Source organism: Arachis hypogaea, chromosome 3 (assembly GCF_003086295.3).
Source record: "Arachis hypogaea cultivar Tifrunner chromosome 3, arahy.Tifrunner.gnm2.J5K5, whole genome shotgun sequence".
Lineage (NCBI taxonomy): Eukaryota > Viridiplantae > Streptophyta > Magnoliopsida > Fabales > Fabaceae > Arachis > Arachis hypogaea.
Window position 1 is genome coordinate 137208712 of NC_092038.1, and position 53393 is coordinate 137262104.

The 53393-nt window shown below is 32.4% G+C and overlaps 5 protein-coding genes and 1 long non-coding RNA gene across 10 annotated transcripts; 3 read left to right on the forward strand and 3 right to left on the reverse strand.

The window, feature by feature from the left end:
- Nucleotides 1-3002: 3002 nt before the first annotated feature.
- Nucleotides 3003-9087, forward strand: LOC112734308 (phosphatidylinositol 4-phosphate 5-kinase 7). Of its 5 annotated transcripts, none has more exons than XM_072228459.1 (12): nt 3003-3162; nt 3440-3505; nt 3615-3782; nt 3880-4031; nt 4146-5216; nt 5495-5662; nt 5813-5978; nt 6464-6574; nt 6662-6849; nt 7282-7436; nt 7879-8047; nt 8673-9087. In XM_072228459.1, exons 4-12 carry the CDS (start codon nt 4015-4017, stop codon nt 8953-8955), a joined length of 2328 nt encoding a protein of 775 aa, XP_072084560.1. In that variant the 5' UTR covers nt 3003-3162; nt 3440-3505; nt 3615-3782; nt 3880-4014; the 3' UTR covers nt 8956-9087. The 5 variants fall into 5 exon arrangements, with proteins under 5 accessions (XP_072084560.1, XP_025639350.1, XP_025639349.1 ...); XM_025783565.2 differs by having other exon boundaries at nt 3032-3177; XM_025783564.3 differs by having other exon boundaries at nt 3146-3318.
- A 3700-nt stretch (nt 9088-12787) lies between these two features.
- LOC112734310 (transmembrane emp24 domain-containing protein p24delta4) lies at nt 12788-15091 on the forward strand. Its single transcript, XM_025783566.2, has 4 exons — nt 12788-13193; nt 13952-14164; nt 14510-14586; nt 14732-15091. The coding sequence occupies exons 1-4, from the start codon at nt 12993-12995 to the stop codon at nt 14874-14876; spliced, it is 636 nt and encodes a 211-aa protein (XP_025639351.1). The 5' UTR covers nt 12788-12992; the 3' UTR covers nt 14877-15091.
- Nucleotides 15092-16872: 1781 nt separating this feature from the next.
- On the forward strand, nt 16873-21281 carry LOC112734311 (uncharacterized). The gene is made up of 2 exons (XR_003168347.3): nt 16873-17528; nt 19991-21281. It is a non-coding gene; the product is annotated as an uncharacterized lncRNA (long non-coding RNA).
- A 9304-nt stretch (nt 21282-30585) lies between these two features.
- Nucleotides 30586-32285, reverse strand: LOC140183650 (uncharacterized). Its single transcript, XM_072232114.1, has 7 exons — nt 32275-32285; nt 31714-31767; nt 31587-31640; nt 31344-31430; nt 31195-31263; nt 31048-31113; nt 30586-30965 (listed from the first exon to the last, which is right to left on the reverse strand). Exons 1-7 carry the CDS (start codon nt 32283-32285, stop codon nt 30866-30868), a joined length of 441 nt encoding a protein of 146 aa, XP_072088215.1. The 3' UTR covers nt 30586-30865.
- LOC112736086 (uncharacterized) lies at nt 31725-33499 on the reverse strand. Its single transcript, XM_072233626.1, has 7 exons — nt 33262-33499; nt 32646-33148; nt 32349-32573; nt 32164-32241; nt 32011-32076; nt 31864-31932; nt 31725-31788 (listed from the first exon to the last, which is right to left on the reverse strand). The coding sequence occupies exons 1-3, from the start codon at nt 33461-33463 to the stop codon at nt 32433-32435; spliced, it is 846 nt and encodes a 281-aa protein (XP_072089727.1). The 5' UTR covers nt 33464-33499; the 3' UTR covers nt 31725-31788; nt 31864-31932; nt 32011-32076; nt 32164-32241; nt 32349-32432.
- A 5139-nt stretch (nt 33500-38638) lies between these two features.
- Nucleotides 38639-40369, reverse strand: LOC112734317 (basic blue protein). Its single transcript, XM_025783571.2, has 2 exons — nt 40102-40369; nt 38639-39039 (listed from the first exon to the last, which is right to left on the reverse strand). Exons 1-2 carry the CDS (start codon nt 40268-40270, stop codon nt 38840-38842), a joined length of 369 nt encoding a protein of 122 aa, XP_025639356.1. The 5' UTR covers nt 40271-40369; the 3' UTR covers nt 38639-38839.
- Nucleotides 40370-53393: the final 13024 nt, after the last annotated feature.

Consider the following 53393-nt stretch of genomic DNA (forward strand, 5'->3'; position numbering starts at 1 on the left):
TCAACGTATCATTTAAAATTTTAATTTGGGGTGAGAAGCAATTAATATCAAATATTATAAATTAAAAACAAATAAAATAAATTAAATATAATTATAAATTAGTTAAATTATTTATTTTTTTGTTGATCACCTCTTGGTTCATATATTTTTCTTTGGCGAAATACTAATCACATTTATACAAGTATTTTATACAACTTGACTTTATTTTTATTTTTTTTGGTCAACTATCTTTTTTTTGGAGCGAGCAACTTGACTTAATTTAATATGTGTAAGTGTAACTACTATCCAACGCAGCTCTAAATTATTTTTGTACGAATATATTAGTGACACTCATTGAGATTTTTGAAATGATAATATTTTATGTAAAAATAACTTTTAAAACTTATGATACATCCAATCCATTTACAAAACCTTGTAACATAGTATTAAAGTAGTTATATAATATACATAATAGTAATTTCCAAATTGGTATGAATGCATGATAGCTCAACTGTATGAATGGTAGTTTCTCCCATAACGTAATCCAAAATGAATAGCTTGATTTTCATGATGAATTGATGATTGAGACATGCAGGTATACATACTAGGGCCGGTGATAACAAATGCCAAAATACAGCACGTGAGCACGTGTCATGTTACCACTTACCACCGGAAAAGGGCATCCCATTTGTTTGTTTCTCTCAAAATGGGACCCAAACTCCATAATTATTATTTAAAAAATTTTAAAATTATCAAGGAACCTATATATCTAACTTAAAGTTAAGACATCGTTTTTATTCAATGAGACGTTCATGTCAATATTTAATCCACTTGTATAATAGAATCAGTTATTAAAATTAATTAATAATATAAAATATATTAAAATATAAAATATATATTAAAAATAAATTAAATAATATATATAATTAATTATATATAAATATATAATAATTAATTTTTTTAGTCTATAAATAATATTTTGATATTTATATATCATCTAGCAATGTAAGAAAGAGAGAGAGAGTAGGAATTAGATCTAAATCATGATTTAATAACAATTAAAAAAGAGGATCCAAATCATGATAAAATAATTTAAAAGTCAATCATGTAATTTTTATTCTTAGCTTATTTTATTATAGTTGTTACGTGGCTAATGTGAGATTGGTGAATTGGTTTTGAAGAATTGGCCCAAACGTCGAAAAGGAGGTGGTCTCCGACTTGGTTTGCGTTTGGAAGCTGCGGTCCGACTTGTGTATGTGAAAGAATGGGGGTGGTCCGATATCTAAGTCAGCAAATATGTAAACAGGTTTAGAGAGTATTGGAATTTCGAGATATCTGAGGGGTGTCAGTGTATTTATAGTGGTGATCCAATAACCACCGTTGGTGTAGTTCCACCTTTTAAGGTGGATAACCGTCCCTTTATTTTAGGGTAGTTGAGATATGGCTATTGAGAGTGGGTTGAGAAATTTTAAAGACAGATACTTGTTTGAATAAGTGTTATCTTATGGCTATTCATCAAGTTCAACTTCTTTGGGAAAGAGTTTGTGTCGAATCCGACCTCTTCCGAAGAAGTCGGTGGATGACGAAGACCAATTTTTGGATTAGACCTTTTTGGTGTATTTGGAACATAATGTTTGGAACAGGATAGAAACAATAGTCTTGGTACTGTGTCTTAAAGAAATTTTAAAAAATATTATAAAATTATTTTATTAAAAATTATTGAAAAGGTATTTTTTATATTTCTAAATATTAAATATATAAAAAAAATTTAAAAGTTGTTGTTATAATATTAAAATACGTCTCTAAAGCATGTGATAGTTAAATCTTATTATTTCAGTGCCTTCAACGAAACATAGAAGAGAAACGAGGCTTAGAAAGTTAGAATTCAACAATTATCCAAAAAGATGATTCAACTAGGTAACTTGTTATTAAAAGAAACGAATGCTATAGATTATATTTTATTTGCATACAGATATGTTATTGTCATTAATCATACATATGCATATTTTGAATATACAATTCCTTTTAAGCATGTGTTTAGAAATAATTCTTTTGTTCATTATATTTGAATCCATCATTCCACATCTTATTAAGTGATAAGAAAAAACAAGTAATAAATTAAACAGAACTGGTTACGTGGTTATTATTATGACTATTTTTCTTTTTCTGGTCACGATTCACGATTGTGAATTTTCATTCAAAGCTATTGTAAATAACAAATTGAAATAAATACTGAAAAAGGAAAACAGCTAGACAATGTGGACGTTGGGTTTTGAGCATCTATAGAATCAGCTTCTAATTGGCCTTTATCCCTTACGTGTCAAATACCCTTTCACATACCCTGTATAAAATAAAAATTAAAAATTCAAGTGAATAATTAGATAATAATTTAGTTAAATTTATTAAATTATTTAATAATTTTATATAATAATAATTTAATTAAATTTGTCTGTTAATATTATAAATATGAGAAATATATAGAGTTAATTTCGCGTAAAAAAAATAAAGAAATAAAAAAATAATTTTTTTTTTGTTGTCTACGGTATTTTTTAACCCGACAGATTAAGAATTAATTCGTCGCGAATTGGGGCTCCATTTAAGGGTCTACTGCTAGCTAATAGGTTGCTGCATGCACAAGTTGGTATCCGAAGCTCCGACACTTACTTACAGGTAATGTAAAAAGCTTCCCAGGATAGCCCGAACTAGAGAAAAGGACAAATAAGTCCCTGACCTTTTGCTCTGCGGATATTTTTGTCTCTGACCATTGGAAAATATTTTTAAGTCCCTGACCTTCAAAAAACTTGAACGGATCAGTCCCTGACAGAGGCATTTGGACAGATCAGTCAATGGAGACATTTGGATGTAGGGACTAATTCGTCCAAGTTTTATGAAGGTCAGGGACTTAAAAGTATTTTTCAATGGTCAGAGGTGAAAATGTCCGCGGGACAAAAAGTTAGGGACCTATTTGTCTTTTTCTCCCCGAACTATCCAAATAAAAATCAAGGTTTACTCGATTGGTTTGTATTTATAATTCAAGATTTAATATTTATTTATTTCGGTAATTAAGGGGGAAAAAATGTAAAAGGCGGGCGTGGGGTTTTGAGGCTGGTGGAAAAGGTTGGTACCTTAGCTGCAGTTGAAGAATGAAGAGGGAAAGAAAGAAAGAGAAGTCAGAGAAATGAGGCAAGTTCCTTTCAGGTTATAACAAACGGTGTCTGTATTTGAAAAGAGTATATAAATGTATAATCAGCACCTGACTCTTCCTCTTACAGTTTTATATATAAAATGAATATTTCCGTATGGTGGGGTACTTGTCGCCTTTGCAACCAGATAAAGACGGTTACAAAAATCATTCATCACTTCTTCTTTCTCACCTGAACCTGCCTCAATCAATCATTTCTCTTTTCGGTAGGGTTTACTTCCTCACACTGATTGGAACTCTTCTTCTTCCTCTTTGCAGTTTGCCTCCTGTTGCAGGATTCCACTGCCTCTTCATTTTCCTCCATTCATTCATCATCCATCTAAGGTTTCTGTTCAATCATTATTCGTATCCTGATTACGCTTTTTTTTTCTCTGTTTTGTGGATTCATCGCATCTGGAAGAAACAGTATCATCTATGTGATTTGCGATTGCAGAGAAACTTAATTTCAAGTCTTTGATGTTTGTGCACGTTACTAGCTAGCTTGCTAGCTTCATTACCTTCCTCTCGTCAAGTGTTTTGAGTTTCAATTTGATCCTGCCATAACAATCTTCACCTGGATTTGGAGGGATCTGTTTTACGTGTTGGAAGACTCCAGGAAACAGTAAGAAACCTTCTAAAGGTTTTACTTCTGTTGTTTTGTAGTATAGTATTGGGAATGACCATCAATTTATGATTGTTATATTCTATGTATGTTTCAGAGTTCGCCACGGTGCACAGTGTTATAAAGCTATTGAAGGCAGAGTTGAATTGTTTCCCTATCATATCTGTGAGTTACATTAACCTTTTCGAGGAAATTGGATTTATCCTCATGGATCAGTGAAAGTCTGCAAGTCATGGAAGACGGTGGGAGGTAATACTGGAAGAAAGTCACAGAACTCCTTATATAGTTATATACCTAATCAATCATCCTGTTGTTTTATGTACTAAATGATAGTATGATACTACTGTTTCTTCTTAATTGTAGTTTTGAAGAGAAGTTATTTTCTAATGGGGATGTCTACGTCGGTAAGATCAAGGGCATACTGCCCCATGGCAATGGAAAATACACATGGTCAGATGGAACCGTATATGAGGGTGACTGGGTAGATGGGAAAATGACTGGGAAAGGACTGATCATATTTCCTTCAGGGGCAAAGTATGAGGGTGAATTCTCTGGGGGTTTCCTTCATGGTTATGGCACATTGACTACATCGAATGCAGGCGTTTATAGAGGTGGCTGGAGAATGAACGCTGAGCATGGAATTGGACGGAAGGAGTATCCCAATTCAGATGTATATGAAGGCTTATGGAGAGAAGGAATTCGTGAAGGCAGCGGGAGGTATTCTTGGAATAATGGAAATATATACGTTGGGAATTGGAAAAATGGAGCAATAAATGGCAGAGGGGTTATGAAGTGGCCTAATGGTGATATCTTTGATGGTTCTTGGTTAAATGGACATAGACATGGATCAGGTGTTTATAGATTTGCAGATGGAGAGCTTTATATTGGGACATGGAGTAAGGGCTTGAAGGATGGAAAAGGAACATTCTATCCCACTGGCAGTAAACAACCATCTCTAAAGAAGTGGTGTAGTTCTCTTAACAGTGAAAATAATGGGTTGGTGTTAAATACAGAAAAACATATGGCTCAAAAGTCGAAAGTAAAACGTAGCCTTTCTGAAAAGATTTCAAGAAGTAGCAGTTCAAAAAGTTCACATAACCTATCTCATAGGAGTAGGACTTCTTCATTGGATTCGAGTTGGGGTGTTCAAGATCCTGCTGGAGATTGCATATGTCATGATTCCTCAACCAAATCATCCCAATCCTTTAAAGAAGCTCAATCTGATGCACCTGGTAATTGTACTAAAGTTTATGAGAGGGAATATATGCAAGGGGTGCTGATTATGGAGAGAGTTCGGAGCTATTCGGAAGTATCTCATACGAACAAACAGCAAAATAAGTTTAGTGTGAAGCAAGTAAAGAAGAGCACATGTATAGACATTTTTGGAGGTCGCCGAAGCCATTTTCTGAAGCTTAATTTGCAGCTTGGCATCAGGTAATTACTTGGTCTAAAGTCATCCTGTTAACCATTTCTTGATATCATTTTTCTTTCTATTGACTTGTTTAAAAATCATGAGCTGCAGTGTGTACAAAGTGATGTGACTGATCAATTGGATGAGTTCAACACACTAACTAATGACTTAGCACAGTTGACTAAAAAAATAATGAAAATTAAATTTTATCATCTTACAGATAAAATGGGTGATTCAGCTTAGTATTATCATATTTTGTTTCATGTGAAAATTATTTTGAACAAGTTGGCTGAATTATCAGGTACACTGTTGGCAAAATCACACCAGTGCCTGCACGTGATGTTCGTTCATCTGATTTTGGAGAACGAGCTAGGATAAGGATGTACTTCCCTAAGGAGGGTTCACAGTTGACTCCTCCACATTCTTCTATAGACTTCTACTGGAAGGATTATTGCCCCATGGTCTTCAGGTATTCATTTAACTGTGTGCAAACCATGCTTAACCAGGTTATATTGTGAGCACCATAAGTCCGCTCCAGTTAACCATATATAGCTTCCCTTTCTGCATCTTATTTGGTTTTATTATTTCTCTGCATAGTTACACAAGAATATATTTCCAGGAATTTGAGAGAGATGTTCAAACTGGATGCTGCAGAGTACATGATGTCTATCTGTGGTGATTGTGGTCTAAGGGACATATCTTCCCCTGGAAAAAGTGGCAGCATCTTCTTTCTTTCTCAAGATGACAGATTTGTGATAAAGACACTGAAAAAATCAGAGCTAAAGGTTTGCGGTCAATTTATGTGTTGAGTTCATCAATTGTTGTATGAACTTCACTTTTTAATAGTTCTGCAGTTGGAGATATCATCATATTAGATAGCACATAGACTGCAGATTGATACAATAGAGTGTGACAAATTTGAGGGACAAACTACATGAAATCTAATGCCAAGTGGCTAACTAGGACCCCAATTGAATGGGGATTTTCAGGAGAAATGCATTTATTTTATGATTTAACAAACATGCAAAGGGAGAAATAATTGATTGCATAAGTTCCTACTTAGGTGGGCCGCTATTTTCTTGAAAGATGCACTAATCTGTTGACAATTTTTAAGGCAAGGTTCATGAAGTCCAACATCAGAAGTTCCTTTTATGTTAAAGATAGAGAAGTAGATGATACATTTATGTTATTATCTCTATCGCAATCAATAATGAATTGATTTGCGCATTTAAATGTCCATGATAGTGTACTTTTGGTTCTCTTCTTGTAGGTTTTGCTCAATATGCTTCCCAAATACTATTACCATGTAGGGCATCATGAGAATACTCTTATTACAAAATTTTTTGGGGTACATCGAATAAAACTAAGGGGTGGGAAAAAGGTACACCAAATATCTTTCTCTAGCTCTTTTTTCTTCCTTGTTTGTTAAATGGCAAAGCTATAGAAATTTCCTTATTTTCTCAATTAGGTGCGTTTTGTGGTCATGGGGAATATGTTCTGCACAGAATTGCATATCCACCGTCGTTATGATCTGAAGGGGTCTTCTCATGGAAGATTTACGGAAAAGGATAAAATTAGCAGCCATACAACATTAAAAGATCTTGATCTAAAATACGAATTTCATATGGATAAAAAATTGCGAGAATCTCTGTTCAAGTAAGTTCCTACTTTTTGAGAGGTACCTCTGTTGAAGTGAAATGATAAGCAACACATTTTTCTTGAATAATTAAGGAGTACTTGTAAAAAATTTCAAGCTCATATAATGGCCATGAAGCCCAAAAGTTAGCTTATAAAGTGAGGGATGCCAAAGCTCATATAAAGGTTATCTAGGTCTTGTTATCTCTAGGTGATATGGGACTCCAACAAGTAGTATCTATTCATATATAGTAAGTTATGATAGATTTACTTTCATATGGATACCTGGCTGTGGCATGTGGTAGCATTGAGTTGTGATTGTGACTAGTAGTGTCAGTGTGTATGAACTATGAACTGAACTATTTATCAGTGGCAACTGCATTCAACCTCTCATTGACTTGGGATTATTAACTTACCTTCTATTTATGACTGGATTTCATTTTTCTGGTGCAGACAAATTTCTCTAGACTGCACTTTCTTGGAGTCTCAGCACATAATTGATTATAGCCTTCTGCTAGGATTACATTTCAGAGCTCCAGAGAATCTAAGGGCCTTAGCGGAATATCCTGGATCTTTACAGCAACAGGATAGCTTATCTTCTGGAGAAGGTAATTATTAAATTTTTCTACAGATAGGACAAATGTTTCATTTAATCTATATAGCCAACCATATCCAGGGGGAAAAAGTGTTTTGTTGGTCGCATATCTAGTGAACATATATAACCCCATCTAGTGGAAAAAAGTTTTGCTGGTCATATTTCTAATGAACCTATAACATCTTTTACATCTATAGTTTTTTGATATATTTTATAGCATGTAAATATCGCTCTTAAGAATTAGGTGAGCCTAAGCTCATTGGGCAGGATCCCTCGAGCCTTTATAAAGGCTATCTCAGTCATATCCTTTGACAGATCTGATGAAACATAAACTCATGATTTCTGTTTTGAGTTGTTTTACAAATTCGCTACAAAGTTCTTTTTCCTGCTTTTTCTTTTTGAAAAATTCTTTTGCCTTATATTGAGAGAATTTGGGCCTGCTTTACGTACACTAGATTCAGTCAAGGAAGGGGATGAGTTGATTCTTCCTAAAGGGTTGCTGTTGGTTGCCCATGAACCGGGCTCTGTGAACACTGCACCTGGACCCCACATTAGAGGAAATACGTTGAGGGCATACTCCATTGGGGACAAAGAAGTTGATCTTTTACTTCCTGGTACTGCAAGGTATCTTCTTTGAATTAGTTGTTCTTGTGCTCTACACTCTTTTGTTACTTTTCCCATTTCAGCATTCATTAACCCAGAAATTTACCAGTATTTTCTATAATTTCTTTGGTCATAGAAGCATATAAAAAATAATCAATTTTATAGTTCAGTTTATATTTATATCTTAACAAGAGAGATAATTGCAGTTTTGCAGTAATGGTGTGAATGCCACTAACTTTGTGCCATGTTGCACATACCACATGCCGATTAATTTGTAAATTGATGACAAGGACTAAGCATTAAAAGAATGACCAAAATTAACACAATTTTAGAGGGATTAAAAGAAAAATAACCTATATTTGTAGAGACTAAAAACTTATTTAAACCTTTATATATGCCGTATTCGTGTGTTATTTCAAAAAGTTGATGTGTGTCTCTATGTTTATGTCCATGTGAATGTCTATGCTTCACTGATACCATATCATTATAGTCAGAATGAAAGCTGAAAATATCCTTTTTTCCGTGAATTCTGTCTCGTCCTCTATATTCAATGTGATGTCAATTACTTTCTTATCAACTCTAAGTAAAAATGTTATTGTTTCTTGTGTTTATGTTTTGTAACTCTGCAACCTGGCTTGATTATCAGGTTGAGAGTGCAACTAGGAGTAAACATGCCAGCTCAAGCTACGCGCAAGGTTCAGAAGGATAAGGTGGAGGCATCAGAAATTGAGCTTTTTGAGGTCTATGATGTGGTGCTGTACATGGGAGTAATCGATATATTGCAGGAATACAATGCCAGAAAGAAAATTGAGCATAATATTAAGTCGCTGCAATTTGACCCCATGACCATATCAGTAGTAGAACCCAAGTTATATGCTGAGCGTTTCATCAATTTCTTGGATAAAAAAGTATTTCCGGAGACTCCCTGATATATATATTGCTTTTTTATTATATCCATGTTTGTAAATTCTTTTGATCTGCGAGTCATATCTTTGTAATTAATTGTACCAAGTCAAGAGCAGTTTATTTATTGGATAATCGTTGTTACTTTCTGCATGATATATTTGAATTCTTTTCGGGTTTTTTTTTTTTTTTTTTTTTTTTTTTTGGGGAACTGCAAAATCATATATGATTGAAATTCTGTGATATTTTATAACGAAAACAAGATATTAAGCCGCCTAAAATCCTAAAACTTTGAATAAGATATACCATTGAAATTCTGCAAATATAGCTGAATGTTTCATTATGAATTTCGGTGCAGCTCTAGTTTCCCACTTTTTTTAAACCAGCAATATTAAAGAATGAAAGCATTAAATACAACAATAAAGGTTAAAAGAAGTAAGAACCAGATGAACCTTTCCAATTTCCATGCAGTGGTTGAATTCATTGCATCCTCAATATACTCTTCGAAGCAATGTCCATTTCTGGTTGTGACATCCTCTTAAGCTCTTCTTCAAAGCATCGAAGCTCATCGATGGCACTTTCCATGACACATTCAAGGTAGTCCTCATGATCATTGTCTTGTTGCATGGCAGTTGTTACCTTTGCTTCTTTTTCTTCTTGCACTTCTTTATTCTCTTGCTCAATAAGTTCCACACCTGCCCATGCCCTGTATGATTCAATCTCAAATAGCCTCATGAGATCTTCACTTGTGGAGGGATCAGAGCTCCTTTCTTGTAATGCTTGGTTTGAGAGGAAGGTGAACTGGGAAATGAGGTCTTCCATTTTTCTTCCTATGGTGAGGTAAGTGTGAATTGAATAAGCAATTCTAAGATTGGTTTAGTGCTTGAATTCACAGGGTAAGGAATGCTATCTTATATCATATCATATATATCATTATAAAGTATGGGTATTTTTTACTTTTTATAATGTCGAGAATTCGCGAGAGGGTCACATGGTTCCAAATGCATATTGGACCAAGTCTTATGAGTAAAAGCTCTAATGGGACAGCAAAATTAGTAAGATAGAATGATTAAATCTAATTATTAGCTCACACTCTATTCAGTTTGATGTTGAAGAAAAGGGTTAGATAAAGGAGCAAATTGACATTGAAATCCAGCTTTTTTTTGTCACCTTTCTTGGGTTTATAGGTTCATAAATATTTTATACTTATCCTTAATAGAACATAGAATCAATTTAAATAAAACTTATACTAAATTTAAATTATATGGTTTTTTTTATATGATAGTCGATATACCTCATTATTTTATGTGATAGAATTGAGCCGTTGGAGCTCTTTTGTTAACTTGCTCTCATTTGGTAATTATCACCTTTATGCATGGTGCAGATTAAAAGTATTATTTTTTCCCCTTATCAAACTCATTAGCGAAATCTTTGTCACTGTCTAATAGAAAGTTTAGGGTGGGACCATAGGTTTGAAATTTTAATGTTGTTATGTTATTCTGAAATGCAAAGAATGTGGATGCGGACATTTTGAATGTTAAGTGTAAGAATGCTTCCAAAAACAAAATCACATGTGGGACACTCGAATACATGTGTAGATTATGACAGCCCTAACGTGCACTTTTTTTTTGTCAGGGATCCGGAGCAGACGACCCAAGACCAACCCGCAACCCGACCCGAATTTCAAACCTGCGATTCTATCTTCATTGCGACGGCTTCCCTTTGCAAACACGACTAGATGACCGGAAGAGTTCTGGCGAGGTGGACAGCAGCATCTTCGAACTCGAATCCCTTGAATCAATGGACACAGTGCCTTAGCAGATAACGTAAACCATTACGAAGTGTGACGGTTTATGTTAGAACATACGTAAAAAAAACTGTTACACTTTTATAGCGATTTTTGAACTAACTGAACAATAAAATAACTGCAGTGTTTCTTCACAAATGGCCAGCATAAGAAACGTGTGAGTTTATAGTGGTTTCTTCATATGAAAAATGCTATAAATATCAAGTAATAGTGTAGCAGTAGATAATCATTTTTCACAAATTCACAAATGGCTAATGAGAAGGGTTTTTTAATTTTAGTCTATTACTCTGAAAAAATTTAAAAATGTAACTGATAGTGTGTGTTTTTATTCGGTTATCAAATATCAAAACTAAAAACAAATATATTGCAAAAGAGAGTGCGTGGGATAAAGTGAGTGAAAAAGTTGTTTTACAATATTTTTATGTGTTAACTGGTGTGAAGTATGAAATATTTGTGATCGGCAGGTTTTGTTTCATTGTCGAAGTGATTTTTCGGAAGAGAGAGTTGGAAGATGGGGTTAAAAGTTCTGGAATAATGTGCCATTTGTGAAGAAACCGCTATAGGAGTGTCACGTTTCTGCAATGTGCCATTTGTGAAGAAATTGCTATAGAAGTGCCGCAATTTCTTCATTGTTCAATCTGTTCAAAAACTGCTATAGGAGTGTAGCGGTTTTTTTTCACGCGTCCCAACGTAAATCACTACATCTTGTAGCGGTTTACGTTCAATATGAGACCCACCATACTTTTTTGCGGTTTTCATTGAAATATAAAAGTTATATTTTCATCTATAATGTTCAAAAATTGCATTATGAACATTGCAGATGGGTTCATATGACAAAAATACCTAAATTTTAGATTTTTTTTGACGTTTTAATAAAATTTTTAAATTACCATGTCTTTTATCATCAACATTAATTTCACCATTATCTCATCTTTCAAATCTCAAATTTTCACATCTCTCCATTACCATTATCATTATCTTTGGACAAAATCTTGTACTATTTTTTTCAGAGAGTCTTTATCGTTCTCTTTTTTTCGAGACACTCCTCAAGAGAAGAAAATCCTTCGAATTTAAATACTTTTGTTTGACGAATTTAATTTTTATGGATATAATATTTTTTTTATAAATACTTTTATTAGTATTCATAAAATTTATGTGTACAAATAATTATTTTTTCTTCTTTTTATATATGTAATTCCATTTTATTTGGTAAAGCAAATAGAGCACATTAAAAACAGGATAATATACATACATAAACCAAACACATACTAATATTACGTAAAAGTTTCAAAATAAATAACGTTATATATATGTCTTCATTTGTATATCTATATAAATCGAATTTAATGAATTCGATTTAGGTCTTCTAGTACTAAATCGAATTAAAAAAATTCGAATTAGTAGCATTTCATATATCTCAAATTAGCTATTACAGTACTAGGTAGAATCTACTTAATATTAATGTGTTTGATTTATGTGTGTATATTTAGGGCTGTGAAACGGATTAGTCCAGCCCATTTAAGTTCGGCCCATTAAATTCGCGGGTTAAATGGGCTGACCCATTTAAGCCTACTTTATTTGTGGGCCATAATTTTTTAACCCGAACTATTTATGGTCAGCCCGACGAGTTAAACGGGTCAATCCGTTTATAATTTTATTTTTTAAAAAATATTTTGACAAAAAATACTACTTTTAGGTCAAAAATAATATTTTTTTTAGTTGATGGGTCAGATTTTCGAATCAGATCGAAAAAAATATCAGCTAAAAGTGCTATTTTAAAAAAAAATTAAATGGACCACCAGTTTAACTCGTGAGCTAATCCTTTTAACCCGTCTTTTTTTTGGATTAATTGGACTCAACCTGTTTAGCCCAAAATTTAAACAGATTTAATTTTAAAGATAAAATCTGCCTATTTAAATGGATAAACAGACTCACCCAATAAATTTAGCCCATTTTGATGGGCCATGTATATTGCCCTTAAAGACAGTTGACCGATAATAATTTTCACAACACACAAAAATATAAATAATAAATAAATAATAATTTACATTAATGAATTTAATGAGGGAGTGAGAGAGACAGAGAGAAGCAGGAGAAAGAAAACTGAAATTAAAGCACCTAGCTCACTGAAAGCCACCGTAATTAAGCAGGGATAGTGAGACACAGAGATCGGAGGAGTTTTGAGCTTAACCCTAATTTGTGACCCTCCTTAACACCAACATTGCATTGTTGTAGAGACTAGAGAGAGAAGGGGCTATGGGGAAGATGATGCTGTGCACGCTGGGCATCTCCCTCTGCTTGTTCTCCATCATACCTTCCGCCTTCGGAATCTGGCTCACCTTGCCGTCTTCTGGCACCAAATGCGTCTCCGAAGAAATCCAAACCAACGTCGTCGTTTTAACCGATTACGTCGTCATTCCCGATGGCTCTTCCCTTCAACCCTCCATCGGTGTCAAGGTACACACACATTTCTTTCGTGCGTCGCTCTTCAAATTCCAGATCAGATTTCTTTCGATTATGAGAAATCGAGGTGGGAGTGTATTGTGTTCCTATTCATGAATTTGCTAATTCAAAATTGTTGCTGTCGATTTGCCTTGGCCGATTGGTTGTTAGGGGGAAATTTTTATTTATTTGTAGAATTAGTTGTTGTTGATGAAGCATTATGCATGTCATATTATCCGTAATGTTATATAAAAGCGTAAATGTTGACTATGGCTATCATCACGTTTAGGTTTGTTATTACTAGTATCAGTTAATGACCTAATGTAAACTTCTCCAAATTTGTTGTTTTATCATGTATGCTTAGTTCTGCAGCTGGAGAGGCTCAAGCTTAATCATTATTTTAATCATACCCTCAAATCTGCCCCTTATTTGTGCATTCCTCCTGTTGAGTCCATTGAGAGTTATTGAATTATGGTGAAAATCATGCACTTATGCCAATAGATTAATTTCTGCCGTTGAGACTAAAATCGCTTATCTTGATGATAGAACATTTTTTTTTCTTTTGGGGTTTCCAATTGATGGAGTTTTGTGTCAATTGTCAAACCCTGAACATACTTCAAGTTCATAAAACTAGCAAACTGTTAGTGTTACAAGAGAAGTGGCATCATGATATAACTGTTATGTTGGTGCTTGGATGACTATCTTTTCACATCAGCTTGTTGAATAGTTTTATACTTGTCTCTTTGTTTTTAATAGTAATATGTTATGTTTAGGTGACATCACCATATGGAAACAATCTTTATTACAAGGAGAATACAACACATGGTAATTTTGCATTTACAACTCAAGAAACTGGGAACTACCTCGCATGTTTCTGGATTGATCCCCATTATCAGGGAGCTAAAGAGGTCAGTGTGAGTCTTGATTGGAAAACTGGAATTGCAGCCAAGGATTGGGAGTCGGTTGCCAGAAGAGAGAAGATTGAGGTACATATCCAAGTGACATCTATAACTTTTATCTACCTGTGAACACTGTCTACAACATGTATATGAGTTTCACAAGGCTGGCATTTATTCAAGGCATCATAAGGAATGAGTTTAAGCATGAGTTGAAAATGTTTTTTAGCTGCATCCTTGGTTTCTTAGTTTCATTGAATTGATTTTCACTATAACGGGAAATATTTTAGTAGTTATACGCAAATTGAAATTCATATATATATATATATATATATATATATATATATATATATATATATATATATATATATATATTCGTTTCTTTTGATTTCTCCTTTCTACTGATTGTTTTTCCCGTACATTGATACTGCATAGGGAGTTGAACTTGAGCTGAGAAAGCTAGAAGGAGCAGTAGAGGCCATCCATGAGAATTTGCTTTATTTGAAGGGCAGGTAACCTGATCATGTCAACATGACAACATCTCCTGCCCCCCCAAAAAATATTTTATTTTATTTTTCGCAAAATATCGAAAATTTTTGTTTTGATTTTCTTTCTTTCTTTTTCTCTTTTTTTTTTTCCCTTGAATTTTTAACTCAGGGAAGCAGAGATGAGGGCTGTGAGTGAAAGAACGAATGCCAGGGTGGCATGGTTTAGTATAATGTCCTTGGGCATCTGCATTGGAGTTTCGGGTTTGCAATTGTGGCATTTGAAGAGATTCTTCCAGAAGAAGAAGCTAATCTAAACTGTGCTAGTGTTAGCTTAATATCATTAGTGAAACAAAGAAAGGTATAATAATATATAAGCATTTTCATCAAGTATACTCACAAATTGTAGCTGGAAAGATTTTGATAACATATGTAGCGTTTCCAGATCTTCTTATACACAAGTTCCTTTTTTATTTTCAAAAGTAATGCTTTATGCTATATGAATATAATATAATTATACTGGATTATGTTACATGATATGGTTTATGAGAACTGTTAGACAGAAGGGAAATAACACAGCACAAACCCTTCGGGGTCAGAGTGAGAACATGACAACAATTGCAGACGTCACTCTTTTTGAACATCATTACTATGATGCTAACCTTGTAGATGGATTCAATTTGCCTATAGCAATAGCAGTAAAAGTGAAACCTGTTAATGGCACTGGAAATTGCTTTGAGGCAGAGTTAGCTGGCATTAGAGGCAGAGCTGTATTGATTAACAAAAATACTACAGGGCCACCAAAAATCAGTTACCAAATATTTTTGTCTATATACATATGTTGTTTTATACGTTTTTAATGTATATTTTGTATTACGGCATGTATTTTATACAATTAGTTAATTTGGTAATTGATTTTTAGTGTACTCGTAGTATATTTGATTTACGGTTGTTTTGAGCATTCTAACGTTTTCCGCCCATAACTATCCAGTAATCTTGTAATGCTAAAACAAATGTTGATTTGGCCACCGTGGAAAATAATAATGCTAATGAAATAATTGTAAGTTATGTTATTCCGGTCCATAAGGAGTTCTTAAAATGAGGTACTTTTTTCTCACACAACGCAAATGTATGAGACTATTTTATGCTTTCCATTAATTAGTATCAAACAAACAAAAGGCTTATGATTCGCCTGAATGAGGATGTTTTGCACTCCATAAAAGGCGTCATGATTATGTAAGCCATAAAATATGATTAATTATTCTATTTAAAAGATGAATTTGTATGTCAAGACTCCATAAAATTGATTGTTAGAAGAATAAATGTCCAAGTTTGAAGCGGTGTTGAACACTTGAACAGTGATCAGTTGACAAAGTAATAACTACAAATTGAGTGGGAAACATGGCCAGCACATTTTGCATCCTCCTTTTGAAGCAAGTCAAAAAGGACAATGAAATCACAAGCTCAACCACATATATAATTGCCATAGTACCACTACCACCACCATTACTACTCCTGCTGCTGCTGCTACTACTATAGTACTATGTATATGGTATCTGTGACCAATTGAGGCAAGATTATAAGTTGCACAGTGTGTTGAACAGAAGGACAGTTGATTTCTGTCATAAAAATTACATACTTCTGTTAGACAGGTTATTTTTGAACACTTAATATATATAATATTTAGATTGAGTCTCCTATGACTACTATTATGGTGGTTGGTGATTATACAACTTATTTGGCAATATTTAATACTGTTTTTAAAATTAAAATTATATTTTTACTACTTGATATAATTTTATTTTTAAATTAAAGTGTTTCAAATAATAAAAACGTGACTTTATTTTTAGTAATATTTTTTAAATGTTATTAAATTTTTGTAGCCATCATACCCACCACAACAATAACCATATACCTAATATTTATTACTTGTATATTGTGTAAATAGTAAATACTCATGTTTACCGTTTACCTTTTTTTATGAAATTAAACTTTTAATTTTTCACCATTAAATTAAATAATAAACTCTGTGTCCATAGAAATAATTAACATAAACCCATTAATTATTATATAGTATATAGCTAATGCTCATTTTTTGGAGATTTGAAAAAAATTCGGTGTACAAAATTTTCTTTTTAAAATACCTTTCATTTTATATAATTTATAAAAATAAAATTATTAACTCATGAGTCATGACTTTTTAATTTTAGTATAAAATACTTAATACTGAATTTGTTATCATTGTTATTCAAAGTTAATTTATAAAAAAGTGCACACTAGAATATAATAAAGCAAGAGGCACTCACTACTAGTGAGTTGTGTGGAAACATGAAAAGGAAGAGTAGTAATAACTAATAAGTAAAGATGGTGCAACAACAACAAGAAGAAGCCCTATTGCATGCACGCTTAGGCTTATATAATATTAGCATATATAGCACATTGAATAATTACCACTCCCTTCTTTCTTTCTAGTTTCTACAAAACAAGAGCCACTCTTTGTGTCAAAACCCATCATTGGATTTTTGTGTGGGGAGGGGGATCCAAATACTTGTTATAGTTATGCCTTCAACACTTCTACCTTTACCATTATTATTCATCACAAATAAACCCTATCATCTCCAATCTTCTTCTTCTAAAGACTTTGGTGCCCTCTAGGGTTTGTCAGAGGCATTGTTCCATAGCCATTTTGGCATTCTGTCCACCTCCGATCCGATCCGATTCGATTCATTAATTTGTAGGAGGTGGCCAGTAGGCCAAACGGGTTCTGTGAATATGTATTTGACAAACCCCATCTTAGAGGGCAAGCTTTAAGGCCTTCATCTTTCTTATTTCTTCTCTTTGAATAAGTCTTAGTGTTTTCTTCTCTATCATCTAACATATATACATGAGTTTTCATGTAGCATTTTTTGCAGAAAATACTACTTGATTTGAAGCTTGAAGATCAGGGAATATATGGTGATTACTCCAAGGTATGCATTTTTTGGTTTGTCACTGTGTTTTTCGGTTCGAAAAGTCAAAGATTAATTCATTATAAATCTGAGTTTCATTTAAAGATTTATCGTTGTTAATTCGAACCCCAATCCATCCGCTTAGTATGTTGTTTCTATTTTCTACTATAGAACGATCTTAATTAGGACAAGGTAATTGAAAGTCAATAATTCTTATTAACTTCGACACGTAACTTGTTGATTATATATTATTGGTCTGATAAATTAAAAGTCAACCAGGCACCACACATGAAACTGATGACTGGCATTATCATAGAGGTTTCTTTTGTAATTTTGTGTGTGTGTTTGTCTTGCATTGGATGGGTTTGCAAAGTATGATAGCGAAGTCACACCTTTTTACATGTTTAAACTCCTATTAAAAGCATGATAGATGATGGAGGATCCACATGTTTAAATTCAATTGGCCCATTGCTACATTAGCAGCATTGGATTCCTAGAAGCATTAGAGTACAATTTAGACCTAATTAGCAATGTTGTATTTGAGGCCAAACCAATTCCAATTATAATCATCATGATTCATGACCCATGAGTGGTAGTTGTGTTTATTAGTTTCATGCCCTAACAAAAACTCATCATCATGCCAACACCCACTAGCACCAATTCTATGCAAATATAGGAGGGGAATCTCTTAGTGCTCTTTCATTTCCAGCTGACACATTTCTATCTATATATACATCATTATTTATCTCATCGATGCATAATTCTTAGTTTCTTACAGGCTTTCAAAGCATACAAATGATGAACAGTAGTAATTAATTCATTTGTCAGAATATATAGCTTAATTAGCTAAAAATAATAATATAATATAATATAATATAATAATTCAATTCAATTAATTAATTAAGCTAGCTAGCTAGCTAGTAGTTGTTCCTATGAAATGATTTCTCATATTACCTCTAATTTATTTTTTATGGGACAAAGTTTAACTTTGATAATTTTGCTAGTAGATTATTGATATCTATGATGTGTGTCATCATCAAGCCTGAAAGAAATTAATGACTGAGTTTGCTTATGTTCAAGTGTAGCTAGCTAGAATGATTATGTATGTTCATTGCCAATTACTTGTCCTAAATTTTGTTGGTCAACAATATCAACTTTTGTTTTGTATATTTTTTATTTTTGGTATTGAAACGGGGGCTAAAGTCCACTTTTCCCGGCCCTGAAGAGTGAAGTGTTTTCCCTTGGGCCAACTAACAGTAAGGTGTTGACTGTTGAAGGTCCAAAAATCTGCATCCGCTACTGTGTACTATGTAGTAGTGACTGATGCATCAGATTCATTATCAATACATAACAGTAATAATACCATTATTCCACCGTCTTTCTCCGCTCCCATATCTTTTTTGAATTAACGATTTAGGAAGATGTTGAAAGAAATTTTAGAGTAGTCCTCAGATTGGCTGTTTGCACCGGAAATTTTTTTAAGATTTTAATTTTATCATAAAAGTTTTTGAAATTGAGCAGACTACACCATGTTAGTTCTCATTTTATTTTTGTCGAATTATTTGTCATACCGTGAGTATCTGACACATATTCCTTTGTTCTTGACTAGACAAAACGATGTTGTTTTAGTTTTGATGTTAAATATTTGATGAAAAGACGTCATCTAACTTTTAATGTATCAAAATACATTTTATGAACCACAAAAAATATATAACGATTAAGGTTAAATGATGTCGTTTCATCAAATATTTAGCGTCAAAACTAAAGTGACGTCGTCTCGTTTAGTCCCGTATGAAAGAAATGTGTTAGATTACTCATAGTGTAAGGAGTCTCAAGGATGTTTTTGGCACGATTAGAATTTGGAGAGCTTTTTTTAAATAAGTAGTCAATTTCAAGAATCACTTTAAAACTTAACTTAAAAGATGTTAATTGCAATGATATTACTAGAGAGCATAATTTTTATAGTAGTCAAATTAATTAATGAAGTGGGTAAAATATAGAACAATAATGATGCATGCCAAAGCAATTATGAATCTAAGACAACAAGGGTCACCTCGTAGTTGTAGTCCTCTTAATTTAACATGACATAAGTATATAGTTTGGATTTAGTTTATCATGTGTTGAGTTTAGAAAACAATAATTATATTTTTTGTAATAACAAACATATATTTAATTGGGTTGAAAGTTTAAAATTTTATTTGATGTGAGTATTAATTGTACAGGCTTATATGATAGTTGAAATTGATAAAATGAGTTAAACTATTTTGGATTAATTGAACATTGAATGGAGTCACAAGTTGCTATCTTTTTTTAATCCAACAAAAACATATATTAAGATTCATTGATGCTGCATTATGTCCAAATCAATTCAGATAGTAGTAATTTTGAGAAATAGTTGCTGATCTTCAACCAAAGAAAATAAGAGTTTCATAAGCTATTGAAGCTAGAGTCTCACCATCTCAAGCCTAAGTTTTATTGTGCAGCCCAAACCAAGAGAACCAGCAGGCCAATAAGAAGAACAATTTGCAACCAAGGCTGCTGATAGGGACCAAGTTCATAACCTAATTCACTTGCTTCATGAAGAGAAAAAGAAAAACAATGTAATGCAGGTGGAGTTTTGTGGTTTCGCGTAAGGCTCAGAGAAAAAAAAAAGAATGGTTCACTTTTTCTATCTATCGTCAAAGAAGAAAAGGGAAAAGAAAATCTTGGAGGTTATGTCAAATCAAAATGGAGTCAAAATCAATATGCTCAAGCAAGCAAAATCAGAAGAAATAGGTAAAAGATTCCTATTAACATGCAAGTCAATTGCTTGTTGATTTCACCTTCCTTCTGCACAAGTATTTCGGGTAATAAGAAGACAGTAGAGACTATTTTGTTCTGCTGTAAATCAACGGTTGATATTAAAACTTGGAGCCAAAGCACTAGATTAAGGTTTGGATTTGGCAAACTCATTAAGGAATCCAAATCAATGAAGCTACTACTACTTATCTCTCTTCTGCATTGCTTAACTCTGATCTCAATCTCTGGTTTTATAGTCTGATTGATGAAAAGAAAGGGAAGACTTCAGCTGATTCAAGATCCAATGAGTTGACTTAGTTCAGCAAACCCTAACCTTGGAAACTGTACTCCATACAAAAAGGAAAAATCAATTTTAGTTTTGGGTAAGGAGAGTGGACCAAAATCTGAGTTTCATTGAGAACTTTTCTACTATTTTTGCTCAACGTTTTGGACAGTATTTTTAAATAAAAAGAATATTTTGCCAAGATGGAGAGCTACATATGAGAGAGATAAATCCGGTCAATCATATAGCTTCAAAGCTGTTCTACATCATGTCCTTCATGGTTTATCATTGAATATTTTATTTGTATGTTTTATCTTTCTTAGTTTCATTGTGAAAAAAGGCATATATGTGAGGTATTAAGAAAAAAACCATTGAAAGAAAAGACAAAGAGTGGTACTTAGAGAGAAAAACCAAGATTTATGTCATGTCTTTTTTTATTGTATTTCTATTTTGTATCTTGTATCTTAGATGTATCCCTTGCTAAGCTAGATGAGCACTTAGTGTGTTGTGAGTCTAGACAGTGAACCTAGTCAAGTCAAGTTTAGGTAGAAGTTTGGTTTGTCCCTGATAGGATTAGATTGAATCCTTGGAAATTGGTGTATGTAACACTTAAAAAGATAGTGAAAATTCCACTATTGTTGTGGTGGAGACTGGATGTAGACTGCATTGCATAAAGTAGCTGAATCAGGATACATGGCTATATCATTTTCTTCTTCCCTGCTCTAATTCAGTTTGCACTCGTTATGAGATAAAATAAAATTGTCTTTTGTATAAATAATCTGGCAGTCTGAACAAAAGCAAAGTTTTATTTTTTGGTTTGAAGATTAATTAATCAATTTAAAAGAAGGCCATAGATTCAACCCTTTTTCTCTAGGCCATCAGTAACCTTCCTCATGTATTCTAAAATTATATTTATTTTATGTTTCTCAAAAGTTGAGACAAAGATATAAAGACATGAACCTTAAAATAGATACACATATATATTGACATATTTTGCATAGAATAAAGGACATTTTAAGCCATTTTCTATGCAAAACAATTTTAAAAAAAATGGCTTAAAAATGTTAGTAGTACTATAAAAGTTTGTAATATTCTAGTATTTTAGGTAAATACGGGTTATAACTATATTTATTTTAATTTTTAAATTATTATTGACTATGTAGAGTATTTTTTTAATGTCCTAAGTCATTAGGACATTACAAACTTTTATAGTACTCTTAACATTTTTTAAGCCATTTTTTTAAATTATTTTGCATAGAATAAAGGGCATTTTAAGCCATTTTAAGCCATTTTCTATGCAAAATAATTTAAAAAAATAACTTAAAAAATGTTAGGAGTACTATAAAAATTTGTAATATTCTAGTATTTTAGGTAAATACTGGTTATAACTATATTTATTTTAATTTTTAAATTATTATTGACTATGTAGAGTATTTCTTTAATGTCTTAAGTCATTAGGATATTACAAACTTTTATAGTACTCCTAACATTTTTTAAGCTATTTTTTAAAATTATTTTGCATAGAATAAATGGCATTTTAAGCTATTTTAAGCCATTTTCTATACAAAATAATTTTAAAAAATGGCTTAAAAATGTTAAGAGTACTATAAAAGTTTGTAATATTCTAGTAATTTAGGTAAATAATGGTTATAACTATATTTATTTTAATTTTTAAATTATTGTTGACTATGTAGAGTATTTCTTTAATATTCTAAGTCATTAAGACATTACAAATTTTTATAGTACTCCTAACATCTTTTAAGCCATTTTTTAAAATTATTTTGTATAAAATAAAATATTTTTTTGTGGTATAATTTAAATAAATTTATTAAAAAATTTATAAAAAAATATTCAAGTGTAATTCGAATTAATCCACTTCGAACTAACGTTAAATGACGTGCATAGAAGTAGTTCGAATCAACTTGATTCGAATTACATGTTGCTGCCTAATTCGAATGAACTGAATTCGAATTATGTTAATTTGAGTGTCAGTGAGTAATTCGAATCTATGCGATTCGAATTACATGCAATCCAAGTTCGAAACAGGTATGTAAACGTGGTTTGGTTGATTGATAAATCAGATTTTGCTTTGGCTTATTTGTGTAAAATTATTCTCTCCTGGCTTATTTATGTTTTTTACCCTAAATTTTATGTTTTTGAAATAGTAATACAATCATTTTTTTTCTTTATAATTTGTTTCCAAGGGAAATTGAATTTTTAAATTTATTTTACAATAAAATTAAACGAATTGTAGCTAATCAAAATTAGTTTTCAGCTTTTTTTACTCAAATTTGTAAAATCTAAGATAATAAAAATTACTCTTTTTTAAGAGAATAATTAATAAAATCAAGCCATCCTAAATTTTTTTTATAAAAATTAAAAATATATGGGAATTAATTATCATAGAAGGATCACTAATAAGAATAGTAATTGTACTGGGGGAATAAATTTTTCATTTTTTAATAAATATGATAAAGTGTAATTTTCTATTATACAATTTTAAATAAAATAGAAAAAATATAAAAGAATATAATATATAATAAAAAATATACTTAATAATTAATAATATCAATAAAAAAAATAAAAAAGATTTACTTTTATTTTTCACTGCAATAATAATAAATATTACATATTAAATGGGTGAATAATTATGCATAGTATTATAAGCTCATAATTTTGTATTTTTCTTTGTAAAATAATCTAAATACGAACAAAAAAAAATACATAAAGTCCACTATCATGTTAAAATAATTAATCATCTTAAATTATTTGTGACTCAGTAAGAAGATGTTTAGTTGGGAGGATAGGGGTAATTGGCTTTGGTTTTGGCGTCAACATGTTCTAGAAAAGTACAAATTTTTGGCCTGGCTATGTCTTCGGGAGGCTCTTCCTACTGCTGCATTTCGTTTTAGGAGGGGCATTTCGCACACGGATAGCTGTCCACGATGTTTCTCAGGTCAGGAATCGGTTTTACATTGTATTCGGGATTGTCCAAAAGCCCAACTTGTTTGGCAAGCTTTAGGGATCTCCGATCAACCAGTGGATTTGATGAGTTGGTTCTTATATAATAGCAAACAGCGCCCTTTTAGATTCTTTTCTGGTCTCTGGTGGATTTGGTGTTCGAGAAATAACGAGATCTTTCATCCTCACGAGCATTGGACCACAGACAAGGTGATTGGTATGGCTTTGTCCTTAGAAAAGGAGCTCCGAAATATTTTTGAGTTGCAACGACTATCTATCCCCTCAACCATTAGTGGCTCTTGGATTCCCCCTCAGTGGGTACCTTTAAGATTAATTGTGATGCTAGCTATCCTGGCAGTGGTGCTCGAGTTAGTTTTGCTTGTGTTAGCAGAGATTGGAAGGGAAGGTGGCAACGAGGCTGTCTGGGAACAATCGAGAGTCGTAGCATTTTGCAAGGAGAGTTGTTTGCTATTTGGAGAGGCTTTCTTTTAGCATGGGACTCGGGACAAAGAGACATTATATGTGAGACAGACTGTGTGGAGGCATTTACTATTGTCAATAATTTACAAGATTGCTCTGGGTTTATTAATCCTTTGGTGTTAAAAATCCGAGATATCATGTCTTGGAAATGGCGTGCTGATCTTCGGTTGATCTTGAGAAATGCAAATACAGTAGCAGACATCATGACAAAGACCGCAATGAGGACTATTTCTCTCCAAGTGGAGCTTCCATTGCCTTGGAAGGAGTTTGAGAATAGTATTCAGCGGGACTGCCTTTCTTAAGCAGTTTCTTGTTTTTTTTTTTTTCTTAGTTTTTGTTTATTTTCTTTTAAGTCACCAAAAAATTAATCATCTTAAATATAATTAATCAGCCTAACTATTAAAATTCTCACGTGCAATAGAGAAAAAATCCTATAAAACTACATCTCACCTATAAAACGATAGACTTTATGTCTTTTTTTTCAGAGACACTTGTCAATCATTTACCATTTACTAAGACAACACAAATCTATAGGTATAAACAATTTCTTACCTTTATGTATATTTACTTTACCAAACGTAAAATATGTATGTATATATATATATACACACAAAAATATATTAAAAACTTAATTTTATATTTTTTCCGATAATTTTAAAAAACTTTAACTCATCCACATGTTAGCTAAATATATATAGTTTAATCTTAATACACACAACGATTAGATATTTGTATAAAATTATTTTAATATTAAATTTATAAACCCGTGCATCAAAACTAAATCTATAAAGTAAAAAAAAAAACCTAAATCTATAAAACGAATACAACGTGATCTCAACGATCCACCGTGTTGCAATAATCCTCCCAAAATGATTGTTAATTACACAATCCAATATAAAGAATTTAAAGCAATTTCGTTAACGGAAAAGCTCTGCATACAAGCCCTAATGGCTTGTATGCCTTACAAGTTCATTAAACAATAAGATCAAAATACGCGCTGTTTCAGGTACGTTGATTACACGCGCTATATAACATCGCACGTATATCTAATTACCAGATTTAAAATATTTCTTTCCCTTTTCGTTTTCGTTATTTTGAGATTTCGTTCTTCTTCTTCTCCCGCGTTTACCCTCCTTCTTCCCCATTGTTCTTTTCTTCTCCTTTTCTCACTAGCATCTTCTTCGTTTAGGTTACCTTTGTCTCTCTCTGCAACTCGAGCTTCGTTTTCTATTTTTGATTTGTTGTTTTTCGAAATCAAAGTTTGATCTTGTTTTGAAGATAATGGATCATTCAACCTCAGATTGTCATCTGAATGCAGGCGAAGTGGATTATGAGTCAGAATCTAACGAAGTCCCTGAGGTTTGATTTACATAGGATTAGTATGAAATTTCTTTCAGTAATTTGTATAGCATTGTGTAGTTGAAAAATTGCTGAACAGTGACTGTGAAAGTAACACGTTTACCTGAATCTGTCGATTCAATGTATTAGTTGTGATTAATTACCTGGAATTTGTAGCAGACGCTCGGGTGTAGATCAATTCTTGTTTGGGTGTATTTTAGCTAGAAGTGTGGGTGTATCTACACTTTACTGGTTTTTTGTTATTTTAATTTACTTGTTGTTGTTCAGCTGTATTATAACAGACATGATTAGGTGTGTTTTTAGAACTGTATTATATCTGCATGCTGTGTATTTACAGTTTATGGCTTTAAAAGTCATTCTGTAGTTGAGTTGTTGCGGTTAGGGTGTATCGTATTAGACATGATTGGGTGTATTTGAATCATATCTATGGGTGTATTTACAGTTCTGACATGGTGTATTTTGCAGCCTCTCTCAGTTGTTGATGACGAGCTTGTTCCAAAGGTCAGAATGACCTTTACCACCCTTGAAGATGCTGGAAAATTTTACAGGAACTACGCCAAGGCTGCAGGTTTCTCTACAAGAGTTCGGTGCACAAATAGGAAGGGAAACGAGATTAAGAACCAACTGATTACATGTAGCAGAGAGGGAAAATGGAAATCTAAAATATCTCCGACCGAGAAGACCAATCCGACAGCCGGTCTAAACTGTCCTGCAAGAATTTATATACACACATTGAAGGATGTCGGTGCTTGGATCATTTCAAAGGTTGTGCTGGATCATTCACACCCCTGCTGTCCAAGCAAAGCAGAGATGCTCAAACAGCACATGGAACTAAGCATGTCCATTCGTCGTACGATAGAGAATAACGAGGAGGCCGGTATCAGACCAAGCAAAACCTACCAATCATTTGTTGCGGCTGCCGGGGGTCACCGCGAGTTAAATTTTATCGAAAAGGACGTGAGGAATTACATTACCAGGGAAGTGCGGAATGTTTCCGAACAAGAAGATGCAAAGGAATTCGGGAAATATTTCTTAAGAATGAAAGAGAAGAATCCGAATTTCTTTTTTGAGCTCCAACTCGAAGAGGATCAATCGATTAAGCTGGCTTTTTGGGCCGATGCAAGAAGCAGAGCCGCCTTTGAGTATTTCGGAGACGTCATTTCATTCGACACCACCTACAATACAAACAGGTAACAAACTGTCCCTGTTTATGATGCCAAATTAATTTATTTTTACGAATCCGCAGTAGAGGTGTATATTGGCTGTTTCATTGGGTGTATGCGAAGCATTTGTTAGGGTGTAGCTAATGATTTTGCATTCTGGACCATGGTAATTTGTTTCAGGTATAATTTGGTCTGTGGTTCTTTTGTCGGGGTGAATCACCACGGTCAATCAACACTTCTCGGATGCTCTTTGATGAAGAACGAAGAAATTGAATCATTCAAATGGTTATTTCAAAGTTGGCTTCGTTGCATGGGAGGAAACGCTCCGAAAGGGTTTCTCACCGATCAGTGCGCATCCATGAAAAGGGCTTTAGAGGCCTGTATGCCAACAACAGTTCACCGCTGGTGCATTTGGCACATCATGAAGAAGATTCCAAGCAAATTAAACGGGTACAAGGGACATGCCGATATCGAACAAGAAATGAGCCAAGTTGTTTGGAACTCTCACAGCAAAGACTCATTCGATAGGAATTGGAACGATTTTCTGCTGAATTTTGGTCTTGGGGACAACAAGTGGCTTTCAGGTAATGTCTTTTTAAAATCTGCATCAGAGGTGTAAATTGCATGTTTTTTCGGGTGTATTTATAGACTGTCTTTGGGTGTATTATGCAGATCTGTACGAAGACCGTCACATATGGGTTCCTATCTATCTGGATCACCATTTCTGGGCAGGGATGAGAAGCACACAAAGGAGCGAGAGCATGCATTCATTTTTTAACAAGTATATCACCCGGAACAGCTCGCTTATTCAGTTCGTCAAACAATACGATAATTGCCTCGGAAGCAGGGAGCAAGCAGAGAGAGAATCAGATGCTGCAGATTTTCATACGGTCATACCGTGTGCAACCAAATCCTACATTGAAGCTCAGTTTCAAGATGCCTACACTCACGCAAAGTTTAGGGAAGTCCAAGCGCAATTCAGAGGAAAGGCGAATTGCATCACCAGACTAAAGAATTCCGCTCTAGGCTATTCAGTATACGAAGTCGGAGAACAAGTTTCCAGCTCAATATTCAACAAGTTCGTGGTTACTTACGACTCGTTTGCAGCCGAGGTAAAATGCCATTGCTTATTATTCGAGTCGAGAGGGATACTGTGCCGTCACGCACTAAGCGTGTTAAGCTTCGAACAAGTAAGCCAAGTGTCACCGAGATACATACTGGAACGATGGAGCAAGAAGGTAAAGAGGCGACACACACACATCAAGAGCAGCCACGACGAGCCACTAATGGAGCCAAGAAGCAAGAGGTTCGACCAATTGGTTTTTCGTTCGCAAAATATATGCGAATTTGCCTCCGAATCGGAGGAGCTGACTGCAATTCTGCACCGCGCGTACGATAACGTCATGGCCGAGATGGAAGCATTAAAAGCCAAAAGGAAGGGGACATCTTCTTTATCCCACGAAGACGCCAACTTGGAATCCGTTAACGAGCTTCAAAGCCCGCCAAGGATTCGAACAAGAGGACGTCCAAAAAACAGGCTAGGTTCAAAGCTGGAGAAACAGATCGCAAATGCCACAAAGAAGAAGAAGACGAAAGTTTTAAGCGAGGTAAAAGTAATGTTCTTTAAATTTGTGGCGATTGAGTTTATTTTTCTCGTTAATAGTTTAGGTAATGTGTGTATGTTATATTTCAGATAAACCTGTTTGATGCTGCATCAGCGGCGCATTCAAATTGCAGCCAATATCAAGGACACGTTATGAGTTATCAGTTCAGGGTACCAGGAGCAGGGGATAACTCGTTGGGTGTATAGTTTTACAGAATATGGGTGTAAAAGCACTGTTATTTTGGGTGTATTTTCGTTAATTCACAATTTAGATATAGACACATATATAGATATATATAAAACAAAAGCTGTAAAAATTCTCAGGTTATGGGTTTATATTTGATTTGATGTTTTTCTTCATATTTTAGTACATGTAATTCATACATTTTGAATACAGCGCAGACAGTTTGGGTGTATATTTTATACAACCTTGGGTGTATTATTAGACTTGCGTTGGGTGTAGCAGTTTATAATTTGTGTTTATATATGCCTTGATTTTTTCCTTCATATTTTACCACCTGTAATACAGCTTTTGAATACATCACAGACAGTTTACCAGCACAGATAGTTTAACTATGGGAAAAAATATACATGGAATAGAAGTTGTTGATAAATGGAAAATATTTACATCATTTGTTCAATTTACAAACTACCAAGCAGTTGGATTACCCAGTTTCTATATCAGCAGAATTAATCTGACAAAACGGACTTAATAATATAGAGGATGGCTTCGACAGCCTTATAGCACTACTCTCTCTAATTGCATGATCTCTCTGTGTATTCATCTCACTGAATAGTATCCGGGATGCGTACTCCACTCTATAGTGGTCCACCTCCTCCTACAATAAAAAAGTATATTCTGTTTAAACAACAATATTAATTCAGTAAAGTAATACAGAGTTATATGGTTTTAAAGACAGTTACCTGTGGCCAATTATCCCATTGATACTTCCCCTTTTTGATGTTTTCCGGCTCAATTATCTCCATCCACTTCATAACGTACACAGCGCAGTCATAGCTGAAAACGAAGAAAATAAATTACAAATCTCATTTACAAAAGTTTAATGTTCAGACTCACAAATTTATACCTTGTTTTTTGGCCTGATATTTTAACATATAGTGATTTAATTTCCTTCTCCCTCTCCCCTTTCTGAAGAGGTTCCCCGCCGGCATATGTTATCAATCTTGAAAATACGTATCCCTTAAATACGAAAACAAATCAGTAATACACCCGAATGAATGGACAAGATACATCCAACTGAATGGACAATATACACCCATCACAACTAACGAAATAGACCTATCTATTAAAGTAAAGAAGACAGAGGCAACTTACAGTGAATTTATTAATGGCCTTTCTCTCATCGGTGGGAGCTTTTTTGTGTAGCGGGTCAAGTATTTGACATTTCCGCTTTCTTGTATTTATCAGCCATAACCACCAATGCCCGGCGTAGCAGACAGGGGCAAAAATCTGAAGGATTGCCACACATGAACAGTGTGTTATTTTATTTTGCAAATAAGTAAATAAGCGTACTAACAAATTTAGCAAACGAAAACTTACATATGGGTGCGAAGTCAATTTTTTTCTATCTATGAAGGGAATGAAACTCGGGTAGGCTTCCACCCTGAATTCCTTTTCCGTTTTTGGTGATACGAATTCCCTGTTTGGGTGATCCGAAAGTGCCATGCACTGCAAGAATGGGAAACGAGAAATGAAATACTAAACTTACACCCAATGGAACGTGACAAATACACCCAAATCAATACAGAAAATACACCCGAAGTTCGTAGAAGTAATACTTACCACAATATCGGGGGGGAGACAGTATATTTGTTCTTGAAATCTCTTTTCATTTTTGTTGTTGAGGATGAGGCAGATGGCAGATACAATCTAGAAATATATGCCGAAATCAATTTTACATTAATAAGCATTGTAATTGACTTTGGTGTAAAAACATTAATCTTATTATAATATTACCTGAGATTCTATATCACTTTTTGTCTGGAGGGAAGCAAGGTGCATTCTCATCAAAATGTATTTTCCTTGGCCAATCAGAGTGCACATTTCCTCATACTCGTTAGTATTGCCATCTGCATCTTCCTTCAGTCTTGTCCCCCAGATGTAGCACTTTTGTTTCATATCATCCGTAATCTGATATAATCCCCGAGGAGTTTCAAACTTTGCAGAACTTTCTCCCCCAGTCTCCCTCTGAATTTGTGTACTTGTGTTTTTTCCCTTCGTCGCGCTGCTTGCTATTCTTTGGACCAAACTGTCCAATTGTTCTATCAAATTCGCAGCTTCTGGAGATTTTTCCCTTTCTGTCTCCTGCGTTGACGCCCCCTCCTGGCTTGAATCAGTCAATCCAAGGCTGAATGATGGCACCCCTGGATCTGTTTTAGGAACATAGGAAGCTGTCCGTGCCATCATCAACAGGGCAGCAGCATCTTCTGCGTCTGGATGACTGCGTCATCATGTATAAGAATAAGAATAAGAATAAGAATATACAGATGATAAGCAAAGATTGATTTTAGTCTGATGAACTTACACTTTAGTTGGAGCTGGGGGAACCGTGGGTGTGGTCTCTTGAAGTTGTTTGGGGGTTTCAGGAGTGCTGCACAGTTACAAAAAATTAATCACGGCGTAAAAGAAACTAATCAGGAACAATATACACCCAAACTGTTAGCTAATATACACCCAAACTCCAAACAAATATACACTCAATACTATTTCTTACGTTTCTGTAGTCCCTTCAATCTGTAGTATAGGGGTTGGTTCAAAATCTATGTCAGTGGTTGTTTGGGATGCCGGCACAAAAACCTGAATTGGGACTCTAAACAAGAAGAAAAATGAAAGGTTAACAACGCCTTTGAAAATAATAAGGTTATAAGGTTGAATATTATTGTAAAACTCACATTGCAAGCGCTTCGGACGGTGTCTGTTCCCTCACAACCATCATATTCGAATCAGACGGACTCAACCTAAAATACACCCAAAGAAATTCAAGAAATACACCCGAACAATTCAAAAAGAAGACAGGCTTTGTTTTTTTGAGAACTTACATACTTGCAGTTTTTGCTTTTTTTTCCTGCCTTTTTTTTCTTGAATAAAATAATAAAGGGCTTTTTTTTCTAAAAAAAAATATATACAGAATTAGAAGTAGAAGGGTAATAGAAGAACAAAAGTAACGGTTATTTGAAAGAGAAATTACATGCTCTGTGACGGCTGGTTTACACTACTCTGTTCTGTGTTTCCTTGAGAGGAAGGAGCATCAGTTCCCAAGTTCACAGCCGGTATTCTAAGACAGATTTGATCCAAGCAACACAACAAAATTAATATTCCAACTTATTAGACAACATACACCCAACTTGATCCACGCAATACACCCAAATGGTTCCACAAGACACACCCAAATCATGATAACAAGATTTTATTAAATAATAAATCTTCTTACGTTTCAGACGACACATAGCGACCTTCTGTCGATCGCAGGTCAGGTTGGTTCTCCCTGCGAAACAAGAAACAATTATTAGCATACAAAACACAACAAAATATGAAATAGACAGCCCATCAAGACATACCCCTCTGCAGCAAATTTATCAACGTTTTGCCCTAGCCATTCATCCAGTTCGTCACTTGATATTTCATATGTCTCACTACATTCATAAAAGAAGATGTTAACAAAAATAATTACGACGATAGACGGTAATATAGCTTACGAGGTACTGTACCCGTCAAAGTATTGGTCTTCTTTAGGAGGTGAATCCTCCACGAGAACTTTTTTCTTTTTTGGTTGTGTTCTGGGTGGAAAAAAAAGAGTACCAATCAGAAATAAAAAATTAATTTTATCACAGAATATTATGCAAAGAAGTGCTTACTTTTTTGGTGTTGTTTTTGTTTTTTTCTTCTTATTCTCCTTCTCTGCAGGTGATGATTCTTCACTCCTATAAGTTAATAACAAACACTTCAGTTAATACACGAAATCTTTATAATGAAGCCAAAAGAAAGGAGTAATAATTTCAGGACATTACTCATCACTTTGTTCAGATTCAGATTCTGAATCAGAATCTGGCTCCTCTTGCCTCTGCTTTCTTTTTCTGGAGTCCATTCTGGAAGGCAAACAGTGATTATTTAGAACATACTAAAAATACATCCAACGTGATCAACAAGATACACCCAACTCGAAAAAGAAATTACACCCAAGTATGGTACTTACTTTTTCCCCTTTTTGATGGGGTGTTTTCTTGCTGAATCCTCCGAGTCTTGTTGAGTCTCAGACTCAGAGGTAGAAGTGTCACTGTCAGTAGCTGTTTCTGTCTCCGAAGACGATGTTGGACTCGCCTTCCTTTTTTTTGTTTTTTTGATTTCTTGTTTTTTTTTCTTTTTTTTCTTTTTCTTTCATTTTTTCTCTTGCTCTTGTCTCTGCCATCTTCACAATCCCCTGAAACATGAGATATTTTAGCTAGCAGCATTCAGGTAAATAAAATACAAGCAACATATTATGTTTACTTACCAAAATTTCTTCTTTTTCTGCAGTCATTCTTTCCACCAACTTCTCCTTAGTCCAGTTGGCAATCCAAGGCTTTGGTGGTCTTTCAGCCCTCTTTTTGCCTTTGTTTTCAGAAAGATGAAAGTATATTATCATGAGGGCAAAGAGGCAGCCATCAATTGCCTTCTTCTTCTTATCCTGGTAGTCTGTGATGCCTTTGATCAAGAAGGTCAAAACATGCGCCCCCCAGTTTCTCTCCGATATGCCGTCCATCTTAAAAATTGGGGCGAGGTGCACGGGCGATATTTTGTTTATCGTCGTTGGCAAAAGGAACGCCATCTGTATGTAGAGGATGAATATCCTCTTGAACATCAGGCGTTCCTCTTCGCTGCCAACGCCGATTTCCATCATTTCATCGGTAAGACTTTTGAGGGTCTTACCCTGGAATCTTCTATAAATTATTTTGTCATCATCAGAAAGTTGCTTATAAAGTTGCTTATACTCAACTTTCTCAGGAAACAGATTTCCTACAAAAAAGAAAACAACAAAGTATCAAAATCGGTTCAAAAACACCCAAGTATCAACCTTAAATATACCCAAGCATGAACTTAATATACACCTATAATTTTGAGCTAGTTACCTGTTGCATTGATGCCAAGCGCATCACCTATTGTCTTTGGTGTTATTTGGAAAGAACCATATCCTGTCTTCAGTCTGTTCTCCCCAAGTTTGAAGTTGTTTGCCAGTTCCCTTAAGAGTTGGTGATCCACCCTTAGAGGTGGGACGTGCATCAACCCACCAAATCCGAGATCCCTGACAATTGCCTTCTTCTCCTCAGCCATGTTTCTGAACTTATCACTCAGGAGATGTGTGGCACACTTAAGATCCTTTGTTTGGTTTCTTGCTGCCATTTTGTCTGAAACAAAAAATACACACAAATATACACCCATTAGTAACAATAAGATACACCCATATGTAAGAGTCAGATACACCCATTGATAACAGTGAGATATACCCATTGAAATTATTCAGATACATTCATATATATCAGTCAGATATCAGTCAAATATGTTTCAATATCAAGCAACATTACAAGGTCTAATAACAGTAAGATACACCCATATGTAAGAATCCGATACACTCATTTTTAACAGGGAGATACACCCATAGATATTATTTAGATAAATCCATATATATCAGTCAGTTATCACTCAAACATGCTTCAATATCAAATTAATTGAGATATCAGTAAGATACACGCATATATGAGTCAGATACACCCATTGATAAGAGTAAGATACACCCATATGTAAGAATCAGATACACCCATTGATAACAGTGAGATAGATATTATTCAGATACATTCATATATATCAGTGAGATATCACTCAAACATGCATCAATATCAAGTCACATTACAAGTTCAAACAGTATACAACCCCCAATCTACGGAATAAAGCCCCAAAAATTAACAACAGTAGCAAGAGAACTTAGAACAAGAATGTAGAACGACGTAGAACTTAGAAGAATGACGTAGAACTTAGAACAGTGTGACAAAGAAGCAAGAATAATAGCACAGTAAACCCTAGAAGAAAGACGTAGAAGAAAACTAAAATATACAGTAATCTTGATGAACTTACGTTGAGTGTTGTTGCTTCGTTTTCTCTCCAGATTCTTCACGGAGAGTTTGATGTTGTTTTGATGGAGGTTTCGAACAACGATTTGTATATTTTGAACTTTGATTTTTGCTCGAAAATGGGAGCATTTCCTTGGTTTCGAAGCGTTTTGAGAAGTGGAAGAAGTGGAGGAAGTGGAAGAGTCTGCCATACGTAACCGTTTGTGTTGAGCGCGTGATTTTGACGCGCCATGTTATGCTTCCTTATGCGCGTGTCTTCGATTTGGGCTGGGCCAACTTGGATGCTTGGATACTTGTATGTGTAGCAGGCCCGTTTCGTTAAATATATAAGGTTGTTTCCTAGTATACAGCAAAGTTAAAGTTAACTGTGTTGGACAACGGAGAAAATTGACGAGTGACGTCGGTTCAAATTTGGTAAAATATACCTTTTATTCTTAAAATTTGTTAAAAAAATTAAAAATATTTTTAAATTTTATTTTATTTTAATTTGATATTAGATCTTTTTATTTATATCAATTATATTTCTAACAGCTATATTTTTTAAAAATTTAAGATTAATCCAATAATAATATTTGACAATTAAAAATTAATGACAAAATTTTATGTTTAACTTATTTGTGTTAAAAATTGTTATTATAAATTATTACTGAATTAATCTTAAATTTTTTAAAAAATTAAAATATATTTGGTGCAAATAAAAATATATATAAAATAAAATTAAAATAAAATAAAACATAAAAATATTTTTAAAATTTTTAACAAACTTTAAGAATAAAAAATATATTTTATTATTTAAATTATTTATTATAGTATTTAAAGCATTACTTTTTGTTTTAATTTTTTTTTCCTTTGAAAAACTACTAGGGGTGTAAGTTACCGAACCAAACCGAAATTTATTGCAAAACCGAACCGAAATTTACAACAACCGAATAAAAACCGAAAAAATTGGTTTTTTTGGTTTTTTTCCGATGTAAACCGATCGGTTCGGTTCGGTTTTCGGTTGACTCGACAGAAACCGAACCGAACCGAACCGAACCGCAAAAGTGGTTAGTAATACATTGAAATGAAAATTTTAGACTTAACAAATGTGTTTGTTTTATGTTTAGTTGTTGGAATGAGTTGAAATTGTGTTGAATTTGAATGTAATGTAATATTATTTTAATTTATTGATTGTTTTGAACATCATTTTACTAAGATTAATTTTCTATTAGTTAGGATTTAAAAACCGAAAAACCGACCGAACCAAACCACTTTTGGTTCGATTCGGTTGTTGCGCAAACAGCAAATCGATTGGTTGGTATTATGTAAAAACCGAACAGATCGGTTCGGTTAGTTTTTGATCCAAAACGAACCAAACCGAACCGATAACACCCCTAAAAACTACTAACTAGTAGTATAAATTTAAAAAGTTTTTATTAAAAATACAAAAAAATTTAAATTTTAATATAATTATTTGTATTTGTTAAATAAAAATTTAAATTTTTTTATTAATAATAAACTTATCATATATTCTTAGGATACATATTAACTAAACTTATTTAATAATTCATAATATAAAAAATTTTTAAATATACTGATACACTCATGTTTTTATAATTTTTAACTATTAATTTTAATTATAAAAAATATATATAATATATATAATTATGATTAACTATTAAAATTCACTTAAACACGGTATACTTAAAAGCTTTCCTATATAATATACAGCGTTGAAAGTATGGCAGACAAGAAAACGACGTAACAGTTCTTTTAAACGAATGTCAAAAAGAAAAAGGTGCAACTACCAACTTTAATTTGAAGGCATGATGATGATTACCGCATTAATTAATGAATGAAAAAGAATTAATAGTTGATCTTATTCCATTGTTTGGGGCGGGGAAGAACCAATTTATGTTATTTTCAACTAATAATGACCAACATTAAACTCCGGAATTTTGTTTTTCATCTACAAATTGCGGTGCAACGGATCAGACACTAGTGTTTTATTCATCATCCGGTGAATATGAAGCACGCAATTGTGTCTTTCTGCAGCTTCAAGATCAGCAATATAACTTTGGACAATTTTTATATGAAAAAGTCTAAGGATCAATAATTTTTGTATTTTTTGGCCAACACTTAACCATCAAAATAAAAGTGAGTGATTTTCTATTATTAGATGTAATCTCACATCATTAAAAATACTATTGATGGCCAATTGATGGTTACAAAATACCAAAATTACTGATCTTCTAGCATTTCTCTTTTTATATATATAGAGATAATAGATAAAAAATTAAAAGATTAATTTGACTTTTAATCTTAAGTCAAACAAATTTTATTATCGAGAATTTAATTAATATAATTAAAAATATAAAGACTCAATCCGCATTCTTTTTATTTTGTTGAAAAACAATGTGATCCTTTCTCTAAAAGAAAAGGACATTTTGACAATTTGACTCTCAGTATTATTATTTTGAGATAATACAATTTTTTTATTAAAAAAATTCGTCAAATGTTAATAAAAATTAATTAATTTTGTGATACTTTATTTTGTAATTTCTGAAAATTTAAAACCCTCGCAAACTATAGTTTTTGTTGGAAATAATGGTTTTAAACTCTATAGATCATAAATAAAATTGTCACAAAATGATCATTTTATTAATATTTCATTGAATTTTTAACAAAAAGTTCGTATTGTCTTAAAAGAATAATATTAAAGATGAAGCGTTTTTTTTTAATAAGAGATAACATCGTCTTTTGTAAAAATAAACCAGGACTAAATTCAGTAAATTCAATATTTACTCTTAAAAAATTGTAGCTATTTTTTTAGTATTTTTTTAATATAAAACTTGAATTGGGCCATTGGGGATCATTATGAAACCTATTAAACTACACTTCTATATTAGCCCATGACAACAATAAAGAAGTCTTGTGCCCCACAAATTCAACCCAACAGAATACACAAATTAAATTATAATTTAGTCTTTATCTTATCTTATAGTTATCTTTATCTTTATCTCTATCTTATCTTTATTTGCTTTTATCTTTCATAGGACAATGCTCTATATATATTTAGTTTTACCCTCATAGTTTACAACACACTTCAGTACAATTCAATCAATCAACAATCAATAAAAGTTCTTTTCTTTGCTTTTCCTATTCTTTCACAATTTTATCATGGTATCAGAGCCTTGGTATCCTCCTTAAAGAGGATACATAAGCTATCATCTTTCGGTGAGAAATCACCCTACATCTTTTTCAACCTCCTCTCACAATGAATAATCAATCTTCCAATTCAGTTCAAGATCCAACCAATCTTTGTTAAAGGCATCCAAGTGAAAATCCTACCCCAGTTTTGGTTACCCCGGTTCTTTATCAGCAATTCCGTCTGCGCCTCCTTTCTTCCGACAATTTCGTCTGCATTCTGTTTCAGCAGTCATATCTGCATTTGTTTCAGCAGTTTAATCTGCATATGTTTTAGCAGTTTCATCTGCACTCTTATTGCGCTCCACGCGCCCTCTTTTTTTTATCGCGCTCTATGCGCCATTTGAAGTTATTGCGTCATACGTACGCATTTTTTGAAGATCGCTGCTCAAGTACAGCATCTCCTTTTATATTTTTGCCGCCAGCAGCTCAAGCTCCGCTGTGCGCATTTTTTGAAGATCGCTGCTCAAGTACAGCATCTCCTTTTATATTTTTGCCGCCGGCAGCTCAAGCTCCATTGCGCGTATTTTTGAAGATTCGCTGCTCAAGTACAGCATCTCCTTTTATATTTTTGCCGTCGGCAGCTCAAGCTCCGCCGCACGCATCTTCCTCCGCGTCACTACGTCAGAGGCGTCTTCCTCAACAATTTCATTGGAACTTATCCAAGCTGTGGATTATTGACATCTTCCATCCACCAGCTTGCGGGGGCATATTAAACTACACTTCTATATTAGCCCATGACAACAATAAAGAAGTCTTGTGGCCCACAAATTCAGCCCAACAGAATACACAAATTAAATTATAATTTAGTCTTTATCTTATCTTATAGTTATCTTTATCTTTATCTCTATCTTATCTTTATTTGCTTTTATCTTTCATAGGACAATGCTCTATATATATTTAGTTTTACCCTCATAGTTTACAACACACTTTAGTACAATTCAATCAATCAACAATCAATAAAAGTTCTTTTCTTTGCTTTTCCTATTCTTTCACAATTTTATCACGTCAAGTCTAACCAACATAATTAACGTTTAACGTTTTTCATATTTTTTAACAATTTAATTAGTATTAATTAAATATAAAAAAGCTGGGTTATGTTTGTATGTATGACTATTCATTTTAAAACTGCTGCTGTATGTATATAGTAAGGAACAGATGATGATGTGGATGATGGTAAGTAAAGAAAGAAAAATATATAATAGCAACATTTATTATATTACTAGATCCATATATAGTATAGATCAGTGAACCATATTACATACGATTTGGAACCTACACCCTTTTATTTCTTACAACTTAACCGAGTTGCTACATAAGTGATGCAGTGTAAAATTAAAGGATAGAAGAAGGTGCAAAGATCAGAAAATATGATGGAATGAGGAGGATGGGAGGATTAGACAGCGTTGACGGCGATTTTCATGCCGGACTCGCAGTGGCCAGGAAAGTTACAGATGAAGTAGTTCTGTCCCCTAACAAGCCTGATCTGATCTTTCCCCGATCTGTACACTTTAGCTCCTGCCGGTGTCCTGCAGCTATCATACCCTCCTCTGTTCACTGCCACCACATTGTGTGCTCTTGGGTTGTAACTGAATACTACACAACCACGCAACAAAATTATTTGTCAAAGAGATCATAACTAACATTATTTTAAAGAGTAAAGTATCGTTTTTGTCCCAAACGTTTGGGTTAAATTCTATTTGTGTTCCTAATGTTTAAATTGTCCTATTTGTATCCCTAATGTTTATAAAAGTGATTCAATGTTATCCTGCCGTCAATTACACATCATGAACGCTTTAGTTTGAGTTTTAAAAATATTTTCTTGAAGTTAGAATACAAATGTCTGGGATAGAATCGATGATCCACTCCGAAAAATAACTCATCAAAAGTTGAAACTAATTCCTACAACATTTACATAATTCACTTTTTTAGGAACATAATTGAATCTAAACACAAATAGTGGGTATAATATTAAAATTGAACACATCCAAGTGAGATTTAATTGAGAATGAATACATCCAAGTGAAAATAATTGAAAAATATAATCTGATTTGTTAGTATAATTGATAGTAGGATAACATTAAATCATTTTTATAAACGTTAGGGATACAAATAAGACGATTTAAACGTTAGAGGCATAAATAAGACTTACCCCAAACGTTTGGGACAAAAATAATACTTTACTCTTAATTAAACAATATATATTTCAATAAATCTCTAAAAAATTTTGTATCAAACGATTTTGTTTTTGAAAAACTTTTATTACGTTAAGATTTTTTAATTTTATAGGTCTTTTTATTTTTATAAAATTAAAAAATTTTAATATAATAATTTTTTTTAAAAACAAAAACGTTTCACATAAAATTTATTAAGAATTTATTGGAGTATCCACTCTTAATTAAATATAGAGTTCTGCCAATGACTTATTTGTACAATGTGTAAAATGAACATCATCCATAATATTAAGAATAACTATCCGAGTAATAGAGATAATAAACATCTCATATCATAAAATCACTCATCCTAAAAGATTAAACTGAACTCTGATACATGTCATGATACTACTAATGGAGTAATAGTTATATCTCTAATACTCCCTAAACCTCCGTATATTCCATACTTTCCCTTAAATATGTTAAATTATCTGGTAATTCTTACCGAGAGTGTCGCCGGCTCTAAAGCGCTTCCCTCTGGGCCAGCCGACGGTATTGAAGGTCCAACCAGCTGCATCTCCAACGGTGTACGTGGCAGCATCAGCCATCTCGACCACCATCAAGCACAGTACAAGTGCCACCATTATTGCACTGCCTCTTCCCACTGCACCCATGTTATTAATTAATAACACCTAGGTAACTCGAAAACTTAGTTCTAGAGAATACTATAGATATAGATAGATATATCACAAACGTTTCAGTGTGCATTTTGGAATGAACAATCATGTAAGGTTTTATAAGTGAGGATTTAGGACTCTGTCTTTAGCTTGGTGGGTAGGTGGTTGGATAGAGGATGGTAAATACCATTGCAGGCCCCCCTAAATCCGTTCATTTTTTATTGTTATTAATTAATATCAGAATTTGTCTTTGAAAAGGTGATTGTTTAATTTATTTTTAAATATATATTTTGTGTATTTTTATTATATATTTTAAATAATAATTAATTTAGTGACTAATTTTTAATATAAAAAAATTTTTAAGTGTAGCAAACTATACTGATGTTCAGTAATTTTTAACCATTAATCTCAATTATAAAAAATATATATAATTAAAATTAACAGTTAAAATTTACTGAAATTCCAACTTACCGATATATTTGAAAACTTTCCTTTAATATATATATATATATATATGTAACATGATTATATATATAATTATTTATATGTTTTCAATGAACTAAATAATAATTTTTTTTTTTTTAAGAGAAAAATGATTTTAGAATGAGCTAGATACATTAGATACATGAAATCTAGAAACGGTGGTTGAAACTTGAAATAACATTATTTCTTCTGTGATTCTGTCTCCCTTTCTACAGTTAGACATTGACCAAGAGACACATGGTGATGTAGGCAGATAACAGAGTCAATGCTGATGCATGCTTCGGATCAACATCAACATTACATTACATTACAAAAAAACTGTGTTGTGTGGTGCTTAATTTTTCAACTATATGATATAAAAATAAAAGGTGAAATCCACTTCTATCTCTTTTGATTATGTGTTAGACACCGTATAATTTCCCTTAAAAATATTAAAAGAAGAGCAATAAACATAGATTGCAGGCCCTCATTAAGGGGCAGAAAATCTGGAATTCTTGTAACAAACACATTCAGTATGCAACACTTCTTTTATTTGGTATTATACACATTCAGTATTCAATATTATTTTGTATGTGTTGGCAATTCCCTGAGCTATTGTGAGCTTGACATCCCATTTTACTTCCATTGCAAACAACTTTCGCATCATATCAAAGTAAGTGTTTAAGATTCTTTATACTGACAAAAAAAAACTACCAAGTCTTCGTTGATAGTGGTCAAAGTTACTAAACCATACTATTAGTGTGTATATAACTATATAGTATATTATATAGTAGTGGATTAATGATTTGGTTTGTTCAGTACACAACTTTAATTAGTGGCATGTCATGAAATTTTGAGTAATGCCTAACCCATTAATTTCCCGACATACAAATATAAATACCAATTATTAAAAACTGTGTGCCAACCACCCACCAGGCCTCTCTTGAGGCCCATCCCTTTAATCCCCCCCCCCCCCTTTTCCTCAAAAAAGAGAAAAACTTTTTAACATTAAATTTAAAATTTAAATTGATTTCTCTTAAATAAATAGTAGTAGTATTACTATTGAATTTTCTTTGCTTGGAGAAGTCCTACATATACATTGAATAAGGATCACCATCACCAATATGCATAGATTATAGTCCACAATCTCGGCTGAATTTAAGTATGGATATCTACCAAGTTTGGATATTTCACGAAATTAATATCATATGTTGTAGATGTTGAAGACAACGAATACACATTCACTAGTACTGAAGCACAAATCAAGTTAACAATTCAATATATTTAGGATTTAATTAATATATCTCATAAGAATATATGTTATTAAGATTATTTTAATATAACTTTTTTAAATTTTTATTTTGATAAATGAATAAAAAACAAATACATTTAAAACCTAAATTTTATATGTTTTGTATGAAAAAAATCTTTAGCAACCTTAAAAGCACGTTTTTTAAATAAATAAAAAAATATTTTATTTACCAAAATATACAATTTGTAGTATTTTTACAAAAATTTATCATATCTCTTATCTCGTTTACAGTATAAACGAAATAAGAATACACGTATCTCATTTACAGTGAACGAGATATGTGCATTCTTATTTCGTTTATACTGTAAACGAGATATGTTACAACAAATTTTCGGTAGCTATAAAAAGATGTGCAACCCTTTGTATTCTCCACAAACATTTTACTTCTTCTTCTCTTTCATTTTTCTTCCAAAAAATAAGCCAAAATGTCTAGTAGTAGTGGATATGTGGTTGTAAGTGTGTATTCCAATTACCATATGAGAAACAATGACATTGTGGTGGTATTTGAGTGTGATAATTCCATTTTTTGTATACTCGGCGAGTAAGTTCTTTGTCCAAGATAAAGAGTCTGATATTGAGTAGTGTTGGTGGTAGCGGGAGAAAAGAGATCGGAAGGGTGGGATATAGGTTGCTAGCACGGACGAAAAATTGAGTTTTTCGGTTTCATCTGTTTTGACTCCATGGCGGAACAAGTGATGATAGAGCTTTTTGCGGAGGTCGGTGATGTTGGTGGTAGTGGATCTGGCCACTCGAATTCTGTGCAGGATGACCCATCTCTCGCACCGCCACCACTACACGTTGCTAGTCTAGTGGAAGAAATGGACGTGGATGGCGAGGACTCCGACGAGGAGTATGTTGCGGATAGCAACGATAGTGGTTCTTTTAAAGATGATGAGGAGGAGGAGTTTGTACCGGAGACGTCGGTCAAGGCATCAATTCAGTATCTTCTGCCTGTTCCACACACAATTCTAACCTTATCAGCTGTACCTAGTCATTATCATACATTGGATCTAGATGTGATGCACGAGAAAACTCCATTTTTCAACACGGGTAAAGACAATTACAACTTAGACGGTGGTGTGGAGTTTCGAGTTGGCCACATATTCAAGAGCAAAGATGCAGTAATGTAGAGTGTGAAGAATTACATCATTCACATAAGTATTGAGTACTGAATTGTAGAGTCGGACTGATTAAAGTACCATGTGCATTACCGGCAATATGCAGCAGGATGCCCTTGGAATCTCCGTGTTACACCTCCGTTAGAATCTCCTTGTAGCACCCACCGTGTCTCAAGATCATTGACAGTTGGACAACAGCCTCATCTGCAATGTCATCCTGTCATTGATACAGTCCAACCCATCCGTCAGCATTCCTGTTTTACAAAGTGCAATTAGGCAAAACTATCATTTTAAAACCTCATACAAAATTATATAAATAAACATTTACTTAACAAATTAATTTCACTAATACCTAAAATCATTCCCCCTATTAGTTATCTCTTATTAACAATACATTCATCCACCTAACATATATTGTATACTAGTTCTATAAAAGTACCCTAAGTATGGCTACACATATATGTTTTAACATAAACATAAAAATAACAACACTAACCTCGAAGTTGGCTGCTCCAGCGATGTGTCATCTCGCATTCAGTCGGTTGATGTCCGCATCATGTGCATCTGCTCGCGCCATAATCTACGAGTAATTCGACAATATGATTAGAAAATAGTATAAGTTAAAAGTTGAAGAAACGGGACAAATATCTATCCAAATGGCGCTGTAAATGAATTCTATATATATGTCGCCTCCTCTTTTATCTCGTTTACACTATAAACGAATAAGGCCGTTACACACCACATGTACAAATGTGATATGATTACTTACACACTACGTGTATAAACGTGATCTGACTACTTCGTTTTGTACACTTTGAACGAGATATATACTTTTTTTTTTCTTTTACATTATAAATGAAATAAACGATATGATAAATTTTCGTAAATATGTTACAAATTATATATTTTAATAAATATAATATTTTTTATTTATTAAAAAACCCCTAAAAGCACCCATATATTTGTTTACTAATGTAAAAAAGTCAACAATATTTATTGTGATAATTATTAAATGCCCACTTTGACCAAAAATCTAAATATTTAATGCGATCTATTTAATGTTACCATATTTTCAAACTAAAAAGTAATGACATGCATGTCTTTTCAAACGATTATATTTTAACTAGAGTAAACATACATCTAGATTGATTCTAAAGGGAAAGAAAAAGTAGATATTTTATTTTTGAATAAATTTGTTTTATTTTTTAAATTTCGGAGAATTACTTTTATCACATAAATTAGATTCTTTGTCATTTAAAAAAAATATTTTATAATAATATTTTAGGACACATGTTAATATTACAAAACAAAAAAAAAATTCATTGAAATATAAAAAATTAAATTTTTAATGTATTTATTTTATATTTATTAAATAAAAATATTTAAAATTTTCTACTAGTGGTAACTGATAAACTTATCATGTGTCCTAAGATACATATTAACTATACCCTAATATTTTTAACCTAATTATATTATATATAACAAAATTTATTAGAGTCTTATTTGTCTAATATATATATTAAATTTTTTTTATTAAAAACTATAAAAGGACTAATAATCTATTTAGCGAGACTAATTTTTAAAATAATAAAAAATGAACTATCTAATATAAAATTTACTCTTTTAATTAACATTCTAATTTAAAACAAAAAATTGATTTGTTTTTAATATTTCAGGATAATAACATGACAATTGGTACATTTAAAGTTACCCGTCATATTTAGGTCTAGTTTGAGTAAATAACTTAATTAAATTATTTTTAAAAAAATAACTTAAATAATAAATGCTTATATTAAAAGTAGTTTATAAATAAGTTATTTTGTGTTTGGTTTTTTAGTTCTAAAAGTACTTATTTTAAGAGAAAAGTGATAAAAAAAAATTTTTATTATGAGAGAAGTCATTTTTTTTAACTTCTCCTTAAGCACCAAACTAACTTTTTAAAAAGTTACAATTTTATTTTAAAAATTGTACCGACATTAATACTACATATTTTCATAAATTAAAAGTTAAAAAAAAATCACTTATGAACCTATCCAAACGGGTCGTTAATCAAATGTCACTATAAAATAGAAATTAATAATGAATAAATAGTTCGAGATGAGCTTTGCTTTTTTATTTAGGGAGAGTATAGTGAAACCAAACAAAGGCAGTACATGCTCATAGTCCAAACAAACGCTAAAGTAAAAATCCAAAATTGACATATCATTCTTAATGGGTCAGACCCGACTTGGTCAGCCCAAAACTATAAAGAAGTGCCCCTAAAGGCAAGTGGATCGACTAACTTAGCCAAGTAAGAGCTCGGGTCTCACGGTCCGAATCCGGTAAAAAATAAATGTATTAAAAATTTAAATTTTTTATATTTTTAATTTTTTTTTTTTTGTAATCTTAATATGTGTCCTGACATGATAGATAAACTGTAAACAATGTTCACTTTTTCACTAAAAAACCTTGATGCTTATTTCCTAAGCATTTTCACTCAACCCTCCTTAAGGACATTCAAAAACTCAAGGCCAATACAACCAAACCTCCCCTTGAAAGAAGAAGATAACAGCAATGAAGAAGTTTCAGAATGAGATTTATAATTTTTGGAGGTTTCATGAGGAACCAGTAGATGATGAACCACAAAAAGAGATCTTGTTGCATCATAATTTGATGATGAACAAATTCATACATTGCAATGCATTTTTTTTTTTAAATATTATTCGTACACCAAAATCAACCACTAAAATCAGCCACCAATATATTTGCGTATAATTATGTACATAGTTTAATTTTAATATATATTTGTATTTTAATATCTATTTTATAGGTAAATTTGATAATTGATTTTGGTATTTTTTTTGTTTAAGATTTTTTTTGGTTTAAATTTTCTTTTTTTTGTCTAAGATAGTGGTTATTATTATGAGAAGGGCACGGTATCGGGGAAGCCCTGAAAGAAGGATAGAGGCTTATGGGCCTAGCTCAGACCAGTAAGCCCATTTAAGTCAAACGTGACCTGGCTACATCAATCTCAAATTCCACAAAAAAAATAAAAAAAAAACATCTATCCTATTCCCACCAAGGAAAAAAAAACAGAGTAAGAAAATCTCATTATTTATTTAGATGAAAACTCAGGCGCAGTCAACTTCACGTGGACTCTCAATTATCAACTTCACGTGAAGTCGATTGCACCCGAGTTTCCACCATTTATTTATTTATGGCTCTTTGTCAATTCGCTCATATTTTTTAAATGAATAATTGAATTTTGTTCGTTACTCCACCATTTATTCTATTGTATTGAGAGAACTTTTCAGAATTTAAATATCCAACTCTGAGTAAAACTTGCCTAAAAGGCTAAAACTCAATTCACTTTTACTAAAGTGAGACTCTTTAGATTTTGAAAAGAGTATGTTCTATATGAAAACTCGTGTGTTTAAGTAAATTTCATGATTGTTAACGTGCTATATAACCACTTTTTAATGAGTGTGCTTGCAAATCCTTGTATATTAAATTTTTGCTCATACATAATTTTATATAAATAAAACAAACATAGCAATATTAACCAATGTTTTTATAATCCACAGTCAAAACTCACATGCAATTTGTATTCATGTGAAGTTGTTAATTAATAATCGTTAAATAATAATTTAGTCAAATATATCAAATCATCTAATACTTCTTAACTAACAACTTCATATAAAAACATCTGAATCTCTACGTAATCCAGAGTTAGAAAATGTGAAACAAAATTTCTTACCAAACTATGTTTTCCTCTATACCTATGGTGTGCCAAATTATATATGTATCGAAGTGGAATGGTCAACTAACTTTTCTAGAACTGAACTTCACTGTTCCAAGTACTCAAGTCCTTGACCATGTGATCTAAAACACTATTTTTAGGGTTCAATAACTTATGACTTTTGACAAGTATGTGTATATGCAACTCATTCTCCACTAATAGAGGAATCTAGTACTTGTCTCTTTCAACATTTCATTATTGAAGGAATAAAATTTGGGGGGAAACAAATATTAATTAAAAAAATGTTTGGTATGTAGTGCAGTCATAACTTCCTTTCACCAGTGCTTTAATTTGTTTGAACTTTGAAATGAGTTTGACAAAAGCTTAGTTGAGATTAAACTTAAAATAGCTTGCATCCCAAACTAAATTAGAAAAAATGCATATGGTGTGTTACCGTGTTAGTTAATTATCAATTTGTCTCTCTTAAATTTGTTGAGCGGTACCAAATGTTATAAATAATAAACATTCATGCATACATTAAAAACCAACCATTAAATTCATTATTTATATAAAACATATATTAAAAAATAAATTAAAAAAATACATGCGGAGCAAAAGACAAAAAAACAACAAAAAACAAAAGGTTAAATTACACAGTTAGTCCCTACACTTTCAGTGAAATTGCAAATTGATCCCTATAGTTTAAAAGTTTGTAATTGGGTCCCTGAAATAAATTAAAATTTGTAATTGGGTCCCTACCGTTCAAACACCGTTTGATTTAACAGAATATTCCTCAGTATATTCGCTATTTTAAGCATGTGAGTTGTACGTGTTTAACAGTAAGGACTAATTTGCAATTTTAGTAAAAGTATAGGGACCAACACTATAATTTAACTATTTAAAAATGACAAAAAAAATCCCTAACCCATCCCACCCCTTCTCAACCTTCTCACTGTCACTTCTCCACTTTCCAAAACAGAGGAAAAATCCCTAACCCATTCCACCCCCTCCCCAGCGTCATGAATTGAAGGAACAACAACAATTCTTTACGCTCATGTCTCCTCTTCCTCTTCATCTTCAACTCCATTTCTCTCTTCCTTTACTTCCTCACATACTCTTCCAATTCTTTACGCTCCAATGCCAACCTTCACAATCAAGTTCCTCTCTTAAGATCACAGCAACAACAACAATCGCACCATCACTCTTGAAAGCCATGGCTAATTCTCCCTTCTTACCTGCTCCTGTGAAGGCTACTTTGGGAACGGCTTCGGTAGGGACTCATTGGCGGTGAACACACGGCAAATAACGTTGCTGTGGGGAGCGGCGCCACGGTGGTAGGGGAACTCCTCCCAGTCGAAGGCTTCTACGACATTGTTGAAGTCAGAGGGGTTTTGGATCGGGAAACCTAACTCCATCGTAAACCTCATTTTGTTGAAATCTGAATCTCCAAGAAGAAGGAGAAGTAGAAGGAGGAGAGTGTTGTAGATGCGTTGGCAAAGTGTGCATGGTTGATGTTGTTTGCTTCCTTTCCAGGGAAGACAACCTCTTGTCTCCCTCTCAAGCTCTCAAAGCTTCTCTTTCTGTTATTCTTACTCAACCTTTCTCTCTGCTTCTGCTTGAAATGTTAGACCTCATATTTTTCTTCAATTTTCTGAATCTGAAATTTTAACTCATAGTAGATAAAGTGAATTTAGATTTTAATTACTGAGACTTGTTTACTGGAAGCAATTAATCTGATTCTCCAAGGAGCACAGATTATAGCAGCAACAAAAAAGAGTGGGGTGGGGGGAAGGAAACGCGTTTTGGGGGTTGGGGGGAGGGGGAGCCGAAAGGAAACGTGAAGGGGAAGGGGAGGGAGAGGGAAAAGGGGAAAGGAAGAGGGGGAAGGGGGAGGGGGAGGGGGACAGCGCCGGCTAAGCTTGGAGGAGGACCCCGCCGGCGCTACTTCTTCCTCTGTGACTGTCTCTGCTGCTTGAGCCTCTGCTTCTTCTTCTGTTACTGCCTCTGCTTCTATTTTTGTGACTGTTCCAGTTTCTGATTTTGATTTATTTTTTGATTTTATTGTTGTTGTGTGTTGATTTGGTTGTTGAGTTGAATTTCTGATTGTTTGATTTGTTGAAATGTTATCTTTCTGGGATTGTTGTTGTTGAAGCCCTATTGTTGTTGTTAAAAAAGAATAACAGAAAAATTCTGAAGAGAGGAGGAAGAAAAAAAAAGAGAAAAAGAGGAAGAAGAGGACAATATGGTAAATGTGCATTTTTTTTACGGTAAACGTTATTGAGGACCTAATTACAAATTTTAATTTACTTCAGGGATCCAATTACAAACTTTTAAATTATAGGGACCAATTTGCAATTTCACTAAAAGTGTAGGGACTAACTGTGTAATTTAACCAAAACAAAAATAACTAAAGAGCAATTAACCCATTATTGTCTCTGACATTACCATTAACAACCTAATAAGTTAATATTACACCACTAGTTTTTTATAGCTCAAAAAAATCTAAGAATAACAATATATATATTTATACATAAATATATAATTACTAATTTAATGAATAATAATTGATTTTGGCGTATAAATCATATGTTTTCAATAAGAAAAGGAGGAAAGTTAATAATATAAGTCTAATAATTTACATTGATACATTCACAGTTCAAAAGATTTTAAGATTCATAAAAATTAAATATATGTTAAAGAAATTTAATTGAATTTATTCCTATTATTGTTAACATTTTGTAAATGTGAGTTATTGAATTATGTAAGAATTTTATTTCAAAGTTCAAATGTTTGGTGGAAGACTAGAAGCTATGCAAATAATAAATACACATCAAAATTTCAAGGTCTGCCTAATTTCACAATCAAGGCAATTAAGTAACCTTCTTTCCTTTAATGATTCCTCTCGATAATGGTAATTGACCCATTTCACCATGATATATAAAATGGGCACTCTTCTAGGTACCAAGGAAAAAGAAACTGCCACCTTTCTTTTTACTCATATATATTGCCACCCTCTTTTTGTGAACATATACACTAATGCTTTTAAGGAAGAACAAATCATAATGTATCCAAATTAAAGAATTCCATATGTGTGAATATTATTTTATATTTGGTTATGGTATGAATCTAGAAAGTGTTGGGTGTTGATGTGCTTCACAATGATTGATAATGAGGCAATTCTTGTTTGACTTTGGAGACTTTAGGCATACTTAATTTAAGGAGAGGATTGAGAAAATGTAGGCTTTAAAATAGGGAGCATAAATTGTAACCGACAATATGAAACGAGAGAGCAAGGAGGGGGGCCATGCACACAAATATTCCCATTTCTTTTTTTATTTTTTTTTAAACTATTTCTGTGCTGTGTCGCTACTATAAGTATTTTTATCATTTTATGTATTCTTTTTTTTTTCTTTTCTAGTAAAGACAATTTTGTTGACTATATCTATATACTTAAAATAATTAATGATACTAAAAAATGTAAGCAAGTTTGCGTTATTTTTCCTGTAATAATTAAACAACTGGGTCAGCTAATAGGGCCATGTGTTTTGCGTCGGTTTCGGAAAAGGTATACCTAGGTATCACAGTTTCAGTTTTCAGAAAAAAATAAAATAAAAAAACATTAAAACAAAACATTTAACTATTTATTTATTTAAGATGAGAATGCTAATATTTTTGCTAACGTGATATTTAATATTTTAACTAGTGTCATTGTTCGGGATTGTTGTAAATAAAATTGTACTCCATGTGTGTTTGTTCTTCTTGCATTTGTGATAAGATTAATTAATTTCTGAGGAAGCATTCTTATAATATAATATTGTTTATCATATATGTATCGAATGAAAAATAGACTCATGAGATAACTCAAATAAATTAAATTAATTAAACATGCAAAAGTAGTTCGTGGTCATAAAACGATATACGAAAATGAGAGCGCCAAAGAAGCCCGACTCGGATTCATTTCATTTGGCACCACAGTCACTCACATTAATTAACAATGAGAATTAAAAAAAAATAGAAAAAAAATGAGAATAGAAAAAGAGTGATCATGCAAACATCATGATATAATAAGATTAAGATCAAATAGTATATATTTCCAACAATAATTGTAAGAATATTCCCTCTTGTAAAAAGGCAAACCACATGATCGTAGCCTCATATATAATGTTGGACATGCGTATGCCTTTTAGAATATAATAAAATAAATTAATCTGTTATATGTACACTATAAATCACTCAATATAAAATATATATTAAACATATATAAAATAAATATATATAAATATTAAAAATATGTACTGATTAATTTTTTTTTTGTGTATATAAAGTATTCCTGTAAAGCAAGCCCTGATCTTTCAAAGTATTAGCATTGATTAATTTATAATAACAAGCAGCATAGTTTTCATGCCACCCACCTACAAGCCAGTGTTCGTGTTTAAAATTCTAGAAATTTGCTTTTTAAATTGTATTTACACCCATTGTCAAACATGCATTTTTTACTTTTGATATTAGAGATAAGATAATGTGTTTAACTAGGATGCGAAAAATATAAATTGGATTATCAGAGTTGTCACTTAAAATATAAATATGACTTTTAGATTTGTGTATTTTAATTTTTAAAAATTTTTAATACACATTTAAATTTGTGTATCTCGTTCAAATCGAAATTCAAAACATCAAATTTTTTGTTCCTTAACAAATTTGACCCTCAGAATTTTATAAAAATTTCAAGAAGTCAAATCAAAACTTCCAATTTACTTTCATGAATCATATTAAAAGAAAACACACTTACCATTCTATAACACTGCATAAGAGGTAAAAGGCCTCTCTTACTTAAAAAATAGCCTCAAACATGTCTTAATTTATTTTTAAAAAAGATAAAGTATTAAATTAGTCATTTACGTTTGGACGTAATTCTGTTTTAGTTCTTAAGGTTTAAAGTGTTTTATTTAAATTAAAGAAAAAGTTTCATTTAGTTTCAATGTAGTTCCACTGTGAGGTCAAAAGGTAAATAATTAACGAAATGTCCTACATGAAAGTAGTACAAAAACAAAATCGATAATATGGAGAACAAGTACAAGTTTCAGAGGCACAAAATCAACCATGTATGCATCAATACATTTATTTATCATTTTTCTTATCATTTAAATAAAATATTTTCTCTAGAACTAAGGAGAATGATAAATAAATATATTGATGCATCCACGGTTAATTTTGTATTTTTGAAACAAGTGTGTTTACTGTCATATAAGATATTTTGTTAATTATTTAATTTTGACTTTAGGGTGAGACTATATTAAAGCTAAATGAAACTATTTTAGATTTAAATAGAACACTTTAAATCTTAAGAACCAAAACAGAATTACGCCCAAAGATAGGAGACCAATTTAAAAATTTAGATCTTCTAAATTTTAAATTTTATTTTAGAAGGTAAAGTATGATCTATCATCATTTATTTAATATGTGGGACCAAGAAAAAATATGAGAGAAAAAATATTCAATAGTTAGAGATATCATTTTATCCTCTAAAGTGAAAATTTAAAATTTAGAGGATTCAAATTTTTAATTTAATACTTTATCTTTTAAAAAAAATTATGAAATTAGAGATTTTTTTTTTACACAAAAAAGATTGCAGAAAAGGGATTGAAGGGAGGAAAAGTTGGGTCCAAAAGTGGACTAAGTTTGTGAGAGAGGGAGAGAGAGAGAGGGAGAGAGAGGGAGGGGAAGGGGGGGGGGGTGTTGAGGGGCATGCAAAATTGCAAATTGTGAGAAGAAAATAGCAAGTGCATTGCACACGTGATTGGATGCTTCTCTATTTCAAGTTTGGTGTTTGACTCTATGGTACTTACAAATTTAGTATTTGATTGTGGGAGTTATTTAGATAAAGACGTCAAAAACGTCTTTTTTTAAAGATATTTTTTAAAATTAAAATTTAATACATATAATTAATTAAATTATATTATTTTTATTAAAATTAGATTGGACAAATCAGTTTAACAAAAAAATTAATAAATTAAATTTTTAAATTGATATAAATTAATATTTTTTTTATAAAAAATTACTACAATATTCCTATTATAAAACACAACTAAAATATTCCTATCATATATATATATATATTTGAAAACTTTAAATTCTAACCCTATAACAATAGAGAAGAAAAAGACTAGAATTTAGAATTCTGAAAATTAATATATATAATAAGAGTATTTTAGTTATTTTATATAATAGGAGTATTGTAGTTATTTTTTATAAAAAATAATATTAATTTAGACGAATTCAAAATTTGATTTACTATTTTTCGATCAAATTAATTTGTCTGACCTAATTTTGACAAAAATAACATAATTTAAGTGATTATACGTGTTAAATTTTAATTATTAAAAAATATATTAAAAAAAAGATGTTTTCTACGTCTTTATAGAGCATCTTCTTTGATTGTTAAAAAAAAAGTTAAATAATTAATATTTAATTTAAAAGTATAAAATTTAATAAATTTTAAATAAATTATAA

Excerpts from the sequence above, each read along its gene's own strand:
- LOC112734317 (XM_025783571.2), bottom strand. The coding sequence starts at position 40,270 with ATGGGTGCAGTGGGAAGAGGCAGTGCAATAATGGTGGCACTTGTACTG. Across the intron at positions 39,040-40,101 it reads TAGAGCCGGCGACACTCTCG|TATTCAGTTACAACCCAAGA; the intron begins GTAAGAATTACC and ends GTGGTTGTGTAG.
- LOC112736086 (XM_072233626.1), bottom strand. The coding sequence starts at position 33,463 with ATGGCTGAGGAGAAGAAGGCAATTGTCAGGGATCTCGGATTTGGTGGG. Across the intron at positions 33,149-33,261 it reads GCTTGGCATCAATGCAACAG|GAAATCTGTTTCCTGAGAAA; the intron begins GTAACTAGCTCA and ends TCTTTTTTGTAG. Across the intron at positions 32,574-32,645 it reads CAGAAAAAGAAGAAATTTTG|GGGATTGTGAAGATGGCAGA; the intron begins GTAAGTAAACAT and ends CTCATGTTTCAG.
- LOC140183650 (XM_072232114.1), bottom strand. Across the intron at positions 31,114-31,194 it reads AAAGCAAAAACTGCAAGTAT|GTTGAGTCCGTCTGATTCGA; the intron begins GTAAGTTCTCAA and ends GGTGTATTTTAG. Across the intron at positions 30,966-31,047 it reads CCGTCCGAAGCGCTTGCAAT|AGTCCCAATTCAGGTTTTTG; the intron begins GTGAGTTTTACA and ends CTTCTTGTTTAG.
- LOC112734310 (XM_025783566.2), top strand. The coding sequence starts at position 12,993 with ATGGGGAAGATGATGCTGTGCACGCTGGGCATCTCCCTCTGCTTGTTC. Across the intron at positions 13,194-13,951 it reads AACCCTCCATCGGTGTCAAG|GTGACATCACCATATGGAAA; the intron begins GTACACACACAT and ends TGTTATGTTTAG. Across the intron at positions 14,165-14,509 it reads CCAGAAGAGAGAAGATTGAG|GGAGTTGAACTTGAGCTGAG; the intron begins GTACATATCCAA and ends GATACTGCATAG.
- LOC112734308 (XM_072228459.1), top strand. Across the intron at positions 5,217-5,494 it reads AATTTGCAGCTTGGCATCAG|GTACACTGTTGGCAAAATCA; the intron begins GTAATTACTTGG and ends CTGAATTATCAG. Across the intron at positions 5,979-6,463 it reads TGAAAAAATCAGAGCTAAAG|GTTTTGCTCAATATGCTTCC; the intron begins GTTTGCGGTCAA and ends CTCTTCTTGTAG.